General features: G+C 35.7%; 2 non-coding genes across 2 annotated transcripts; one reads left to right on the forward strand and one right to left on the reverse strand.

Annotated features, from left to right (window-relative positions):
* Positions 1-30473: 30473 nt before the first annotated feature.
* Positions 30474-30546, reverse strand: TRNAA-UGC (transfer RNA alanine (anticodon UGC)). Its single transcript has one exon. It is a non-coding gene; the product is annotated as a tRNA-Ala (tRNA).
* A 1425-nt stretch (positions 30547-31971) lies between these two features.
* Positions 31972-32044, forward strand: TRNAF-GAA (transfer RNA phenylalanine (anticodon GAA)). The gene has a single exon. It is a non-coding gene; the product is annotated as a tRNA-Phe (tRNA).
* Positions 32045-72089: the final 40045 nt, after the last annotated feature.

Here is a 72089-nt window from a genome sequence, read left to right on the forward strand (position 1 = left end):
AATAGTGCTTGGAATGACTAGATTCACTAGAGGTTTGACAATTGAGTTATGATAAGTTTTTCCACAGTTTAAGAATATAAGGGGGTTTACATGATATTTGTTTTCAAGAGTTTAAGGAAAAAAATAATGGTGGTTATCACATACCTCTAAGGACATCTTCTTTACATGCTATTTGTTTTCAAACATCTAAGGAAAAAAATAATGGTGGTTGTCACATACCTCTAAGGACATCCTCAACAATTAACTTAGACTTTAGTATTTAAATGTCACATAAAAAATTAAAAATTAATCTAGTTTTTAATGCTACATACCACACGTGAAAAATTAGATTTTTCTGTTACAATACCTGAGTTAACATACATTGAGTTCATGTGTTTTACATTGAAGACCTTATAACTTAAGCGTAGCATATTACCTGATAGTCAATCTCTTCTTTTAAATATCAAGCCATAATTTGTGTACTTCATATAAACTCAAGCTATGGTTTAGGATTATGGTGAGTGTATCATTAAACCATGTTTAATGTACCTTGGTATTGCTGACGAGCTAGTACTCGAACCGTCTAGATGATGTATATTGTCTGTCCACTTGGCGATTTCCACTCTGGGATCTGTCACTGGTCGATGACTCACCGAATCTGCTGTTAATGGGCAGTGTTGTTTTTTCGGAGAGGTTAGAGAGCAACTAACCCACACCTCTCTCGTTGTCTAGTCTCATTCGCATGCCTATCAGTCCAGTTTATTTCTCATTGATACCAATGAGGGTTTCATGCCCTAGGAAGATGCCCCATTCAAACCTCTATCGTGTCATTCCACAGCCCGAGGTCCTTCAAGCAAAGCGGAATTTTCGGAGTTGTCTAGTAAGCTCTTTGAGACCATGTAGTCAAGTGTTTTATTCAACGTTTTTATGTGAATTTGTATTTTGTCTATTTCTATTTAGATTTAAACCTTCTGTTATAGTCGTTACAGTCGCAGGAGTGTACATTTCTTGGCTTCGTCTTCAACGATTTACACCGCTACTCGAAACCCTTACACAGGTATTCGCTTCCACCTGGTTGACTAGGGTTTTTGTCATTTCCATTTCATTATTTTCTTCTCATAAGCTTACTTCTCATTATGGAGTTTTACGTTCTTAGGTTCATGTTCCTGGTGGGGTTTCTACCTAGGGGAATTATATATACCAGGTGGGTGCTCTTTTGTTCTTAATGTTCGCTTGATATTTGTCTTTCAATCTTCATAATTTATACACAGGTTGGTGTTTTAATTCACTCGCGACGTTGTGCTACAAGTAATCTCTTCAGGTTTAGGCCTCGTCCATTTTCGCTCGGATTGAATGTTAGGAAATTGACCAATTCCTTTCCGTTTGGTTTCAAGTGTGGTCTAATTCGCATTTTCCAGTTTATGTAGAGAACCCTACATTTTTTGAAAAACCCTAACAGGTTTAGAGTAGTTTTCTGTTATCAACTTTATAGTTCCATAATTTAGAATGGATAAGGGAGTTAGAGGATTCTATTAACCCGATTTGTAGACTTGAATTTTAATAGTAAGAGCACCACTTTGTCTGGGCAGGGACCCATGCACAGTTATTTGCTTAATGTACTGAGTTATAAATATGTTATTTATATTGTTTTCTTCTCAAAGAGGCTTTGTCTCCCCCTTCTTCGATTGTGTCATAATTATTTTATGTAATCATCTCAACACTCGTATGCCTCTTTCTTTTAGTTTAATTAGACATATTGCAATATATATATTCGGTCCCTTAAAATTATTTGAACTTCATATTTGATATATTTTGTCACTTTCTTTATCACAATATGTCTACTTTTGTTTACTTCCTTACAAAGTTTACATGGATTCTGATTTCACCGGTTATGAGTAATCTTTGTCTCTTACAGTTTATAAACTCCATGTCACAGTCTTTTCTTAAATCAAGAGCTAAATTACTCTGTTCTTTAATTTCTTGTTTTCTTATGCTTGTAACTTACAAAGGTTTACATTCCTTGGCTCTGGGTAGCTTTCAGGACGTTTTCCACGTTGCCAAATCCTTGGCTTGACCTGGAAATTAACTCAAACTCCACCCAACAATTCATTCGATTGTCTTTGAAAATTAAGTTCTAGACTAAATTGAATCAATTTGCCCCCATTTTTTTTTTCTATGTTTAGTTCTAGGTTTAACTTGTAAGGAATGAAATTGTTTACCAATTTGTTGCTCTTTCAGCAACCAAGCTAAAGAAACTAGCCCATTTCCATTAGAGCCTTATCACAGGTTTATCCATCACTTTATTCATTCTGGTTTGACCAAGTTGAATATTCTAAGTAAGTTCATCCACTTACCAAGACTTCTATTGAGTCGATCACATATTAAAATAATTCTATTATTAACATTCATATGGAACATATCTATTGTCTATCCAATATATCATAAATATTTCTTTTAGACAACACCATTCCATTATAAAAATAACTACAAGACCATTTGTTGACACTTATCTGAGTTTATGTTTATTCTGTCTAGCCACGAACCATTACGAAAGCAACGCTCCACCCAACCGTGAGATTAGTCTCTAACACTGCATCTTCCCCCAATTTTGTTGCACACCTAGATTAATTTTTCTAGGAAAATAGACTATACATGAATGTTCTTCCTAGAAACTATTTGATCATAACCAAACTTAGCCACAATTAAAATTTTGAGCATCCAGGATCCAAACAGACTCCACTAGCCAACCAACTCTAGATTCTTTAGCGCTCAAGTCTTTTCAACTTGTCTTTTGTTTTCTTCTTCCATCTTACTCTCCTCTTGCCTCAGGTTCCCAAAACCCTCTTGGCCTTCTTTTGGAAGTTTTTCTTCTTTCTAATGGAGGAGCTTGGGTAGGTAACTACCTCACCCATAACTTTCCAACTACCTAGGTGTGAGCTTTCTCTAGCATTGCTTCCCAATCATGGTCCATGCACAAACATTATGAAAATAAAATAAAAGCAAAGCATATATTCATATATTCTACTTATAGTTTTAGCATTATTAAAAAAAAAATATTTTAACCGCAATAAATAGTAAATCAATATTTACGAGGTTATCACGGGATATTACATCTTCCACCCCTTGAGCGAAACATTGTCCCGGTGTTTCTAAATCTTCAAAATAGGATGGGGTAAGATTCTTTCATGAGTTGTTCATACTCCCACATAGCCTCCTCCGGGCTAAAGTGCCTCCATTACACCTTAACCTGTGTGATAAATTGCTTATGGATTATTACTTCTCTTTGATCTAGGATGCGTAGGGGTTCAACTAGAAACTCTTTGTCTAACTCGACCTATACCCACAACCATTAAGTCATTGTTAGTGTATATTGCTAACATTTTTATAATACATGTATACATATATGAATTTTATAAATTAATTACTTGTATATCCTGCCCATCAATGATATGTCTAGGATCGTAAATAGATTTTTTTAATAATGAAACATGAACTATGTTATGAACCAGTATGTGGCTAGGCGAAGCTAGTTGATAAGCCACCGACCCAACTCGGGCTAAGATTTGGAAAGGAACATAGAATCGGGGGGGAGGGGGTGCGGGGCAACTTAGCACAACCTTCCCACCACAAGGTACTCTTCTTAGGTTTTACTTTCACATACACATGGTCTCCTACTTGAAATTCTTGATAGCTTTGTTTTTTATCATCATACATTTTCTGTCTGTCTTTGGAAGCTCTTCAATTCATCCTTACTCTCTTCACTATTTCTTCCATTTCTTTCACCATATCAGGGCCTAACATCAATTTGTCCTCTGGACCACTCTAGGTAATAGGTGTTCTACACCTACGTCCATATAACACTTCAAATGGACTCATTTTTAGCGAGGTGTGTTAGCTATTATTGTAGGCCAACTCCACCAAGTGGATATAATCTTCCCACTTAGTTGGTTGCTACATTACGTACATTATTAACATGCCTTCGAGTAATTGATTTACTTGCTCAGTCTGTCCATTTGTTTGAGGGTGATATGTAGTACTTAATTGTATTTGAGTATCCAGTCCATTAAAAAGAGATTTGCAAAATGCAGATGTTTAAACTTGACATCTCTGTAAGATATTACCACTTTTGGCATTTCGTGCAACTTGAAAATTTATTTCATGTGTAACACCCTCATCCCACATCTACCCTAGTAATCAACGAAACAAGGTAAACATGTGACAAGAGGCTGCTATGATATGATTCGACCTCCTAAGTTATGTTAAGGAAGTGGAACCAAAGGAAACACACCATACATACCTTCAACATCAATATTAGGACCCTAAGGAACCATCCCAACCTTTTTTCCAACCAGCCCCTGGGTCCCATTGAGATTTTGGACCACTTTACTGATTAGGTGCTTAAAATTAGGCTCAAAACTCAAATTGTCAGAACCTCTATAAACTTAGCTTCAGTTTGAAGAGCTCGTCATCCTGATTCCAAAAGAAGCATTCCTTTGGAGGAGCGGGCAGAAAGAATCCTGGAGGCCAATAATTATTATCGCCCTCTGGTGCATATGGAGATGGAGGAACAACATAATCTTCAAGGATAGAAAAGGGTCTTTCACGAGAATCCTACAAAGTATTGTATCTCTCTATGACACCTTACCGGAAAAGTCATACAAGTGAAAAAAGTCTAATAAAAAAGAGCAAGCACATGATCACACAATGCTTCCAAGAGCGTATTTTGATGGAGCTGCACAAAATAGCTCTTGTGGCTGTGGGGTTCACATCATCATGGATGAAAATTTACAATATCTCATTTCCTAGAATGGGGGAAAGGGTTCAAATTGCAAAGTTGAGGCGATGGCCCTCGCGGGTCTTCTAACTTTTTTCCTTTTCTTTAACATACAGTTTGTTACAATTTTCGAAGATTCCAAAATCATGGTTGATTATGTATTGGGAAAGATCCATATCAGTAATATCCATATCAGTAATCCTCACCTTGCAGGCTGGATGGACAGAATCATGTTCCTTTGGAGGAGGATGGAAGGATGCTCCATCCAACACATTTACAGATCCTAGAACCAGTAAGCAAATATCTTATGAAAGGAAGGTCTTCTATCAGAAACAGGTATCTGGAACATGAAGGTAATATCTGACGAGGAAATTTTCTCCATCCAAGAATTTTCCATCGCTGGTACTTAATTTCATTTTTTCTGAAATCAGGTATGCACTGTTATTTTGTTCTTTTTGCCTCTCTCCTCCCTACCAAAATATTTTCGGTTTATGAATGGTCGAAGTATGAATCGAAAATTTTGAACAGTGCTATTATAACTTAGAAGATCTTATTTTCTTTATTCTCCTTCATGACCTATGCAAAATGTTTTATTTGCAAGATTTTTGACAGATCAAAAGGCTATCTATCTTGATGTATATCTTATCTCTTTTTGCTGGGATTATGCTTCCCATCTCATCTAAATATTTTTTGGCACAGATTGCTCCAGCTTCCTAAAGCCCTTATGATGTACTATCTGTTTCATTATATACCTTATATAATATAATCATGCTTTTTTCGCTCTGAAAAAAACCATTGGATGTGACATCTTTATTAACCAGCGAAGGTATATTATTATTGGTTTGGGATAATGGAAATTGAATTAATATTAAAAGTTGATGTAAAATTTTACTATACAAAATTTTGTTACGTGAGAATAGTGACAAATATAAATGTATTAGTATTACTTATATAAGTATGGTATAATATTTTAAATATTTTTTTTTATTAATTATATAAAAGAAAAAAAAGGAGTTGTTTAATCGCTTTAAAGGCAACTCCAAAAACAGGTATGTTGATTAAGATATGTCATAGTATTGGTAAATTCCAAGTAGAAAAACCATAAAAGTTAATTGAAACCACCAAAAAAATGGAAATATTAATAATGTTTGAAATGACTATATTCACATATATTAACTACATACAAAAAAATATATATTGACCAAAATCTGCCACAATACTAGTAAATTCAAAATGTCATAAATATACTTTCGTCCTCATTATTTCTTATTTATTTATTTTATATTTTTCCTTGTTTATCACTTGGGTTCCATTTTTTTAAATAGTATATATTTATTTATACTTTTATTTATTAACCTATATTGATTCCTTTGTTACTAGAACATAACTATCTCACATTTGGCACGAGAATTATCCCCATTCCAAGTTTGGGATGAATGTTTCATATTTGTAAGCAGGATTCTCTCCCCGCCACATAATGCTATATCTCATGGGGATTTTCTTCACAATATGAATTTGTTTCTCATTTTTATAGAGAGTGCCCTTCCTAACTTTTATATCATGCTTGTGTCACATTCATTCACCTAAATTAACTATGTGCAGAAGTCATCCAATAGTATTTATAACTTTTGTGACAATCCCTATATTGTTGGTACCACTCGCCCTATGAAAACTAACCAACAATCAACTTCTGGCACATCTGCTTCCATGACATAGAGGCCATGTGACCCTCGTGACAATGTTAGGGATCGTTGTGTGACATTGCCTTGCTAGCAACATGGCACACCATGTGATCCTTGACTCCTTCCAGGATCATCCTCTTGGCCTTTTCCATCTCATCCTTATACTTATTTAACAGATCTGCATCCACAGGTTAAACCACCACACTGTGGGCGTACATCTTGAGGGCATGCTCATCCAAGTGGAATGACATTTTAGCCTTCTAAATGACATAGTTGGATGTTCCTTCCAACCTGTCTTGATCACTCAAGCCACTGGTTGCCATTACTTCCAAAAATAGAAATTCGAATGACCTCCTCTCTCCTTTGTGTTGTTGTTGGGCTAGCTTATGCACTCCCTACTGGAGCATGTAAAACTGTTGCCCCTTGCTGCTTCTCAGCTCTAGAGAGTTGAAATTCCTCAGCTAGGAATTCTCTGAGGAAGAAATTTGCGCAGCCATGCTTCTCCTCTTTATGACGATTTTCACCCTAGCAAATTGCCTGCAGAATAATTTGCGTCCCACCAGCTCCTCCTTATGCTGAAATTTCAATGCTGCTCCAGCTGCCCTGGCAAAATAATTGATGTGGTAGCCCTTCTCTTCATTGACTCACTCGAAAAGAGACTGCCTCGAAATTTCAGCCTCCGACTAAGAATTGCGCAAACCTTCTGGGGTTTCGAACTGCTGCCTCTTATAAATTTTCGATCTCCCTCTTCTGCTCAGCGCTGCATCTACCGACTCTGCTCTTCCTGGTTCACATGCAACTTTGATACCATGTGAAATTCTATAAACCATAATCCCTACTGGAGCAACTGATGATATTACTCCTATTTGTTAAATTACTTCAAATAAATTATTTGCAGTTTGCTACGGAAAATATCATAATACATACACTGTAGCCCTCACTTGATTAAATTATATGCGGAAACAAGAGATTGAGCAAGAAATAAAATACAACACAATTGACATCGTTATTTTTGGACAAATGTCCGCGGATAAACAAAATGCAGGAAAGCCAATGCAACAAATCTGAGAGTTTTATTATTATGCAGGAGAAAATCTGAGTAATATTCTTGGATGCTCAACTAGAAATCTGATACAGAGAGAAATTGGACAAAATTAATGGTGAAATGATCTCAGCCTGTCACGAGGAGAATCCAAGTATTATCATGCTGAACTGGAGCCTCTGCCTACCCTCTACGCAGAACTACGTCACTCCTACGTAGTTCCTGCGTCACCCCTATTGGGTATCATAATGCTCCTTTTCTGGACCCTCTACTGGTTAGAAAATCTAAATCTTTTCTTCCCGGTCTCACACCTTGACTCCCGGCTACTGAAACTCGATTTCCTCAGCAGGAATTCGATTTCCCTTTAAGGCCTACGCTGCCACTGCATCAGCTCTTCATGGGCCAACATCTGCCACTTTCTAGATGTTGCTCTTCCTTCTCTCTACCTTATACTCTTTGGCACAAGAAAACTTCCTTCTTCCAAATAGTCATTGCCCCTTTCTACAAGAAATCTCCTTGATCAGAATTTCCTCCTCAGAACTTCTCACTTCAAAAATTCGATCTCTTGATCTCTTGGTGTACTTTCCAAATGACCCTCAAGCCCCTTCTTATATCTGCTAGTTGGAAAACCAATGAGCTAGATTAACTCCTGATCAAAGGCTCATATCGTTTTGACTTGATCTCCATCTTTTTCTAAAAGTTACACCCAAAATTAGATTAATACCCATTAATATTTTAATTTTCTGAAGTTGACTCAAGAAACCCATTAAAAATATTAATTATGTTAATATAATCATCTCTGGGTGGAATTTCCCTAAACGGTTTATGGGTTCTTTGGAATGAATGCGCCCAAGTCTCCCTGCAAAATTAGAGGTCTAGACCACATCCAATGCTACCCCAAATCAACACTCCCTCTTAGCAAGGAATGTGCTCTAGCAATATATTGTTGCTGCATACTGCTATGACTCTTAAGCATCGTCCTCTATGCTGCTGATGTCTGACATGTCCACCATCTACTGCGTTGCTGCTGTAATTGTACTTGCTGCTTTTGACACTGCCACTGCCATTGCTACATCTGTACTACAACTCCCTCTCAAATGTTGCATCTGTTATGCTACTATCACTGCCACTGCTAACACTACATTTGTACTACAACTTAGTTGCTGAGAGAAGCAACTGAAAAACATCCAAAATTACTAAACTGAATGTGTTCAGTATGATACCTCAGGAATGTTGGAACTAACTATTGCTAGTCTCTGTGTTGACCCTATGAATCTTCTACAATGCTGCTGACCTCTGCACTATGCCATCTGCACTACTACCAACTCTGCTCTGTGCTATTCAGTCTCTATCACTCCTATCCACTACAACTGTTTCCCTGACACTCATCGACATTATCCAACACTAGTCCATCATGCTACTACAAAACTGGGCTCCTGTAGCAAGGCATTGATCCAATAGGTAGACTCCTCAAGGATCCTTCCCATTTGTTGATCTTCCGAACTACAACTCTAAATCAAACCACTTCCCTCCTAGAGGTATATTGGTTGTCATGGTGAAATCCTCCTCCTGTTTGATCTTTGTGGCTGCAACCTTAGGATCATGCTTCTTGTCCTTTTTCTTCAAAGGAAACTGGGATGCATAGTGGTCCATCTCGCCGCATCTGAAACACTTCACCTTGGAGACATCTTTCTTTCGTCTCTGTTTCCCCTATTATCCCTTTGACGTAAGGGCTACATTCTCCTCGTCCTCTTTAGGTTTTGACCCACTAATGTTGTTGCTTCCTTCAAGTTTGACCTTTACTAGGTCTCTCCACATCTTCTCTTGTTTTAGAGTTGCCCACATCTCATCCAAATTAGGTAATGTTTCTTTGCCAAGGATACTCTAGACAAAGACTTGCCACTAATCTGAGATAGAATTGAGCACCAGTCTCACTAACTTTGAATCTTGAGGTGTATGCCCCGCAACCGACAACTCATCACGGGTCTCCTTCAGCTTTGTTAGGAATGGATCCACACATTCTCCCTTATGCATCTGAGAAGATCTCATCTTCTACTCTAAGTACATCTTCCGTTGCTCAGAAGATCCCTGATATAATGTGGCTAAGGCATCCCACATCTCCTTAGAAATTTCCTTGCTAGCAACATGGCACACCATGTGATCCTTGACTCCATCTAAGATCATCCTCTTAGCCTTTGCCATATTAGACACGTTATGGAAGATAAATGATGGTCAGGGGGGCTTTCTATACTCTCAACAAGACATCTCAAATGAAGCTGTGAGATATTTTGAAAATCAATATAAGAGATCTGGTGACTGTAGGATGCAGGACATTTTATGGGGCATTGACTTATTCCCACAAATGTTTGATGATGAACAAAATGAATGCCTTTTCCAGCCTATAACAGAGGAAGAACTGTTAGAAGTCATGAAATCCTTCAAGAAGGATAAGTGTCCTGGCCCAGATGGCTGGACGATTGAATTCTTCATCCATTTTTTTGATCTTATTAAACATGATTTGCTAAGGATGGTCGAAGGCTCTAGAATATCAGGTAGCATACATCAGATAACTTCCTCCACTCAAATAGCACTCATTCCAAAGAAAATGGAAGCAAAATCTTTTCAAGACTTCAGGCCGATATCCCTCTGTAATATATCCTTCAAAATCATTTCAAAAATTATTGCTGAAAGAATTAAAGTTACCTTATCTAGATTTTTAACAAAGGATCAGCATGGTTTTTTAAAAGGAAGGAATATTTTGGACGTTGTTGCCAACACACAAGAAAGCTTGTTCACCATGCATACTAAAAAAAGTGAAGCTGTCATATTCAAAATTGACCTTCGAAAGGCATACGATTGCCTAGATTGGGGTTTCATCAGATGCTTACTTGCAAAGATTGGCTTGAAATCTAATATGATAAACTGGATCATGGCATGTGTTGAGAAAGTGAATTATGCCATCATTATAAATGGGATTCCATCCTCTTATTTTTTAGCTGCCAGAGGACTGCGTCAAGGTTGTCCCCTATCTCCCCTATTGTTTATCTTGGCAATGAATTCATTAAGTCTCCATATTAACAAGGCAGTTAGCGAAAACAGGTGTCGGCCATTGAAGATTTGCAGAAACAATTATATTTCGCATAACTTATTTGTAGATGATATACTTATTTTTGGAATGTTATGCAGACTCTCCTGGATATGTTTACATGACATCCTTAAAAGATTCCAAAAAGCCACTAGACTACAAATAAATGAATGAAAATCCGTTATCTTCCATAATGATGTCAATTTGGAAACAGTAGAATGGATATCCTCGTTGTTCGAGATAGAGGCATGGTCCATTAAGCATGGAATGAAATACTTAGGATTTCGGTTAAAAGCAAAAGGATATTCTAAATTGGACTGGCAATGGATAATAGATAGATCCTATAAAAAGTTATCAGCGTGGGAATACAAATGCCTATCTCTGGCAGGAAGAGTTATTTTAGCCCAATCAGTTCTAACACAACTTGCTGTATACTGGGCTCACTTATTTTTTCTCCTTGCAAGTATCATTCAGAAGATGAACAAGCTAATTGCAAAATTTATATGGGGTGGCTAATCAGAACAAAGAAAATATCACCTATCTAAATTATCATATATCTCATTGCCAAAAAACTTTGGTGGATGGGGCCTTTTGGACCTGTGGACCTTCAGAAAGGCACCCTTATGAAAATCACTGTGGAGAGGGATTTATGGAGAGGGTCCCTGGAGCAACACAATAAAGAAGAAATATATGGGCTGTAAGGATATTTCATACTGGTATAGGTTGGGAAGGATTGGATCCACTTATGGGTCGGCAATATGGCTGAGTTTTCGCAAGATAGAAGAGTATTTCCTAAGGAACTTGGCATGGAGCTTCCAGTCTGGTAGCAGGATACTCATTGGAATAGATCCATTCTTGAGCGGACGAGAGGACATCATTTTGCCTGAGATGCTCCTAAATTTTTTCCATAGGAAAGGTTTTTTCACTTGGGACAAACTTATTGCAGTATGGGAGGGACCTTTCCCTCTTTGGAAAGATGCTGACAATATTGGGATGTTTGAAATATTGGCACAGCACTGGAAGAAAATCAGACCCTATTTGAGAACATGTGTCATATATCGCTCTTTGGAAGATGATGTCCTTATGTGGAAAGATACAAAACGAATTTCCCCAGTATGTGTAAAGGACATTTACTCAAACCTGATAGGATTAAGGACCACTCTTACTAGGCCAATATTTCTAACAATTTTTTGGAAATCTGGATATCCTTCCAAAACAATATATTTCTCATGGCTGGTCTTCCACAACGAAAACTTGTCATGGGAAAATTTGAGAAAGAGGAGTTGGCACGAGCCAGGTTTCTATTTAATGTGCAAATCCGCTTAGGAAAGCAACAGACACATGTTCTTTCACTGCCAGAAAACTTAGCAATTATGGCATGCATTGGCAGATTTATATGGTTTCCCTATATTTCTCATGCTTCTACAAAAGAAACATTCCTTTGGTTGAGCGGGGAGAAAGAATCCTGGAGGCCAATAATTATTATCGCCCTCTGGTGCATATGGAGATGGAGGAACAACATAATCTTCAAGGATAGAAAAGAGCCTTTCATGGGAATCCTACAAAGTATTGTATCTCTCTATGACACCTTACCGGCAAAGTCATACAAGCAAAAAAAGTCTAATAAAAAAGAGCAAGCACATGATCACACAATGCTTCCAAGAGCGTATTTTGACGGAGCTGCACAAAATAGCTCTTGTGGCTGTGGGGTTCACATCATCATGGATGAAAATTTACAATATCTCATTTCCTGGAATGGGGGAAAGGGTTCAAATTGCAAAGTTGAGGCGATGGCTCTCGCGGGTCTTCTAACTTTTTGCCTTTTCTTTAACATACAGTCCGTTACAATTTTTGGAGATTCCAAAATCATGGTTGATTATGTATTGGGAAAGAACCATATCAGTAATCCTCACCTTGCAGGCTGGATGGATAGAATCATGTTCCTTTGGAGGAGGATGGAAGGATGCTCCATCCAACACATTTACAGATCCCAGAACCAGCAAGCAGATATCTTACCAAGGGAAGGTCTTCTATCAGAAACAGGTATCTGGAACATGAAGGTAATATCTTATGAGGTAATTTTCTCCATCCAATAATTTTCCATCCCTGGTACTTGGTTTCATTTTTGCTGAACTAAGGTATGCACTGTTATTTTGTTCTTTTTGCTTCTCTTCTCCCTACTGAGATATTTTCAGTTTATGAATGGTCGAAATATGAATCGAAAATTTTGAACAGTGCAATTATAACTTAGAAGATCTTATTTTCCTTATTCTCCTTCATGACCTATGCAAAATGTTTTATCTGCAAGATTTTTGACGGCTCAAAAGGCTATTTATCTTGATGTATATCTTATCTCTTTTTGCTGGGATTATGCTTCCCATCTCATCTAAATATGTTTTGGCACAGATTGCTCCAGCTTCCTAAAGCCCTTATGATGTACTGTCTGTTTCATTATATACCTTATATAATATAATCATGCTTTTTTTGCTCTGAAAAAAAACCATTGGATGTAACATCTTTATTAACCAGGGAAGGGAAATTATTATTGGTTTGGGATATTGGAAATTGAATTAATATTAAAAGTTGATGTAAAATTTTATTATACAAAATATTATTATGTGAGAATAACGATAAATTTAAATGTATTAGTATTACTTATATAAGTATGGTATAATATTTTTTTTTATTAATTATATAAAAGAAAAAAAAAAGGATTTGTTTAATCGCTTTAAAGGCAACTCCAAAAACAGGTATGTTGATTAAGATATGTCATAGTATTGGTAAATTCCAAGTAGAAAAACCATAAGTTAATTGAAACCACCAAAAAAATATGGAAATATTAATAATGTTTGAAATGACTATATTCACATATATTAACTACATACAAAAATATATATATTGACCAAAATCTGCCACAATACTAGTAAATTCAAAATGTCATAAATCTACTTTCCTCCTCATTTTTTCTTATTTATTTATTTTATATTTTTCCTTGTTTATCACTTGGGTTACATTTTTTAAAATAGTATATATTTATTTATACTTTTATTTTATTAGCCTATATTGATTCCTTTGTTCCTAGAACATAACTATCTCACATTTGGCACAAGAATTATCCCCATTCCAAGTTTGGGATGAATGTTTCATATTTGTAAGCAGGATTCTCTCCACACCACATAATTCTATATCTCATGGGGAATTTCTTCACAATATGAATTTGTTTCTCATTTTCATAGAGAGCACCCTTCCTAACTTTTATATCATGCTTGTGTCACATTCATTCACCTAAATGAACTAAATATGTGCAGAAGTCATCCACTAGTATTTATAACTTTTGTGAGAATCCCTATATTTTTGGTACAACTCGCCCTATGAAAACTAACCAACAATCAACTTCTGGCACATTTGCTTCCATCACATAAAGGCCATGTGACCCTCGTGACAATATTAGGGATCATTGTGTGACATTGCCTTCGTTGTGTGACATTGCTTAGCTAGCAACATGGCACACCATGTGATCCTTGACTCCTTCTAGGATCATCCTCTTGGCCTTTTCCATCTCATCCTTATACTTATTTAACAGATTTGCATCCACAGGTTAAACCACCACACTGTGGACGTACATCTTGAGGGCATGCCCATCCAAGTGGAATGACATTTTAGCCTTCTAAATGATATAGTTGGATGTTCCGTCCAACCTGTCTTGATTCCTCAAGCCACTGGTTGCCATTTATTCCAAAAATAGAAAGTCGAATGACCTCCTCTCTCCTTTGTGTTATTATTGGGCTAGCCTATGCACTCCCTACTAGAGCTTGTTAAATTGTTTCCCCTTGCTGCTACTCATCTCTAGAGAATTGAAATTCCTCAGCTAAGAATTCTCTGAGGAAGAAATTTTCCTAACCATGCTTCTCCTCTTTATGACAATTTTCTGCCTAGCAAACTACCTGCAGAAGAATTTGCGTCCCACTAGCTCCTCCTCATGCTGAGATTTCAATGCTCCTCCAATTGCCCTGGCAAAAAAATTGATCTGGTAGCCCTTCTCTTCGTTGACTCACTCGAAAAGAGACTTCCTCAAAATTTCAGCCCTCCGACTAAGAATTGCGCAAACCTTCTGGGGTTTCGAATTGTTGCCTCTTATAACTTTTCGATCTCCCTCTTCTACTCAGCGTTGCATCTACCAACTCTACTCTTCTTACTTCACATGCAACTTTGATACCATGTGAAAATTCTATAAACCATAATCCATACTGGAGCAACTGATGATATTACTCCTATTTGTTAAATTACTTCAAATAAATTATTTGCAGTTTGCTACGGAAAATATCATAATACATACACTGTAGCCCTCACTTGATTAAATTATATGTGGAAACAAAAGATTGAGCAAGAAATAAAATACAACACAATTGACTTCGTTATTTTTGGAAAAATGTCCGCGGAACCCAATGCGGGAAAACCGATGCAGCAGATCTGAGGGTTTTATTATTATGCAGGAGAAAATCTAAGTAATATTCTTGGATGCTCAACTAGAAATCCGATACAGAGAGAAATTGGACAAAATGAATGGTGAAATGATCTCAGCCTGTCACGAGGAGAATCCAAGTATTATCACGCTAAACTGGAGCCTTTGCATACCCTCTACGCAGAACTACGTCACTCCTACGCAGTTCCTGCATCACCCCTATTGGGTATCACAATGCTCCTTTTTTGGACCCTCTACTGGTTAGCAAATATAAATCTCTGCCTCCCAGTCTCACACCCTGACTCCCAACTACTGAAACTCGATTTCCTCAGTAGGAATTCGATTTCCCTTTAAGGCCTATGCTGCCACTGCATCAGCTCTGTGTGGGCCAACATCTGCCTCTTTCTAGATTTCGTTCTTCCTTCTCTCTTCCTTATACTCTTTGGCACAGGAAAACTTCCTTCTTCCAAATAGTCATTGCCCATTTCTGCAAGAAATCTCCTTGATCATAATTTCCTCCTCAGAACTTCTCACTTCAAAAATTTGATCTCTTGATCTCTTGGTGTACTTTCCAAATGACCCTCAAGCCCCTTCTTATATCTGATAGTTGGAAAACCAACGAGCTATATTAACTCCTGATCAAAGGCTCATATTGTTTTGACTTGATCTCCATCGTTTTCTAAAAGTTACACCCACAATTAGATTAATACCCATTAATATTTTAATTTTCTGAAGCTTAGACTCAGGAACCCCATTAAAAATATTAATTATTTTAATATAATCATCTCTGGGTGGAATTTACCTAAACAGTTTATGGGTTCTTTGGAATGAATGCGACCAAGTCTCCCTGCAAAATTTGAGGTGTAGACCACATCCAATGCTACCCCAAATCAACACTCCCTCTTAGCAGGGAATGTGCTCTAGCAATATACTGTTGCTACATACTGTTCTGACTCTTAAGCATCGTCCTATACGCTACTGATGTCTGACATGTTGTCCACCATCTACTGCGCTACTGCTGCAACTGTACTACTGCTTTTGACACTGCCACTGCCATTGCTACATCTGTACTACAACTCCCTCTCAAATGTTGCATCTGTTATGCTACTAGCACTGCCACGGCTAACACTACATCTGTACTACAACTCAGTTGTTGAGAGAAGCAATTGAAAAACATCCAAAATTACTGAACTGAATGTGTTCAGTATGATACCTCAGGAATGTTGGAACTAACTATTGCTAGTCTCTGTGTTGACCCTCTGAATCTTCTACAATGCTGCTGACCTCTGCACTATGCCATCTGCACTGCTACCAACTCTGTTGTGTGCTATTCAGTCTCTATCAATCCTATCCACTGCAACTGTTTCCTTGACACTCCTCGACACCATCCAACACTAGTCCATCATGCTACTACAAAAATGGGCTCCTGTAGCAAGGCATTGATCCAATAGGTAGACTCCTCAAAGATCCTTCCCATTTCTTGGTCTTCCGAACTACAACTCTAAATCAGACCACTTCCCTCCTAGAGGTATCTTGGTTGTCATTGTGAAATCCTCCTCCTGTTTGATCTTTGCGGCTGCAACCGTAGGATCATGCTTCTCATTCTTGTCCTTTTTCTTCAAAGGAAACTGGGATGCATAGTGGCCCATCTCGTTTCATCTGAAACACTTCACCTTGGAGACATCTTTCTTTCATCTCTGTTGCCCCTGTTATCCCTTTTATGTAAGGGCTACATTCTCCTCGTCCTCTTTAGGTTTCGACCCAATAATGTTGTTGCTTCCTTCAAGTTTGACCTTTACTAGGTCTCTCCTCATCTCCTCTTGTTTTAGAGTTGCCCACATCTCATCCCAATTAGGTAATGTTTCTTTTCCGAGGATACTCTAGACAAAGACTTGCCACTCATCTGAGACAGAATTGAGCACCAATTTTAGTAACTCTGAATCCTGAGGTGTATGCCCCGCAACCGAAAACTCATCACGGGTCTCCTTCAGCTTTGTTAGGAATGGATCCACATGTTCTCCCTTATGCATCTGAGGAGATCTCATCTTCTGCTCTAAGTACATCTTTCGCTGCTCAGAAGATCCCTGATATAATGTGGCTAAGGCATCCCACATCTCCTTAGAAATTTCCTTGCTAGCAACATGGCACACCATGTGTTCCTTGACTCCATCTAAGATCATCCTCTTAGCCTTTGCCATCTTAGCCACGTTATGGAAGATAAATGATGGTCGAGGCGACTTTCTATACTCTCAACAAGACATCTCAAATGAAGCTGTTAGATATTTTGAAAATCAATATAAGAGATCTGGTGACTGCAGGATGCAGGACATTTTATGGGACATTGACTTATTCCCACAAATGTTTGATGATGAACAAAATGAATGCCTTTTCCAGCCCATAACACAGGAAGAATTGTTAAAAGTCATGAAATCCTTCAAGAAGGATAAGTGTCCTGGCCCAGATGGCTGGACGTTTGAATTCTTCATCCATTTTTTTGATCTTATTAAACATGATTTGCTAAGGATGGTCGAAGTCTCTATAATATTAGGTGGCATACATCAGATAACTTCCTCCACTCAAATAGTACTCATTCCAAAGAAAATGGAAGCAGAATATTTTCAAGACTTCAGGGTGATATCCCTCTGTAATATATCCTTCAAAATCATTTCAAAAATTATTGCTGAAAGAATTAAAGTTACCTTATCTAGTTTTTAACAAAGGATCAACATGGTTTTTTAAAAGGAAGAAATATTTTGGACGATGTTTCCAACACACAAGAAAGCTTGTTCACCATGCATACTAAAAAAAGTATTCAAAATTGACCTTCGAAAGGCATACGATTGCCTAGATTGGGGTTTCATCAGATGTTTACTTGCAAATATTAGCTTGAAATCTAATATGATAAACTAGATCATGGCATGTGTTGAGAAAGTGAATTATGTCATCATTATAAATGGGATTCCATCCTCTTATTTTTTAGCTTCCAGAGGACTGTGTCAAGGTTGTCCCCTATCTCCCCCATTGTTTATCTTGGCAATGATTTCCTTAAGTCTCCATATTAAGAAGGCAGTTAGAGAAAACAAGTGTCGGCCATTGAAGATTTGCAAAAGCAATTATATTTCGCATAACTTATTTGTAGATGATATACTTATTTTTGGAATGCTATGCAGACTCTCCTGGATAAGTTTACATGACATCGTTAAAAGATTCCAAAAAGCCACTAGACTACAAATAAATGAATCAAAATCCATTTTTTTCTATAATGATGTCAATTTGGAAACAATAGAATGGATATTCTTGCTGTTCGGGATATAGGCGTGGTCCATCAAGCATGGAATGAAATACTTAGGATTCCAGTTAAAAGCAAAAGGATATTCTAAATTGGACTGGCAATGGATAATAGATAGATACTATAAAAAGATATCAGCATGGGAATACAAATGCCTATCTCTGGTAGGAAGAGTTATTTTAGCCCAATCAGTTCTAACACAACTTGCTGTATACTGGGCTCACTTATTTTTTCTCCCTGCAAGTATCATTCAGAAGATGAACAAGCTATCTGCAAACTTTATAGTGGGTGGCCAATTTGAACAAAAAAAATATCACCTATCTAAATTATCAGATATCTCATTGCTGAAAAACTTTGGTGGATGGGGCCTTCTGGACCTGTGGACCTTCAGAAAGGCACTCTTATGCAAATCATTGTGGAGAGGGATTTATGGAGAGGGTCCTTGGAGCAACACAATAAAGAAGAAATATATGGGCTGTAAGGATATTTCATATTGGTATAGGTTGGGAAGGATTGGATCCGCTTATGGGTCAGCAATATGGCTGAGTTTTCACAAGATAGAAGAGTATTTCTTAAGGAACTTGGCATGGAGCTTCCAGTCTAGTAGCAGAATACTCATTGGAATAGATCCATTCTTGAGTGGACGAGAGGACACCATTTTGCTTGAGATGCTCCTAAATGTTTTCCATAGGAAAGGATTTTTCACTTGGGACAAACTTATTGCAGTATGGCTAGGCCCTTTCCCTCTTTGGAAAGATGATGAGAATATGGGGATGTCTGATATATTGGCACAACAATGGAAGAAAATCAGAGACTGTTTGAGAAACTGTGGCATATATCTCTCTTTGGAAGATGATGTCCTTATCTGGAAAGATACAAAAGGAATTGCCCCGGTATGTGTAAAGGACATTTACTCAAACCTGATAGGATTAAAGACTACTCTTACCAGCCCAATATTTCCAACAATTTTTTGGAAATCTGGATGTCCTTCCAAAACAATATATTTCTCATGGCTGGTCTTCCACAACAAAAACCTGTCATGGGAAAATTTGAAAAAGAGGAGTTGGCATGGGCCGGGTTTCTGTTTAATGTGCAAATCCGCTGAGGAAAGCAACTGTCACATGTTCTTTCAATGCCAGAAAACTCAGCAATTATGGCATGCACTGGCAGATTTATATGGTTTCCCTCATATTTCTCATGCTTCTACAAAAGAAGCATTCCTTTGGTGGAGCGGGCAGAAAGAATCCTGGAGGCCAATAATTATTATCGCCCTCTGGTGCATATGGAGATGGAGGAACAACATAATCTTCAAGGACAAAAAAGGGTCTTTCACTGGAATCCTACAAAGTATTGTATCTCTCTATGACACCTTACCGACAAAGTCATACAAGCGAAAAAAAGTCTAATAAAAAAGAGCAAGCACATGATCACACAATGCTTCCAAGAGCGTATTTTGATGGAGCTGCACAAAATAGCTCTTGTGGTTGTGGGGTTCACATCATCATGGATGAAAATTTACAATATCTCATTTCCTGGAATGGGGGAAAGGGTTCCAATTGCAAAGCTGAGGCGATGGCTCTCGTGGGTCTTCTAACTTTTTGCCTTTTCTTTAACATACAGTCTGTTACAATTTTCGGAGATTCCAAAGTCATGGTTGATTATGTATTGGGAAAGAACCATATCAGTAATCCTCACCTTGCAGGCTGGATGGACAGAATCATGTTCCTTTGGAGGAGGATGGAAGGATGCTCCATCCAACACATTTACAGATCCCAGAACTAGCAAGCAGACATCTTATCAAAGGAAGGTCTTCTATCAGAAATAGGTATCTGGAACATGAAGGTAATATCTGATGAGGAAATTTTCTCCATCCAAGAATTTTCCATCCCTGGTACTTAATTTCAATTTTGCTGAATCCAGGTATGCACTGTTATTTTGTTCTTTTTGCTTCTCTCCTCCCTACTGAATATTTTCGGTTTATGAATGGTCGAAGTATGAATCGAAAATTTTGAACAGTGCTGTTATAACTCAGAAGATCTTATTTTCCTTATTCTCCTTCATGAGCTATGCAAAATGTTTTATCTGCAAGCTTTTTGACACCTCAAAAGGCTATCTATCTTGATGTATATCTTATCTCTTTTTGCTGGGATTATGCTTCCCATCTCATCTAAGTATTTTTTGGCACAGATTGCTCCAACTTCCTAAAGCCCTTATGATGTACTATCTGTTTCATTATATACCTTATATAATATAATCATGCTTTTTTCGCTTTGAAAAAAACCATTGGATGTGACATCTTTATTAACCAGGGAAGGGAAATTATTATTGGTTTGGGATATTGGAAATTGAAATAATATTAAAAGTTGATGTAAAATTTTATTATACAAAATATTATTATGTGAGAATAATGATAAATTTAAATGTATTAGTATTACTTATATAAGTATGGTATAATATTTTTAAATATTTTTTTTATTAATTATATAAAAGAAAAAAAAAGGAGTTGTTTAATTGCTTTAAAGGCAACTCCAAAAATAGGTATGTTGATTAAGATATGTCATAGTATTGGTAAATTCCAAGTAGAAAAACCATAAGTTAATTGAAACCACCAAAAAATATGGAAATATTAATAATGTTTGAAATGATTATATTCACACATATTAACTACATACAAAAAAATATATATTGACCAAAATTTGCCACAATACTAGTAAATTCAAAATGTCATAAATATACTTTCCTCCTCATTTTTTCTTTTTTATTTATTTATTTATTTTATATTTTTCCTTGTTTATCACTTGGGTTCCATTTTTTTAAATAGTATATATTTATTTATATTTTTATTTTATTAGCTTATATTGATTCCTTTGTTCCTAGAACATAACTATCTCACATTTGGCACAGGAATTATCCCCACTCCAAGTTTGGGATGAATGTTTCATATTTGTAAGAAGGATTCTCTCCCTGCCACATAATGCTATATCTCATGGGGATTTTCTTCACATGAATTTGTTTCTCATTTTTATAGAGAGTGCCCTTCCTAACTTTTATATCATGCTTGTGTCACATTCATTCACCTAAATTAACTAAGTATGTGCAGAAGTCATCCACTAGTATTTATAACTTTTGTGAGAATCCCTATATTGTTGGTACCACTCGCCCTATGAAAACTAAACAATAATCAACTTCGGGCACATCTTCTTCCATCACATAGAGGCCATGTGACCCTCGTGACAATATTAGGGATCGTTGTGTGACATTGCCTTCGTTGTGTGACATTACCTTGCTAGCAACATGGCACACCATGTGATCCTTGAATCCTTCCAGGATCATCCTCTTGGCCTTTTCCATCTCATCCTTATACTTATTTAGCAAATCTGCATCCACAGGTTAAACCACCACACTATGTACATACATCTTGAGGGCATGCTCATCCAAGTGGAATGAAATTTTAGCGTTTTAAATGACATAGTTGGATGTTTCGTCCAACCTGTCTTGATCCCTCAAGCCACTGGTTGCCATTTCTTCCAAAAATAGAAAGTCGAATGACCTCCTCTCTCCTTTGTGTTATTGCTGGGCTAGCCTATGCACTCCCTACTGGAGCTTGTAAAACTGTTGCCCCTTACTGCTGCTCAGCTCTAGAGAATTGAAATTCCTCGGCTAGGAATTCTCTGAGGAAGAAATTTGCGCAGCCATGCTTCTCCTCTTTATGACGATTTTCTGCCCAGCAAACTGCCTGCAGAAGAATCTACGTCCCACCAGCTCCTCCTCATGCTGAGATTTCAATGCTGCTCCATCTGCCCTGGAAAAAAAATCGATCTAGTAGCCCTTCTCTTTGTTGACTCACTCGAAAAGAGACTGCCTTGAAATTTCAGCCCTCCGACTAAGAATTGCGCAAACCATCTGGGGTTTTGAATTGCTGCCTCTTATAACTGTTCGATCTCCCTCTTCTACCCAGTGCTGCATCTACCGACTCTGCTCTTCTTGCTTCACATGCAACTTTGATACCATGTGAAAATTCTATAAACCATAATCCCTACTGGAGCAACTGATGATATTACTCCTATTTGTTAAATTACTTCAAATAAATTATTTGCAGTTTGTTACGGAAAATATCATAATACATACACTGTAGCCCTCACTTGATTAAAATATATGTGGAAACAAGAGATTGATCAAGAAATAAAATACAACACAATTGACATCGTTATTTTTGGAAAAATGTCCGCGGAAAAAACCAATGTGGGAAAACCGATGCAACAGATCTGAGGGTTTTATTATTATGCAGGAGAAAATCTGAGTAATATTCTTGGATGCTCAAATAGAAATCCGATACAAAGAGAAACTGGACAAAATGAACGGTGAAATGATCTCAACCTGTCACGAGGAGAATCTAAGTATTATCACGCTGAACTGGAGCCTTTGCATACCCTCTGCGTAGAACTATGTCACTCCTACGCAGTTCCTGCGTCACCCCTGTTGGGTATCACAATGCTCCTTTTCTAGACCCTCTATTGGTTATAAAATATGAATCTCTGCCTCCCGGTCTCACACCCTGACTCCCGTCTACTAAAACTTGATTTCATCAGTAGGAATTTGATTTCCCTTTAAGGCCTACGCTACCATTGCATTAGCTCTGCGTGGGCCAACATCTGCCTCTTTCTAGATGTCATTCTTCCTTCTCTCTGCCTTATACTCTTTGGCCCAAGAAAACTTATTTCTTCCGAATAGTCATTGCCCCTTTCTGCAAGAAATCTCCTTGATCAGAATTTCCTCCTCAGAACTTCTCACTTCAAAAATTTGATCTCTTGATCTCTTGGTGTACTTTCCAAATGACCCTCAAGCCCCTTCTTATATCTACTAGTTGGAAAACCAACGATCTAGATTAACTCCTGATCAAAGGCTCACATCATTTTGACTTGATCTCCATATTTTTCTAAAAGTTACACCCACAATTAGATTAATACCCATTAATATTTTAATTTTCCAAAGTTTAGACTCAGGAACCCCATTAAAAATATTAATTATTTTAATATAATCTTCTCTGGGTGGAATTTCCCTAAATGGTTTATGGGTTCTTTGGAATGAATGCGCCCAAGTCTCCCTGCAAAATTTGAGGTCTAGACCACATCCAATGCTACCCCAAATCAACACTCCCTCTTAGCAAGGAATGTGCTCTAGCAATATACTGTTGCTGCATACTTCTCTATCTGTTAAGCATCGTCCTATATGCTACTGATGTCTGACATGCTGTCCACCATCTACTGCGCTGCTGCTATACCTGTACTACTGCTTTTGACACTGCCACTGCCATTGCTACATCTGTACTACAACTCCCTCTCAAATGTTGCATCTGCTATGCTACTAGCACTGCCATTGCTAGCACTACATATGTACTACAACTCAGTTGCTGAGAGAAGCAACTGAAAAACATCCAAAATTACTGAACTGAATCTGTTCAGTATGATACCTCAGGAATGTTGGAACTAACTATTGCTAGTCTCTGTGTTGACCCTTTGAATCTTCTACAATGTTGCTGACCTCTGCACTATTCCATCTGCACTGCTACCAACTCTGCTCTATGCTATTCAGTCTCTATCACTCCTATCCACTGCAACTATTTCCCTGACACTCCTCGACACCATACAACACTAGTCCATCATGCTACTAAAAAACTGGGCTCCTGTAGCAAGGCATTGATCCCATAGGTAGACTCCTCAAGGATCCTTCCCATTTGTTGATCTTTCGAACTACAACTCTAAATCAGACCACTTCCCTCCTAGAGGTATCTTGGTTGTCATGGTGAAATCCTCCTCCTATTTGATCTTTGCGACTGCAACCTTAGGATCATGCTTCTCATCCTTGTCCTTTTTCTTCAAAGGAAACTGGGATGCATAGTGGCCCATCTCGCCGCATCTGAAACACTTCACCTTGGAGACATCTTTCTTTCGTCTTTGTTGCCCCTGTTATCCCTTTGATGTAAGGGCTACATTCTCCTCGTCCTCTTTAGGTTCGACCCACTAATGTTGTTGCTTCCTTCAAGTTTGACCTTTACTAGGTCTCTCCTCATCTCCTCTTGTTTTAGATTTTCCCACATCTCATCCCAATTGGGCAATGTTTCTCTGCTGAGGATACTCTAGACAAAGACTCGCTACTCATCTGAGACAGAATTGAGCACCAATCTCACTAACTCTAAATCCTAAGGTGTATGCCCCGCAACCGACAACTCATCATGGGTCTCCTTTAGCTTTGTTAGGAATGGATCCACACGTTCTCCCTTATGCATCTGAGAAGATCTCATATTCTGCTCTAAGTACATCTTCTGCTGCTCAGAAGATCCCTGATATAATGTGGCTAAGGCATCCCACATCTCCTTAGAAATTTCCTTGCTAGCAACATGGCATACCATGTGATCCTTGACTCCATCTAAGATCATCCTCATAGCCCCAACACCAAGCCATAGTCATCACCCACAACAATATGCCATAGGACCGCAGATCAAACCTCAATGCTAACATGCAGAGAAGGGCAGAGTCATACAGGCCTAGCCCACGGTCTTGTCCACCACATGTAACCCATGTTGGAGTAGAGAAAGGTGTTTGGGATAAGGGTGCTAAGGTAAGGCCCCAACCCATGGTTTTAATACCCAATGTGACCACATGCATAATCTTTTGGGGGTTGTTACAATGGGCACAGAGTTTAGGGACCAACCCCGGTCCCATGCCGCTATAGAACCTCATGCCACCACCGCAAGCACTTAGTGCAGAATTTGGGTTCGACGTGTGATTTTTGGCCCTAGTCCTGATTTTATGGGAAGCAATGTGCCTAGGTGCCAGTTCTATTGGGGGTCGTCCAACGGGGGTGGGTGGTTAGCCCCAACCCCTTGGCACGTGCCCCCATACGACCCTAATTTTCGAAAAATGGGGGTTATTGGTTATTTAACGTGTCTAACAATTTGCATCATCGGGCATGATTGTAGGCTGAAATTGTGCGCCAATTTCGGGTTTGGGGTGCTCAAGCCAAGTTTGGGGCCAATTGTAGGATGGTTAGCTGTGGAAAATTTGAAAAACTTGGAAAAAACATAACTTTATGAGTTTTTGGCCAAATGAGGTGAAAAAAGAGCCTAGATGAGGGTTTTTGACAATTCTGGATCCATTGGAGACATAATTTTTACAGTCTGAGCATTGTAAAGTCATTTAAACATAAACTTGAGCACTTATGAAAGAGAAAAAGCATTGGAGCTGAACCAGGAGATGTAGCCCATGAGAGGGGTGAAATCCTTTATCATTTTTGCTGTTATTTGTTTCTGATATGGTCTATTGTCTTTTTTTTATGTTGTTAACTAAGTTTAAAAAACCACAAATTTATGTGTTTTGCAAAGTGATCCATTGCCTACAATACATAAAAAATTTACTTGCAATTTTACCATTACCTTCAAGTTTGCATTACATATCAATTTTTAATAATGTATTTCTTCATGGAAAATAAGGAGGATATCTATTATTTAACTTCCTACATGTCCTTTAAAAATAATTGAATTCTATACCAATAATAATATATCAATTTATAATTCTCTAATATTTTGGTTTCCATTCCCTTCTCTATGGTTCACTTTCTAAACCACACATACTAGTGACATATATGTTATTAACATATTTAGATCTTTTGGACAAAAAATTTATGTTATGTGATTTCTACCGAAATAATTTTCGTAATTCATTATGGATCAGAGAAGCCTAAATTCAAAAAATATTTAGATCTTTTTAGTTCTTATTTTTGCGTTCTTATCACTCCTTACTATGTTTTGCAAATGCATAGTTATGTACATATCTACATGCATCCCCTTTGAAGTTTTCCATTTAATTTACTTCTCACATATAGTTATATAAATATATTCCCTCTTCATTGAATGAATCACTTTCACTGTTGAAACATTATTTCCTTTCATAAGTTGTTTGTCATAATAATCTTTTAGTCATTGACTTCCGATGTGGCTTTCTTGGCTTTGTTGGTTTAGAGTGACTAAGTTGTATAGTTTAAACAATTTTATTAAAATTGAAAGATGGTGAACTACTAAGGTCCCCTTCCTATCCTTATCCTATATCAATGGTATAAGAGCTCAAATTCACTTTCTACCTAGATTTTGAGTAATTTTTGGTATTCAAGTTTGTATTCTCTAATTTATAGTCCACTTCTCGATACACACATATAACTTACACTAATATTTTTTTAGCACATTAAAATTTTTAAGTTGTCATTGTGTATTGTTATCAATTATACTATATTTTGCAAAGACACCATCTCTAGATATATCTACATGCACACTCTTTCATTTGTGTTGTGCATTTCACTCCTTACATATTATCTAATTAACTTCTTCACTTAATTTAATAAATTGTTTTTTCTCTTTCATTATGAAAACATTTCTTCCACTAATTGACTATTTTTTATGATAATAGCCTTTTAGTCATGCTTTTCTATTGAGACCCTTTTGGTTTCCTTGGTTTAATGTGACCAACCCATATAGGTTAATCGATTTACTAAAAAATCAAAGGATATCATGCAACCAATGTATCAAGATCATAGCACTAGCTTTGATAAATAGAATAATAGCTTAGATGCTTCCATGTTATGATAGCTTTAGACACTCTTTCTACCTAACATCATTTGCCACCGGGAAGTATTTTTCATGTTTAGCACTCATGTTTAGACTAAGTATTTGAGGTAAATGGTCAATCCTACTATCATAATAAACACTATAACATAGTCTGTAGAACTTAGTGGTAGAAAACAATATTGTCAATTGTTCCTTGGGTCCTAAAGATATAAGTCTTATATGAAGAAAGGGCTTTGCTAGTCCTATGGAAACAATTTTTTTTATCCAAATTCCTATCAACATTTATGTAGACACCATCCAACACGGTTGCTATTTAAAAAATAAAATAAAAATATAAAGTTTAAAATAATGAAGTGTCGTGGCATCCGTGTGATATAGGAAAAAACAAAGTCTAACAATATATATATTTCACTATAATTTTTTGTGATATTGTGATTTTTTGTTATTTAAAATGCATTTTTGAATTCATAAATAAATTCATCACACTAAAAAAAATATATTGGGCACTTGGTTGTGCAAATTATACAACTCAAACTTATGATTCCAACAATTCCTTCTTAGATCTTGAGCAAAATTGACTAGAAAATGGCGAAAACATTGAATAGTTAGATTACACCTATAGGGCATAGTCGAAGTATTAGGCATTTTTGTTTTTTCATTGAAATTCGACGATACAATTTTGAACAAGATTGTGATTTTTTGTTGTTTAAAATGCATTTTTGAATACATGAATGGACTCAACACCCTAAGAAACCCATGGGCACCTAGATTGCGCAGATTTCATGACACAAACTTACAATTCCAACAACTCCTTATCGTATCTTGGGTATAATTGACCAGAAAATATGCTGGAAAAGAAAAAAAGAGGGAAATAATTACACTACACTTATAAGAAAATACACAATCTAACTATTATGTGTTTTTATATTTTTAATGGAAATTTGAGAATACAATTTGGAGCTAGATTGTGAATTTTTATTACTTCAAATATATTTTTGAATGCATAATACTCAAAATATGTAAATTACAAAATTCAACTAAACACAAACAAGAACAAACTACCCATGGACCAACAAGATCCATGTAACTTCACTCAATATGGTAAAGCTTAACTAATTTACCACTGAATTTATGGAACTTCTCTCAATATTGTAAAGCTTTACCAATTTGCTCCTAAATTTATTTTTATCCTTCTATATGATTGATTGGTACAATTTATTTTGTAAACGTGAACCAATTTGCAAGTGGATTTATTTCAAGCCCTGTTGATCGGTGGTTAATTAGATGAAGAAGCTTTTGATGCAAGCATGTAGCATACCTGCAAGACAAAGCAGAGAGGAAAGAGAAAACATAAAATGATTAAAGAATCACATGCTTCTAGGAAGAAGAATAAATGTTTAGTGAAAAGTTATAGTGAAATAGAGATGAGAGAAAAATCACAGAAAGATCAAAAAATTATATAAAACGAAGAATCAAACTTGATATAGATCATAAAAGCCTAAATTAAATAAAAATAAATGTCTTTATAAATTTTAACACCTAACTCTAGTAAAAGTATGTTTTTTTTGATAGAAAAAGCTTTGGTGATCTATTCAACTAGAAATTTTAGCACCGTGTGTTTGTGTTTATTGATAGAGAGAGCTTTGGTGATCTATTGAACTAGAAATTTTAACACCCGTGTGTTTGTGTTTATTGATAGAGAGAGCTTTGGTGATCTATTGAACTAGAAATTTTAACACCGAGTGTTTGTGTTTATTGATAGAGAGAGCTTTGGTGGTTTTTGTAATTGAACCCAACGTGAATCGAACATACAGCCTTCTGATCTGGAGACAGACGAGATACTATTGTGCCATGGATCCTTGCAATTTTTTATATATCATTTGTTATTTATGAATTTACCTCTAAAGAAGAGTTTGGCGCTTAAAATAAAGCAATATTTGCGCACCTAGATTGCGCAGATTTCATGACACAAACTTACAATTCCAACAACTCCTTATCGTATCTTGGGTATAATTGACCAGAAAATATGCTGGAAAAGAAAAAAAGAGGAAAATAATTACACTACACTTATAAGAAAATACACAATCTAACTATTATGTGTTTTTATATTTTTAATGGAAATTTGAGAATACAATTTGGAGCTAGATTGTGAAGTTTTATTACTTCAAATATATTTTTGAATGCATAATACTCAAAATATGTAAATTACAAAATTCAACTAAACACAAACAAGAACAAACTACCCATGGACCAACAAGATCCATGTAACTTCACTCAATATGGTAAAGCTTAACTAATTTACCACTGAATTTATGGAACTTCTCTCAATATTGTAAAGCTTTACCAATTTGCTCCTAAATTTATTTTGATCCTTCTATATGATTGATTGGTACAATTTATTTTGTAAACGTGAACCAATTTGCAAGTGGATTTATTTCAAGCCCTGTTGATCGGTGGTTAATTAGATGAAGAAGCTTTTGATGCAAGCATGTAGCATACCTGCAAGACAAAGCAGAGAGGAAAGAGAAAACATAAAATGATTAAAGAATCACATGCTTCTAGGAAGAAGAATAAATGTTTAGTGAAAAGTTATAGTGAAATAGAGATGAGAGAAAAATCACAGAAAGATCAAAAAATTATATAAAACGAAGAATCAAACTTGATATAGATCATAAAAGCCTAAATTAAATAAAAATAAATGTCTTTATAAATTTTAACACCTAACTCTAGTAAAAGTATGTTTTTTTTGATAGAAAAAGCTTTGGTGATCTATTCAACTAGAAATTTTAGCACCGTGTGTTTGTGTTTATTGATAGAGAGAGCTTTGGTGATCTATTGAACTAGAAATTTTAACACCCGTGTGTTTGTGTTTATTGATAGAGAGAGCTTTGGTGATCTATTGAACTAGAAATTTTAACACCGAGTGTTTGTGTTTATTGATAGAGAGAGCTTTGGTGGTTTTTGTAATTGAACCCAACGTGAATCGAACATACAGCCTTCTGATCTGGAGACAGACGAGATACTATTGTGCCATGGATCCTTGCAATTTTGTATATATCATTTGTTATTTATGAATTTACCTCTAAAGAAGAGTTTGGCGCTTAAAATAAAGCAATATTTGCGCACCTAGATTGCGCAGATTTCATGACACAAACTTACAATTCCAACAACTCCTTATCGTATCTTGGGTATAATTGACCAGAAAATATGCTGGAAAAGAAAAAAAGAGGAAAATAATTACACTACACTTATAAGAAAATACACAATCTAACTATTATGTGTTTTTATATTTTTAATGGAAATTTGAGAATACAATTTGGAGCTAGATTGTGAATTTTTATTACTTCAAATATATTTTTAAATGCATAATACTCAAAATATGTAAATTACAAAATTCAACTAAACACAAACAAGAACAAACTACCCATGGACCAACAAGATCCATGTAACTTCACTCAATATGGTAAAGCTTAACTAATTTACCACTGAATTTATGGAACTTCTTGGCGCTTAAAATAAAGCAATATTTGTAATTTAATAAGATGGAGATGCGGGGTATCGAACCCCGTGCCTCTCGCATGCAAAGCGAGCGCTCTACCGTTTGAGCTACATCCCCAACTGGTTGCTCTCTATGTTCTACCCTTTCAGTTACATCCCCAACTAGTTAGGGTTTAAGTTGCTCCATCCATTTTTTGGTATATTCAGTTGTACATGAACATGCGAACACAATGGAAGGACATGTAATGCAAATACCAGGCTTAGTAGAAACGACAAGAATCATAGCTTACAATAAAATGAAGTGGGGATGATATGCATAAAGTGGGGATGATTTCAAAACATGTGAAATAATGTGCTTCGCGGGGAGGCATAGGGGTTGAGCGACGGGGTATTATATTGAAACCAACTCACTAGCTAGTTATTTATTTATTATGAAATTATATTGAAGAAAATTAACATCAAGGGAATTTATTAATTATTCCAATGAAATTCTATGTCGTTCGGTAAAACCCAATTGCGAGCTTGCTTTGCATTACCTGTGGCATTTAGTTTGTTCAGACACACTTAAGAAAGAGAGGATATGCATTTAAAAATCACTTGAAATGCTTGGGAGGATATGAAGAGGATCCTCGCAAACAGAAAAGTTGATGACACATAATTAAGAGGAGATGCAGCTCAGACGCATTGTCGTGCCTCTAATGAAATTATCTTTATTGAGAAAAGAGGGTATAATGTGATTAATATTGGTTGATTAGGGTTATGTTTTCTTTTTATAATTAATTAATTAAGTCTAGGTTTAATAGATTTTTTTTTAAATAATTTGCAAAGTAATTTTATAATTATATTAAATAAATATGAAAATATAAACCTATATTTATATATTATACCTTTTGTTATTTGAGAATTGCTGAGTAAAAGATACAGGGTTTGATATACCACATTTTTAATTTTTTTTAATGAAAATTATTGATATAAATGTCATTTTTATTTAATGTTATTAGGTCACAATTTTTCATGGACTTCAAATTTCTTGTTAGAATATAGCAAGAAAATTTCTAAAAAAAATTAACTAGCATAGTGTTTAATCATTTTGTTTTAAAATAAATATAAATTCAACACTATAAAAAATCCTCAATTTTTTTAAAAATAAATATAAATTCAACACTAAAAAAATCCTCTTGGAACACCTAAAACAGTGAACCTTGATAGCAGTTTGCTATTAATTTGACTGAAATTTTTATTAATTTCTAAATAAAATTATGACCTCTTTAAACCACCTTTTTTATTTAATTATTTAATCTGATTGTCGCAGTCAATCCACAAGCAGCCCTAGCCTAATAGAAAGTAGAGGCACATATAAAAGTAGCAGTAACTTGGTTCAGTTGTGGCCTCTTATGTTTTATCTACAAAATTCATATCAGGTGACGGAGAAAAATATAGTAGTCATCCTTACGGTATCACAAACAAGATCACAAAAATTCTTCACGCAACAATCTGGTGATAACGATGGCACCTCGCTTTCTATGTTATGTACTTTCGTGTAGCGGGGATAGCTCAGTTGGGAGAGCGTCAGACTGAAGATCTGAAGGTCGCGTGTTCGATCCACGCTCACCGCATCGTAGGCCACAACTGCTTTTCAGGTTTAGGATGAATTTTTCTTTCCTTTTTATTTATTTTTGACACGAGAATTATCCCCATTCCACGTTTAGGATGGATATTTCATATTTGTAAGGAGGTTTCTCTCCCGGCCACATAATACCATATATCATGGGAATTTTCTTCACAAAATGAATTTGTTTATCGTTTTCATAGAGATCGCCCTTCCTAACTTTTATATTATGCTTGTGTCGCATTCATTCACCTAACTAAGTATGTGCAGAAGTCCACTAGTATTTATAACTTTTGTGCGAATCCCTATATTGTTGGTACCACTCCCCCTTTGAAGACTAATCAACAATCAACTTATGCCACATCTGCTTCCATCACATGGAGGCCATGTGAACGTTGTGACAATATTGGGGATCCTTGTGTGACATCAGTTCGACAATTGGGATGATGCGGTGATATATAGTTATGTGAGGACTGTCTGTGCCTTTTAATCGTAGTTGTCTATAACGCGATTTTTTGAAAGTCTTTCTGACGGGTTTTTCCGGTCAAAATCCGGCAAGAATTTATTGGAATCGCAAGTTTGATAGCTAGTTTTTGCACAATGAAAGCGTCGCACGAGTTTTTCAGGGTGCTGAATCCAAATATGCAGTTAAAAAACCATTTTAACTGCAACAAATCAAGATTTAACCTCAATTTCTTCCGCCGGATTCCGTCACCGGAATCTCCAAAACGTCACATTATAGACAACTCCCTTTATGTTATGAAATCCTATGCTGTTACGTTATAACATGATTTATGGGCATGGGTACCATGTTTCTGAGTTGCTGACACTAATTTCGATGGCTGGTTCAAATCATAATACTGGGAGTCCTCGAGTTGCTTTATAGAGTGACTAATACGCACGGTAATGTTAATTCTATGTGGTAAAATTGATTTCAAGACCCGCCTTAAATCTTTTGAAGGTTTGACTATAGCGTATTTACTTAATTCACATTGATTATTGTAACTTTCACATTTGCTTTGGGATTAATTCTTGATGTAACCCACCCCAGTTATTAGCACCTTGGAGCACAGTTTTGAACCTTATGCTGAAGAGTTTTACGCCATGTAAATTAGGCCCATGTGAAAATCACCTGGCCTGCAGTACCGTCTCCTCATCTACGATGGCTATGATTTAATTCTAATCCAACGGTGAGATTGTTTGAACCCATTTATACCCTAGCAGCAAAGTGGAACACCTGGGTCATTCCAGATCATTCCTCCTTGCTGCGTTTAGATATCCTGTTCTTTCCTTTTTGCTTCTACATGAACAATTTGGCCCATGTCCCTTCTTGGGCTTAGTTGCCATAATTTCTCCACAACCTGTATTCGCTTTTTGGTACTCTAAGTATATAAACTCCTGATTTTTATAGCTGCCTATTCATTGAAGGTGTAAGGTTTCTAGAGATTTTTGTATCTATGTTATTTTATTCTTTTCTTTACAACAACTATCATAGGAGGTTAAAATATAATCTGTTCTAGCTATTGGGAAAAGATTTGGGTTTACTGTTGTGATGTGAAGTGAAATCCTTTGATTGTCTTGGAGTTTTCCCCTGAATTACTCAGGTGTATTATACATACACTCAGGTAGGTTTCTTTTGTCGAACTCTTAATAAAAATGTAGAATCTGTGTTATGCATTGTCCTACTTCTATTACCAGCATTTTATTTATAATATCTGGTTATGCGAAAATGTTCAATATATTAGCTGACATGTTTCTTAAGCATATAATCTATAAGTAGAACTTGTCTTTACTACTGGCTCAACCATCATGGATTTTGATTAAATTTATAAACTATTATAGATACTTCTATAATCGTTGAGCAATTCTCTACTAAGTGTTTATATTCCTCTTATGTGATTAAAATCAATTTGGTGCAATGTTTATGTTGTTCTGTTTGTGTTATATGTTCCTCTAGCATGCAATATGATATTCGGATCTCTAAATCTGTTACATGCATAAGGTAGAAAGTGAATGATTACATTTCTGTTATGATCATTTATGCATCCGGCTAGCAGTTTCCACGTACCACACTAAGAAAATTTCATTCTCACAGCATTCCCGGTGAGTCATTACTCATCATTATTTTGTTTTCCACTACGTTTAAGACTACCATATATACACTCCAATCCTACAACATTCAATACTTCGGCTATACCTGGTTACAAGATTGCTTGATTTGTCCTTAATATCTAATTATATTTTTCCTAAATCTGGAGTCAATCCTTAAGAACTCAACCTATATAAGCTTTCAATAATAATAGTTTTAACAAGACCATAAAAATTTGCTTGTGATGGATGTGCTCTAGTTACTGCAACATTTATCTACGATTTCCCTTTTTCACCTAATTGAAATTCTTGTTACTAATTATTTTAAAACATGGTACTACTATATTTGCTACTATAGCTTTTAGAACTCTGCAAGTACATAGTACTTGCAGTACGATCCAATATCTACCAGTTCTCTGCTATCCATCAACAAGTTAGGATATATAAAAGACAATTCAACATGGAGCAATATCGACCCGTAAAAAGTCCAAAAATTTTGACATCTATATGCAATTGTTTTCAATAAAGAATTAAGTTGCATTCAATTTTAAATAAAATCACTAATAGGGTACTCGAAATTTCACACCTTCTCTCCACCCAGTCTAGAACTGTTTCCTCAGTCTAAGAATCTCTTACCTCAAAGTAATCAACAACCTTTGTTGATGCTTTTTATAGGTATTTAATGTCTCTTCTTCTTAATAAGGTTTCCTTTAGCGACGTCTTTCTTTGTAGGTTTTTTTTTTTTATCCAGTCGCCTAGGCTTTTCCATAAAAACCTGTCTTTCTCTCCTGTGAAGCTTTTATGATTTTCCACATTTAGCATCTTTCTCTCCCATCCATTAGGCTTATCTAGAATTTTTATAAAGAAAGCATGCCAAGCATTTAATTTCTAGGTGTCTCATTCTCAAGTACACACATCTAATTTATTTACTAATAAATATTTGTTTACATGTTTATTCCAATATTTTTCCTTTATGGTTTCCGTGCCATTTTATCTAATAAAACATAGTCAAATTAAATGGTACTATAAGGGAGGGATATTACGCAAAGTGAAGTAGAAAAGCCATTAACTACGTATAAAAAAAGTCTACTCACCAAGATATACCACAATATTGGTAAATTTCAAGTGAAGTAGAAAAACCATAAGTTAATTGAAAGAAGAGGACATGAAATTAACAATAGTGCTCGGAATGAATAGATCCACTAGAGATTTGACAACTAAGTTATGATAATTGTTCCGACTCTTTAAGAATATATTGTGGTTTACATGATATTTGTTTTCAAAAGTATAAGGAAAAAAATAATGGTGGTTGTCACATATCTCTAAGGACATTTTCAACAATTAACTTAGACTTCAGTATTTAAATGTCACATAAAAAAATAAAAATTAATCTAATTTTTAATGCTACATACGACACGCGAAAATTTGGATTTTTCTGTACATTGAGTTCATGTGTTTTACATTGAAGACCTTGTACCTTAGGCGTACCATATTAGCCGATTGTAGGGGCTTCAATGAAGCTTGCAATAGCAACACAACTCAATTTTATGTAGGGGCTTCAATGAAGCTTGCAACAACAACACAGTTGCTAGGCCTTGCTCAGTCTCTTCTTTGCTTTTGCCACTTATTCTGACTTACATGAACCCATAAACGAACCCATACATGAACCTATTAGCACATTTCTTGCTTTGTCGACCTCTTCAATGACATCTTTGCCTTACACGGTCTAGCGTCCCTTCTATGCATTGGTGAACTTCTCACAAACCTCTGGCGAACCTCAATACATAATAAATCAAGCAGATACTACCTCAACAGCTCATTTATAATGCACAAGTACTCAAATGTAGAATAAATAACACTCTCTTATATTAATTCAGCAAATGGATTACAGAAGATTACAATTAATTATTTCTTGAGAAAGACTATGTTCACATTTACCAGACTTTTGCTACTCAACTAGGAGATAGCTTACTGGAGGCTACTTGGTGAGATCATAGACTCAGTCTTTGAACACTGAAACTAACACTCCCATAGACAGACTCTCTAAAGATCTGGCCACTTTAGGTTCTCACCTGTGCCGAACACACAGATGCGCAGGCTTCTCAGATCACATAAGACTTTCGAGATCTCTGCAAGCAGGGAAGACAATAGTCTGCAGTTGAAGAGCAGGAAAATGTCTCGACTCTTAAACACAAAAAGAAATCAAACACAACTCCGAATGCCTCAAATGAGTCTTACCCCTTTCTTATATAGGAAAAGGAGGGGACAAACATCCGGCCCTTGGGTAGACAAACTCAATACTAATTATTCTGCCAGTTTATGAGATGTGGTTCAAAGCGCACCAAAAGTCAAAGAAGTGCATCGAGTCTCGCGACTGAAGAATCTTTGTACTATATTTACCTAGTGGAGATTACAATGAATCCCAAGGAAAGCTTAAACTTTACAAAGTGGATACTTTTTGAACAACAAAAGTCCACGAGAAAACTGGTCACATTTAGTTCGTGACTGGACACCATTGTTACAATGTGGATGCTTTTAGGAAAAGCCCACGAGAACCAATTATGTATTGGGGCCACCAAGAGGTGTAATCCTTGGAAAGCGGATTCTAGGATATATAATCCCATCCCGTGCTTTAGTATAGATTCATCAGATGATCATGGGTTTGTTGAGTAGATATTGATGTTTTATTTTAGTCATGACTAGCCATTCATCATGCCTAGCCATGAATTGTTGTAAAGTTGCATGGTCAGGATATTGAAATAAATCGCTGACCGATTTACAAGGTAGATGGAAACATTCTACAACATTTCTTTCAAAACACTTTTTACACTGCATCTGGAAGTAACTTTCATAAAAAACAGGATCGATTGCAGTTTTATTTACTCCATAATCTTTCCACCAGTCCCTTAACCATTCTGCTTGTTGGTTTCTCTGCATACTTCCTGTGGATCCAAATTTAAGCTTTGTACAATGAATTTCATTTTTCTTGTCAACATTTAAAATGTCCCACCATAATTTTTTATATCCAACAAAGTTATAAATGGTGTCAGGAAAAATTAGATTAGGATCATTCCTTGGCCAGAGTGCAGCGTTATCTCTCATGACTGGCCAGTTTGTATTTCTGGTTCTATTGATCGAGAAAAATCTATGATAAATTTTTCTTCTGTCTCCTCCTTCTGACCAAATCATTGAGATGTCGTGGAAAGAACTTTGTAATGCTTCTTCTGCTTGGTGTGTTGCGGCCATACTGCTAGTGTACACCATGTTTTTGCAGAGAGATCTGGCCATTAAAAATTGTATGGCCAAGAAACTTAATTGAAGTTTGAAAGACTTCAATTTTCTTTTTGCTGAGAACAAGACCATTTCTTTTAATGGTATTTACAAAAATCTGTATATGTCAAAAATGGTCTTGGATATTCTTGGAAAAAATAAGATTATCATCAATATAGACAGTTAACCAATCAAAGAAACGTTTAAAAATGGAATCCATCACCTTTTGAAATTTGGATGGTGCATGTTTGAGACCAAAAGGCATCACTTTCCACTCATAGTGCCCTGCTGGCACGCGGAAAACAGTATTGAATTTATCTTCTTTTGAGATTGCAACTTACCAAAATCCCGACTTTAAATCAAACTTGGAGAAAATTTTTGCACCTACGATTCTACTGATAAGATCTCCCTTATGAGGGATCGAGTAAGTGTTGTAGTTCAGAGGTTTATAATTGATTACTAGTCTTGGGATGCCTCTGATTCGTTCGGCTCTTTTGTTAACATAGAACCCATAGCAGTTCCAAGGGTTGTCTGACTCCCTGATTAGCTTCTTCTCCAACAATATCTACATTTCTTTTTATCATAGATCATGATACTCCTTATTCATAGATATAGCTTTGCTTTTACATGGCTGCCTTGTATATTCTATTTTATATGGTAGTTCTATTGAATACCGCTTTCGATGCCAAAAGGCATTAGGTTCTTCAGCACAACATTCTTCTTCAATATGCTATTTAATCTCAACAATTTTTTTTTGGTTAGTTGGATGCTTTAGCTGTTGTGAAACTTGGATAGTGGATTTTAGATCTTTAAGATCTAACAATTTTGATTTAGCTTTGTCGAACTCTTTCATGGCTTGTACCATTTTTGAAACTCCGAGATTTGAGATGTAAGGCATCTCAATCCATTTAGGAATGCCACTGGATGTTGGAAGTGTGATGAAATATCCACCTCTGTTTTTCTTCAAACGGATTGACCCATGTGGTTCTACCGCGGCCAGAAAGATATTGCCTAAAATGAAATCTATTGGGATGTCATTGATTGCAAATTTTAACTTTATACAATGAGTATCAAAGCAGATTGATGCCTTGGGTACTTCATAGTTGAGTGTTTTGTTGCCTAGACTAATCTCTTTTCTTTGTGCAGACATCCAATATTTATCTGGAACAACTTTGGTGCTTAGTATATTAACATCTGCTCCTGAATCTATAAGAGCAGTTAGGCTAAACATTTCACCTTGAATACATATGTTAACTTGTACATGGTTCTGTTGATATTCTATTGCAAGTATCCTCATTTCTTGAAAACCAGTAGTAGGATCCTTTTTCCCTCAAATATCTGAATATTTGATTCATGAAATTTTGGTGGATCGTATTCATCAAATGAATCTACTGCAATATTTTGTTTTCATTTTTCTAACTTTTCAACCTGAATCTTTAGTGCAAAATTTTCAGTTTTAAGGTTATGAATTTCTTTACTTATCTCCCCCAAGGTAAGTGCCCGAACCTTGTCCTGCTATTTTTTCCTTTGAAAGGATTTTTCATTGTGTTCATATGAGGCATCAATGAATAGGGGCTTCTTTGAAGATCCTTTACTACGACTGGAAGACTTTATCTAGTCCATAAAGGCTTCAGTAAGACGAATTTTCATCTCGTCATCTTCCATTGCTTGTATTTGTGACATGATCTTTATTTATTCTTCTTCTGTCTGAGCCATTAATACTTTTTCCTTTTGTGGTTTGTCCTCTGGTTCATCATCAGAAGAGTCATAAAAAGAGTTAGAATTTGTGTTTGAAAAATTACATCGACATTCTTCAGAATCTGAACAATTACAGGCCTAAGCATGAAGATTCAATTCCTCATATTCTTCTTCTGATGTGTAGACAAAACTGGAACTAGAATATTCAATAGAAGAATAAAGTAACTATTGCTGCTAAATTTGAGGACGATCTCTGATCACTACATTTGGACAGTGATATGTTTTATGTTTTCTAGACCCACATTTCATGAAAATCATTGGGGTCTCTGTTTTCTCTATTTTTACAATCTCTTTTTGTGATAGAGATTGAGACTTTTTACCTCTATCTTTCTTGGACTCTTCTCCTACTGGACATCTATTTGCAATGTGTCCAGTTTTACCACAAAGCCAACATGTTAATTTGTTCCATTGTTCTTGTTTAGCAATATGTAAGTGAATATCTGATGGCTTGTAGTAATGAGTCTTAGGGATATATTTGTAATATCCCTTTCTTAGTTGCTTCCTAGGTCGAGAAGCTTGGTCTCTTTTATTGTAGTGAAACTTGGTTGTCTTCTTATCCTTTTTAGCTCTTTTCTTGATCTTCCTTGAATCTTATGACCAATGGATCATCAATAGATAATCTGTATTTATTGCAAATAGGTTTACTGTCTGGCAGCTTAGGCAGTTTCTCAAGAGATTTGTTAACTTTTGAGCTAGTAAATAATCCAACCAAAGCTTTTGTTATATTAGAATAAATCTGTCCCCATGTGTCAGATTCAAATGGCATTTGAAAAACTTCTTGCAGGCGAATGTAATCAACAAACCTTGAAGGTAAGGCTACTAGATATACCTGCTTTGAGAGAAGATTCTTTGAATATTTTACCTCATATATACGTTGCATCCAGTCTCGATGGAAGTCTTCAAATTGGGACATCTTATTGCACTTTAAGTTCATTAGGATGACTTCATGTTTATCAACCGTCTTTGCTTATGATCCGCACCAGTGTTCTACAATCATGGAAGTTAATGCTCCAATCATGTTATTCTGAATAGTCCCATCATAATTGTGTATAATATTTCCTTGCTCATCTTTGAGCAATTGTTCTTCCATCTTGGTTACTAGATCTAGAGAAGACTCAGTCTCCCACCATCTCAGTAATGACCTGGTAAAGCACTGGATTATTGTTTTACAAGCTTCTATTTCATTTTTCCCTCTTAAGCACATTAGCTTATATTCAGTGAACATCATGTCCACCATTTGCCTGATTTGACCAACACTAAGGTTGTCAATATTCCATTCTTTATGGGAATTACGAAAAAATGTGTGAGAATCCAGGAGCTTACCTTTGCCTCTTAAATCTGGAGCAGAATATTTGTTGTACTGGCTTTCCAAGGGCTCGTATATAAGAAGTACTTCTGCTTCCTTTTCTTCTTCTTTAAATAGAGAAACCAAGGAGATGTGTTCATCTGAATTGGAGGCTCTAGCTTTATCTTTTTGTGGAGATGCAACTTCTTTAGGAAATAGACAGGGAAACTTACCAACTGGTTTGACAGGGTCTTGTATTTTTATACTCCTTTTGTGCATAAAGGAGGATGGAATAGGTTTATCTTCTTTTGATAAAGACATTTTATCAACTTTTCCTGCCAATTCATTTATGCTTCCTGAAGTAGAATCAAAATGTTCTACAAATTTTTCTTCTACATTTTCTAACTTCATCAGAGATTCTCTAACATAACCTCTAACAACCGATGTGGAATACTGCACATCGGTGATTGATTTATTTATATCATTCATAGAAACTTGAGTAGTATTGAACTGTTATTTCACTTCTGCAGATTTAGCTACATTCATCTCTAGCCCTGTGACAGTTGTATTGGTCTAGTTTAGCTTTTCACTAGCTTTTTGTATTCTTCCATCAATACCTGAAGAATTGTCATCTTTTAACACTAGTGGAATGGCTTTAGCAGAATGTTGGCCTTCTCCTATGACTATTCCTTTGTAAGGAGGAAATGTGGTTGGAGTTTCAACCTTATCACCATTTAATGCTGACCAGAAATATTTGGATGATGTAGTTGCAGTATCATCAGTCATCATGATTGTTTCTGACTGTTTCTTCTAAATCCATGAATAGAATGAAATCCAAGTATTGGTATTTTCCATGAACTGTTTCCATCCTTGAGACAGTCTGATCTTATCTTCAACAGAATGACTTAGACCAAATTCTTCAGCCCTTTGATGGGTAAATATGTCCCAATTGAGCATAGCCTTCATCCATTTAGCACCAATCTTGTGATTTGGACATCCATCCATTAAGGTAAAGAATTTCTACATTTCCATGACTGCAGGCTTCTTACAGTGATCTGCTATTTTGCCAAATCCTGAATCTGGAATTAAGCCATTGGCTTTCTCTAAGTATCCTAGCCCATATCTAGGCTTTGCTGGCCTCATCATGCTAAATATTGTTGTTAAGCTTGGATCTTCATGTTCTAAAGTAGTTATCTCATGCATCATTAGAATATGCTTAGACTCATGGGAAAATGGAATATTTGAACACTTAGGATTTGGACAAGGATTTACAGAAGTAGACGGTGGATCTTCTCTTGCCCTAGGATGATGATTCTCATGCATGACCATTTCAGCAAGATGGCTAAGATTTACAGAGAAATGGCATTCTGGACATTTTCCTTCAAGTGAAGAAAATTTTGCTATTTGTGCAAACTCAAATAACAAAATATGTTTACAAGAATTTGAACTGGAGCTAGAACAAGCTGTATCTACAAATTCAGGGTTTCTGTACAATGGTGAAATTTTGCACATCTGGTCTATTCTTCTCCTATCAATAGTTGATATTTGAGGGAAAGAAAGAATAGAAAAAGAAGGTTTTTCTCTAATATCAGTAGAAGTAATTTTGTTTATGGCTGGAGGCTTGGGATTGGATACCACCCAGTGTTCATGGAAGGTAAGATCTTCCCATCTTATAGTTTGGTGTTCAATCTTTTGATTTCTAGAATTTGTTAACACCACTACACTTGCTTTTGAATCTTTGCTGGAGGCATGTATGACTGCAGGATAGAGGGTGTTTGTATGTTGGAAGCAACCCCTTGTTTGTATGGCAATATTGTGTCTCTTTTTTGCCATGTCAAACCCAGTTGTCTGATTTGTAACTTAAGAATGCTTTCAATTGTTTCACCGAAAACATATACAGTGAAATTAGGATAACAATCGAAATAAACAAGACCATTAGACAGAGGAGCTACTATCCCACCTATCAATGAATCAATATATTTGTTATGGGTCAAATCTTGGACAGTGGCTAGAACAAATGTGTTTAGACCCTGATGCGTTAAAGCATGAATCCCAATGCGTATGCACCCCAAATGCAGATACTGAGTTTTTAGTCTTTTTGCCTCGGCCTGGAGTTGTTTGGAGTTTCAAAGAGCAATATATTGCACATAGTCAGAGTTTTCTTGAATCTTACTTATTGATTCTTTAATAGAAATTCTGGTTGCAGCTATTAAAAGAAAAGTAGACAGGTCTGAATAGACTTCAGATGCATTTATACTGGGTAGCTGCCATCTAGAAGAAGGATGTGTTTCTTCATATTCTAATTCAGCAGAGTTTAATACTCGACTAGATGCAGATGCGGAACATATACTTAAGGGGATTTTCTTCAGCAGATGATTCTTTTTCTTCTAATTCTCGGAAAGAAATAGAATTTATGTAAGTTTCCATTTATAATATATAGAGTGTTTTTGTTGAGTACTAACCTGAACCAAATGCTTTGGCTATGATACCAATTTTACGCATGGGCTTCAATGAAGCTTGCAACAACAACACAACTGTTAGGCCTTGCTGAGTCTCTTCTCTGCTTTTGCCACTTATTCTAGCTTACATGAACCCATACACGAACCCATACATGAATCTACAAACACATTTCTCGCTCTGTCAACCTCTTCAATGGAATCTTCGCCTTACACGGTCTGGCGTCCCTTCTGTGCATTGGTGAACTTCTGGTGGACCTCAATACATAATAACTTAAGCAGATACTACCTCAACAACTCATTTATAATGCACAAGTACTCAAATGTGGAATAAATAACACTCTCTTATATTAATTCAGCAAATGGATTACAAAAGATTACAATCTGTTCTTTCCTGAGATAGATTGTGTTCGCATTTACTAGAATTTTGCTACTCAACTAGGAGATAGCTTACTGGAGGCTACCTGGGGAGATCATAGACTCAATCTTTTAACACTGAAACTAACACTCCCATAGACAGAATCTCTAAAGATCTAGCCGCTTTAGGTTCTCACCTTTGTTGAACACACAGATGCGCAGGCTTCTCAAATAACCTAAGACTTTTGAGATCTCTTCGTGATGCAATCAGGTCAGACAATAGTCTGCAATTGCAGAGCAGGAAAATCTCTCAAATATTGAACACAAGATTATTCTTTTTCTTCTAACTCTCGGAAAGAAATAGATTTTCTATAAGAAAATCCCCTTAGGGATATGTTCGCATCTGCATCTAGTTGAGTATTAAACTCTCTTGAATTAAAATATGAAGAAACACAACCTTATGGTAGATGGCAGCTACCCAGTATAAATGCATCTGAAGTCTATTCAGATCTGTCTGCTTTTCATTTAATAGCTGGAACTAGAATTTATATTAAAGAATCTATAAGTCAAATTCAAGAAAACTCTGACTGTGTACAATCTATTCCTCTTTTAAACTCCAAACAACTCCAGGCCGAGGAAAAAAGACTAAAAATTCAGTATCTTCATTGGGGTGCGTACACATTTGGATTCATGCTTTAACGCATCAGGGTCTAAACACATTTGTTCTAGCCACTGTCCGAGATTTGACCCATAACAAATATACTGATTCATTGATAGGTGGGATAGTAGCTCCTCTGTCTAATGGCCGTGTTTATTTCAATTGTTATCCTAATTTCTCTGTATATGTTTTTGATGAAACAATTGAAAGCATTCTTCAGTTACAAATCCAGACAACTGGGTTTGACATGGCCAAAAAGAGACACAATATTGCTATACAAACAAGGGGTTGCTTCCGTCATACAAACACCCTCTATCCTGCAGTCATACATGCCCCCAACAAAGATTCAAAAGCAAGTGTAGTGGTGTTAACAGATTCTAGAAATCAAAAGATTGAACACCAAACTATAAGATGGGAAGATCTTACCTTCCCTGAACACTAGGTGGTATCCAATCCCAAGCCTCCAGCCATAAAGAAAATTACTTCTACTGATATTAGAGAAGAACCTTCTTCTGCTATTCTTTCTTTCCCTCGAAGATCAACTATTGATAGGAGAAGAATAGACCATATGTGCAAAATTTCACCATTGTACAGAAACCCTGAATTTGTAGATACAACTTGTTCTAGCTCCAGTTCAAATTCTTGTAAACATATTTCATTATTTGAGTTTGCACAAATAGTAAAATTTTCTTCACTTGAAGTAAAATGTCTAGAATGCCATTGCTTTGTAAATCTTAGCCATCTTGCTGAAATGGTCATGGATGAGAATCATCATCCTAGGATAGGAGAAGATCCACTGTCTACTTTTGTAAATCCTTGTCCAAATCCTAAGTGTTCAAATATTCCATTTCCCCATGAGTCTGAGCATATTCTAAAGGTGCATGAGATAACTACTTTAGAAAATGAAGATCCAAGGTTAACAACAATCTTTAACATAATGAGGCTAGCAAAGCCTAGGTATGGGCTAGGATACTTAGAGCAGGCAAATGGCTTAATTCCAGATTCAAGATTTGGCAAAATACCAGATCACTGTAAGAAGCCTGCAGTCATGGAAATGCAAAAATTCTTTACCTTAATGGATGGATGTCCAAAGCACAAGACTGGTGCTAAATGGATGAAGGCTATGCTCAATTGGGACATATTTACCCATCCAAGGGCTGAATAATTTGGTCTAAGTCATTCTGTTGAAGATAAGATCAGACTATCTCAAGAATGGAAATAGTTCATGGAAGATACCAATACTTGGATTTCATTCTATTCGTGGATTTAGAAGAAACAATCAGAAACAATCATGATGACTATTGATACTGCAACTACATCATCCAAACATTTCTGGTCAGCATTAAATGGTGATAAGATTGAAACTCCAACCACATTTCCTCCTTACAAAGGAATAGTCATAGGAGAAGGCCAACATTCTGCTAAATCCATTCCACTAGTGTTAAAAGATGACAATGCTTTAGGCATTGATGGCAGAATACAAAAAGCTAGTGAACAACTAAGTTGGACCAATACAACTGTCACAGGGCTAGAGATGAATGTAGCTAAATCTGCAGAAGTGAAAGAACAGTTCAATATTGTTCAAGTTTCTATTAATGATATAAATAAATCAATCAATGATGTACAGTATTCCACATCGGTTCTTAGAGGTTATGTTAAAGAATCTCTGATGAAGTTAGAAAATGTAGAAGAAAAATTTGTAGAACGTTTTGATTCTACTTCAGGAAGAATAAATGAATTGGCAGGAAAAGCTGATAAAATGTCTTTATCAAAATAAGATAAACCTATTCCATCCTCCTTTATGCACAAAAGGAGTATAAAAATAAAAGACCCTGTCAAACTTGTTGGCAGGTTTCCCTATCTATTTCCTAAAGAAGTTGCATCTCCATAGAAAGATAAAGTCGGAGCCTCCAGTTTAGATGTACGCATCTCCTTGGCCTATCTATTTAAAGAAGAAGAAAAGGAAGAAAAATTACTTCCCATATACGAGCCCTTGGAAATCCAGTACAACAAATATTCTGCTCCAGATTTAAGAGGCAAAGGTAAGCTCTCAGATTCTCACACATTTTTTCCTAATTTCCATAAAGAATGGAATATTGACAACCTTAGTGTTGGTCAAATCAGGAAAATGGTGGACATGATGTTCACTGAATATATGCTAATGTTCTTAAGAGGGAAAAATGAAATAGAAGCCTGTAAGACAATAATCCAGTGCTTTACCGGGACATTACTGAGATGGTGGGAGACTGAGCCTTCTCCCTAATGTAGTAACATGATTGGAACATTAACTTCCATGATTGTATAACACTAGTGTGGATCATAAGCCGAGATGGCTGACAAACATGAAGTCATCGTAATGAACTTAAAGTGCAATAAGATGTCCCGATTTGAAGACTTTCATAGAGACTGGCTGCAACGTATATATGAGGTAAAATATTGAAAGAATCTTCTCTGGAAGCAGGTATATCTAGCAGCCTTACCTTCAAGGTTTGTTGATTACATTCTCTTGCAAGAAATTTTTCAAATTCCATTTGAATCTTACACATGGGGACAAATTTATTCTAATATAACGAAAGCTTTGGTTGGCTTATGTACTAGCTCAAAAGTTAACAAATCTCTTGAGAAATTGTCTAAGCTGCCAGACAATAAATCTATTTGCAATAAATATGGATTATCTATTGATGATCCATTGGTTAGAAGAAGGAAGATCAAGAAAATAGCTAAAAATGATAAGAAGACAACCAAGTTTCATTACAATAAAAGAGGTCATTCTTCTCGGCCTAGGAAGCAACTAAGAAATGAATATTACAGATATGTTTGTAAGACTCATTACTACAAGCCATCAGATATTCACTTACATAGTGCTAAACAAGAACAATGGAACAAATTAACATGCTAGCTTTGTGGTAAAACTGGACACATTGCAAATACATGTCCAATAGGAGAAGAGTCCAAGAAAGATAGAGGTAAAAAGTCTCAATCTCTATCACAGAAAAAATTGTAAAAATACAGAAAGTAGAGACCCCAATGCTTTGCATGAAATGTGGGTCTAGAACACATAAAATAGATCATTGTCCAAATGTAGTGATGAAAGATCGTCCTCAGATTCAACATCAACAATTGCTTTATTCTTTTGCTGAATGTTCTAGTTCCAGTTCTGTCTACACATCAGAAGAAGAATACGAGGAATTGAAACTTCATGCTTAGGCCTGTAATTGTTCAGATTCTGAAGAATCTCAATGTAATTTTTCAAACACAGATCCTAACTCTTTTGATGATGAACCAGAGGAGAAACCACAAAAAGAAGAAGTATTAATTGCTCAGACAGAAGAAGAAGAAATAAAGATCTTGTCACAAATACGAGAAATGGAAGATGGCAAGATGAAAAGTCGTCTTACCAAAGCCTTTATGGACCGTATAAAGTCTTCCAGCCACAGTAAAGGATATTCAAAGAAGCCCCTATTCATTGATACCTCATATGAACGCAATGCAAAATCCTTTCAAAGGCAAAAACAACAGGACAAGGTTCAGGCACTTACCTTGGGGGAGGCAAGTAAAGAAATTCATAACCTTAAAATTGAAATTTCTGCATTAAGGATTCAGGTTGAAAGGTTAGAAAAAGGAAAACAAAATATTGCAGTAGATTCATTTGATGAATACAATCCACCATAATTTCATGAATCAAATATTCAGATATTTGAGGGAAAAAAGGATCCTACTACTGGTTTTCAAGAAATGAGGATACTTGTTTTTGAATATCAACAACACCATGTACAGGTTAACATATGTATTCAAGGTGAAATTTTTAGCCTAACTGCTCTTATAGATTCGGGAGCAGATGTTAATATACTAAGCACGAAAGTTGTTCCAGTTAAATACTAGATGTCTGCACAAAGAAAAGTGATTGGTCTAGGCATCAAAACACTCAACTATGAAGTACCCAAGGCTTCAATCTACTTTGATAATCATTGTATAAAGTTAACATTTGCAGTCGGTGACATCCCAGTAGATTGCATTTTAGGCAATATCTTTCTGGCCGTAGTAGAACCACATGGGTCAATCCATTTGAAGAAAAATAGAGGTGGAAATTTCACCATACTCCCAACATCTAGTGGCATTCCTAAAAGGATTGAGATGCCTTACATCTCAAATCACAGAGTTTCAACAATGGTACAAGACATGAAAGAGTTGGACAAAGCTGAATCAAAATAGTTAGATATTAAAGATCTAAAATAAGCTATCCAAGTTTCACAATAGCTAAAGCATCCAACTAACCAGAAAAATTTTTGCTGAAATTAAACAACAAATTGAAGAAGAATGTTGTGTTGAAGAACCTAATGCTTTTTAGCATCGAAAGAAGTATTTAGTAGAACTACCATATAAAGTAGAATATACATGGTAGCCATGTAAAATCAAAGCTATGCCTATGAATAAGGAGTATCATGATCTATGTGAAAAAGAAATACAGAGATTGTTGGAGAAGAAGCTAATCAGGGAGTCAGACAACCCTTGGAACTACTATGGGTTCTATGTAAACAAAAGAGCTAAATAAATGAGGGGTATCCCAAGATTGGTAATCAATTACAAACCTCTGAAGTTTGTTTTAGCTGTCAACACTTACCCAATCCCGCATAAGGGAGATCTTATTAGTAGAATCACAAGTGCAAAAACTTTCTCCAAGTTTGATTTAAAGTCAGGATTTTGGCAAGTTGAAATCTTATAAGAAGATAAATTCAAGACTGCTTTCAGCGTGCCAGCAGGGCACTATGAGTGGAATGTGATGCCTTTTGGTATCAAACATGCACCATCTAAATTTCAAAAGGTGATGGATTCCATTTTTAAACCTTTCTTTGATTGGTTAATTGTCTATATTGATGATATTCTTATTTTTTCCAAGAATGTCCAAGACCATTTTCGACATATATAGATTTTTGTAAATACCATTAAAAGAAATGGTCTTGTTCTGAGCAAAAGGAAAATTGAAGTCTTTCAAACTTCAATTAAGTTTCTTGGCCATACACTTTTTAATGGCCAGATCTCTATGCAAAAACATGCTCTAGAATTTTCTAGCAAATTTCCAGATGTTATTACAGATAAGACATAGCTCCAAAGATTTCTTGGATGCTTAAATTATGTTAGCAACTTCTATAAAGACTGTGTTAAGGGTAGAAGTTTTTTGAATCAGTGTCTTAGAAAGAATCCAGAACCATGGACTGAGGCACACACCACAGTAGTTAAGAATATAAAATCCAAGGTTAGATCCCTTCCTATTTTGCACATCTCCAATGATAAAGCATATAAGATTGTTGAATCTGATGCCAGTAACATCGGATGGGGAGGAATCCTGAAGCAAAAGAAAATAATGAAGAGAAAATTGTACAATTTGTTTCCAGCACATGGAATCCTGCTGAAAGAAATTACTCTACCATAGAAAAAGTAGTTAAGGCAACATGGAATTGTATAGATAAATTTGAAATACATCTTGTCAATAAGCCATTTCTCCTCAGAACAGATGCATCAGTGCTCAAGAAAGTCTTAACCAAAGACATCAAAAAGCCAGGAGAAGAAAAATATGCAAGATGGCAAGCTCTCTTTGCTAACTTCGATTTTGAGGTTGAGCATATAAAAGGAGTTGAAAATTGTCTGCCAGACTTTCTCAGCAGGGAACATATTCAGGACCAACATCAAGAACATGTGATGATTATTATAACAGAATGGGATCCAACTCTGCAACAAGAAGTTTTGAGAATAATGAGAGAAGATTAGAGTTGGGAAGAATACAAAAATAATTGGAAACCTACATGGAAGCTAAGGAATACAAAGGTTTTAGATGCAGATCTTCAACCACACACTGACATCCTACACCTTGTTCCCGAAAGGTGAGTATTTCCGAAAGGAAATCGTTGAATACATGACATGGTGTACACTAGCAGTATGGCTGCACCACACCAAGAAAAAAAAGCATTACAAAGTTCTTTCCACGACATCTCAATGATTTAGTCAGAAGGAGGAGACAGAAGAAAAATTTATCATAGATTTTTCTCGATTAATAGAACTAGAAATACAAACTCGCTAGTCATGAGAGATAATGTTGCACTCTAGCCAAGGAATGATCCTAATCTAATTTTTCCTAACACCATTTATAACTTTGCTGGATATAAAAAATTATGGTGGGACATTTTAAATGTTGATGGGAAAAAAAAAATTCATTATATAAAGCTTAAATTTGGATCCATAGGAAGTATGCAGAGAAACCAACAAGCATAATGGTTAAGGGACTGGTGGAAAGATTATGGAGTAAATAGAACTACAATCGATCCTGTTTTTTATGAAAGTTACTTCCAAATGCAGTGTAAAAAGTGTTTTGAAAGAAATGTTGTAGAATGTTTCCATCTACCTTGTAAATCAGTCAATGATTTATTTCAATATCCTGACCATGCAACTTTACAACAATTCATGGCTAGGCATGATGGATGGCTAATCATGACTAAAATAAAACATTAATGTGTACTCAACAAACCCATGATCCTCCAAAGAATCTATACTAAAGCATGGGATGGGATTACATATCCTAGAATCTACTTTCCAGGGGTTACACCTCTTGGTGGCCCAATACATAATTGGTTCTCGTGGGCTTTTCCTAAAAGCATCCACATTGTAATAATGGTGTCCATTCACGGATTGAATGTCACTAGTTTTCTCGTGGACTTTTGTTGTTCAAAATGTATCCACTTTGTAAAGTTTAAGCTTTCCTTGGGATTCGCTGTAATCTCCACTATGTAAATATAGTACAAAGATTCTTCAGTCACGAGACTCGGTGCACTTCTCCGACTTTTGGTGCGCTTTGAGCCACATCTCATAGACTGACAGAATAATTAGTACTGAGTTTGTCTGCCCGAGGGTCGGATGTTTGTCCCCTCCTTTTCCTATATAAGAAAGGGGTAAGGATCATTTGAGGCATTCAGAGTTGTGTTTGATTTCTTGTTGTGTTCAAGATTCTAGAGATTTTCCCGCTCTACAACTACGGACTATTGTCTGACCTGCTTGCATCTTGAAGAGATCTCAAAAGTCTTAGGTGATCTGAGAAGCCTGTGCATCTGTGTGTTCGACACAGGTGAGAACCTAAAGTGGCTAGATCTTTAGAGATTCTGTCTATGGGAGTGTTAGTTTTAGTGTTCAAATACTAAGTCTATGATCTCGCCAGGTAGCCTCTAGTAAGCTATCTCCTAGTTGAGTAGCAAATGTCTGGTAAATGCAAACACAGTCTATGTCAGGAAAGAACATATTGTAATATTCTGTAATCCATTTGCTGAATTAATATAAGAGAGCGTTATTTATTCCGCATTTGAGTACTTTTGCATTATAAATGAGCTGTTGAGGTAGTATCTGCTTGAGTTATTCGGTATTGAGGTTCACCAGAATTTCGCCAACACATAGAAGGGACGCCAGACCGTGTAAGGTGAAGATGCCATTGAAGAGGTCGAAAGAGCGAGAAATGTGCTAGTAGGTTCATGTATGCGTTCATGTAAGTCAGAATAAGTGGCAAAAGCAGAGAAGAGACTCAGTAAGACCTAGCAACTGTGTTGCTGTTGCAAGCTTCATTGAAGCAATTTTACGCAGGGGATTCAATGAAGCTTGCAACAACAACACAGCTGCTAGGCCTTGTTGAGTCTCTTCTCTACTTTTTCCACTTGTTTTGACTTACATTAACCCATACACGAACCCATACATGAACCTGCTAGCACATTTCTTGCTCTAGCGACCTCTTTAATGACATCTTCGCCTTACAAGGTCTGGCGTCCCTTTTGTGCGTTGGCGAACTTCTGGCAAACCTCAATATAGAATAACTCAAGTAGATACTACCTCAATAACTCATTTATAATGCATAAGTACTCAAATGCGGAATAAATAACAATCTCTTATATTAATTCAACAAATGGATTACAAAATATTACAATCTGTTCTTTCCTGATATAGACTGTGTTCGCATTTACCAGAGTTTTGCTACTCAACTAGGAGAGAGCTTACTGGAGGCTACCTGGTGAGATCATAGAATCAGTCTTTGAACACTGAAACTAACACTCCCATAGACAGACTCTCTAAAGATTTGGCCACTTTATGTTCTCACCTATACTAAACACACAGATATGCAGGCTTCTTAGATCACCTAAGACTTTTGAGATCTCTTCGTGATGCAAGCAGGTCAGACAATAGTCCATAGTTGCAGAGCAGGAAAATCTCTTGACTCTTGAATAGAACAAGAAATCAAACACAACTCCGAATTCCTCGAATGAGCCTTACCCCTTTCTTATATAGGAAAAGGAGGGGACAAATATCCAACCCTCGGGCAGACAAACTCAATACTAATTATTTTGTCAGTCTATGAGATGTGGCTCAAAGTGCACCAAAAGTCGGAGAAGTACACTTGTGACTAAAGACTCTATGTACTATATTTACATAGTGGAGATTACAGCGAATCCCAAGGAAAGCTTAAACTTTACAAAGTGGATATTTTTTGAACATCAAAAGTCCACGAGAAAACTAGTCACATTCAGTCTATGACTCGACACCATTATTACAATGTGGATGCTTTTATGAAAAGCCCACGAGAACCAATTATGTATTGTGGCCACCAAGAGGTGTAATCCCTAGAAAGCGGATTCTAGGATATATAATCCCATCCCATGCTTTTGTACAGATTCGTCGAACGATCATGGGTTTGTTGAGTACATATTGATGTTTTATTTTAGTCATGACTAGCCATTCATCATGCCTAGCCATGAATTGTTGTAAATTTGAATGGTCAGGATATTGAAATAAATTGCTGATGGATTTACAAGGTAGATGGAAACATTCTACAACATTTTTTTCAAAACACTTTTTGCACTGCATTTGGAAGTAACTTTCATAAAAAACAGGATCGATTGCAGTTCTATTTACTCCATAATCTTTCCACCAGTCCCTTAACCATTCTGCTTGTTGGTTTCTCTGCATACTTCCTGTGGATCCAAATTTAAGCTTTGTATAATGAATTTCGTTTTTCCCGTCGAAATTTAAAATGTCCCACCATAATTTTTTTATAACCAGCAAAGTTATAAATGGTGTCAGGAAAAATTAGATTAGGATCATTCCTTGGCCAGAGTGCAACATTATCTCTCATGACTAGCCAGTTTGTATTTCTGGTTCTATTGATCGAGAAAAATCTATGATAAATTTTTCTTCTGTCTCCTCCTTCTGACCAAATCATTGAGATGTCATGGAAAGAAATTTGTAATGCTTCTTCTACTTGGTGTGCTGTGGCCATACTGCTAGTGTAAACTATGTCGTGTATCCAACGATTTGCTTTCGGAAATACTCGCCTTTCGGGAAAAAGGTGTAGGATGTCAGTGTGTGGTTGAAGATCTGCATCTAAAACCTTTGTATTCCTTAGCTGCCATGTAGGTTTCCAATTATTTTTGTATTATTCCCAACTCTGGTCCTCTCTGATTGTTCTCAAAACTTCTTGCTGCAGAGTTGGATCCCTTTCTGTTACAATAGTCATCACATGTTCTTGATGTTGGGCTTGATTATGTTCCCTTCTGAGAAATTCTGGCAGACAATTTTCAACTCCTTTTATATGATCAACCTCAAAATCGAAGTTAGCAAAGATAGCTTGCCATCTTGCATATTTTGCTTCTCCTGGCTTTTCGATGTCTTCGGTTAAGACTTTCTTGAGTGCTGATGCATCTGTTCTAAGGAGAAATGGCTTATTGACAAGATGTATTTCAAATTTATCTATACAATTCCATGCTGCCTTAACTTGTTTTTCTTTGGTAGAGTAATTTGTTTCAGTAGGATTTTGTGTGGCGGAAACAAATTGTAAAATTTTCTCTTCATTATTTTTCTTTTGCTTTAGGATTCCTCCCCATTCGATGTTACTGGAATTAGATTCAACAATCTTATATGCTTTATCATCGGAGATGTGCAAAATAGGAAGGGATCTAACCTTGGCTTTTATATTCTTAACTGCTTTGGTGTGTGCCTCAGTCCAAGGTTCTGGATTCTTTTTAGGACGCTGATTCAACAAACTTCTATCCTTAGCACAGTCTTTATAGAATTTGCTAACATAATTTAAGCATCCAAGAAATCTTTGGAGTTGCGTCTTATCTGTAATAACATCTAGAAATTTGCTAGAAAATTCTAGAGCATGTTTTTGCAGAGAGATCTGGCCATTAAAAATTGTATGGCCAAGAAACTTAATTGAAGTTTGAAAGACTTCAATTTTATTTTTGCTGAGAATAAGACCATTTCTTTTAGTGGTATTTACAAAAAATTGTATATGTCAAAAATGGTCTTGGACATTCTTGGAAAAAATAAGAATATCATCAATATAGACAATTAACCAATCAAAGAAAGATTTAAAAATGGAATCCATCACCTTTTGAAATTTTTATGGTGCATGTTTGATACCAAAAGGCATCGCATTCCACTCATAGTGCACTGCTGGCACACTGAAAGTAGTCATGAATTTATCTTCTTATGAGATTGCGACTTGCCAAAATCCTAACTTTAAATCAAACTTGGAGAAAAATTTTACACCTGCGATTCTACTGATACGATCTCCCTTATGAGGGATAAGGTAAGTGTTGTCAGCTAAAATAGAGTTTAGAGGTTTATAATTGATTAGTAGTCTTGGGATGCCTCTGATTTGTTCGACACTTTTGTTTACATAGAACCCATAGGAGTTGCAAGGGCTGTTTGACTCCCTGATTAGCTTCTTCTCCAACAATCTCTGTATTTATTTTTCACATAGATCACGATACTCCTTATTCATAGGTATAGATTTGCTTTTACATGGCCGCCCTGTATATTCTGCTATATATGGTAGTTCTATTGAATACTTCTTTCAATGCAAAAAAGCATTAGGTTCTTCAGCACAACATTATTCTTCAATTTACTGTTTAATCTCAACAATTTTTTTCTGGTTAGCTGGATGCTTTAGCTGTTGTGAAACTTGGATAGTGGATTTTAGATCTTTAAGATCTAACAATTTTGATTCAGCTTTGTCCAACTCTTTCATGGCTTGTACCATTGTTGAAACTCTAGGATTTGAGATGTAAGGCATCTCAATCCTTTTAGGAATGCCACTAGATGTTGGAAGTGTGATGAAATATCCACCTCTATTTTTCTTCAAATAGGTTGACCCATGTGGTTCTACCATGGCGAGAAAGATATTGCCTAAAATGCAATCTACTGGGATGTCACCGACTGCAAATTTTAACTTTATACAATGATTATCAAAGCGGATTGAGGCCTTGGGTACTTCATAGTTGAGTGTTTTGCTGCCTAGACCAATCACTTTTCTTTGTGCAAACATCCAGTATTTAGCTGGAACAACTTTGGTGCTTAGTATATTAACATATGCTCCTAAATCTATAACAACAGTTAGGCTAAACATTTCACCTTGAATACATATGTTAACCTGTACATGGTGCTGTTAATATTCTATTGCAAGCATCCTGATTTCTTGAAAACCAGTAGTAGGATCCTTTTTTCCCTCAAATATCTGAATATTTGATTCATGAAATTCTGGTGGATCGTATTCATCAAATGAATCTACTGTAATATTTTGTTTTCCTTTTTCTAACATTTCAACCTGAATCTTTAGTGCAGAAATTTTAGTTTTAAGGTTATGAATTTCTTTACTTACCTCCCCCAAGGTAAGTGCCTGAACCTTGTCCTGTTGTTTTTGCCTTTGAAAGGATTTTGCATTGCATTCATATGAGGCATCAATGAATAGGGTTTTCTTTGAAGATCCTTTTTTGTGTCCGGAAGACTTTATCTGGTCCATAAAGGCTTCATTAAGGCAACTTTTCATCTCGTCATCTTCCATTGCTCATATTTGTGACGTGATCTTTATTTCTTCTTCTTCTGTTTGAGCCATTAATACTTTTTCTTTTTGTGGTTTGTCCTCTAGTTCATCATCAAAAGAGTCATCAAAAGAGTCAGTATCTGTGTTTGAAAAATTACATTGAAATTCTTTAGAATTTGAAGAAATACAGGCCTGAGCATGAAGATTCAATTCCTCATATTCTTCTTCTGATGTGTAGACAGAACTGGAACTAGAATATTCAGTAGAAGAATAAAGTAACGGTTGCTACTGAATCTGAGGACGATCTCTGATAACTACATTTGGACAATGATCTGTTTTATGTGTTCTAGACCCACATTTCATGCAAAGCATTGGGGTCTCTGTTTTCTCTGTTTTTACAATCCTTTTCTGTGATAGAGATTGAGACTTTTTACCTCTATCTTTCTTGGACTCTTCTCCTACTGGACATCTATTTTCAATGTGTGTAGTTTTATCACTAAGCTAGCATGTTAATTTGTTCCATTTTTCTTGTTTAGCACTCTGTAAGTGAATATCTGATGGCTAGTAGTAATGAGTCTTAGGGACATATCTATAATATCCCTTTCTTAGTTGCTTCCTAGGCTGAGAAGATTGGCCTCTTTTATTGTAGTGAAACTTGGTTGTCTTCTTATCCATTTTAGCTCTTTTCTTGATCTTCCTTCTTCTGAAAAATGGATCATCAATAGATAATCTGTATTTATTGCAAATAGATTTACTGTCTGGAAGCTTAGATAGTTTCTCAAGAGATTTGTTAAATTTTGAGCTAGTACATAAGCCAACGAAAGCTTTTGTTATATTAGAATAAATCTGTCCCCATGTGTAAGATTCAAATGGCATTTGAAAAACTTCTTACAAGCAAATGTAATCAACAAACCTTGAAGGTAAGGATGCTAGATACACCTGCTTCTAGACAAGATTCTTTCAATCTTTTACCTCATATATACGTTGCATCCAGTCTCGATGGAAGTCTTCAAATTGGGACATCTTATTGCACTTTAAGTTCATTAGGATGACTTCATGTTTATCAACCATCTCTGCTTCTAATCTGCACAAGCGTTCTACAATCATGGAAGTTAATGCTCCAATCATGTTATTCTAAACAGTCCTATCAGAAATGTGTATAATATTTCATTGCTCATCTTTGAGCAATTATTCTTCTATCTTGGTTACTAGATCTGGAGAAGACTCAGTCTCCCACCATCTCAGTACTGTCCCGATAAAGCACTAGATTATTGTCTTATAGGGCTCTATTTCATTTTTACCTCTTAAGCACATTAGCTTATATTTAGTGAACATCATGTCCACCATTTGCTTGATTTGACCAACACTAAGGTTGTCAATATTCCATTCTTTATGGGAATTGGGAAAAAATGTGTGAGAATCTGGGAGCTTACCTTTGCCTCTTAATTCTGGAGCAGAATATTTGTTGTACTGGCTTTCCAAGGGCTTGTATATAGGAAGTACTTCTGCTTCCTCCTCTTCTTCTTTAAATAGAGAAGCCAAGGAGATGTGTTCATTTGAACTGGAGGCTCCAACTTTATCTTTTTGTGGAGATGCAACTTCTTAAGGAAATAGATAGGGAAACCTGTCAAAGGTTTGATGGGGTCTTGTATTTTTATACTCCTTTTGTGCATAAAGGAGAATGGAATAGGTTTATCTTCTTTTGATAAAGACATTTTATCAACTTTTCCTGCCAATTCATTTATTCTTCCTGAAGTAGAATCAAAATGTTCTACAAATTTTTCTTCTACATTTTCTAACTTCATCAGAGATTCTCTAACATAACCTCTAACAACCGATGTGGAATATTGTACATCATTGATTGATTTATTTATATCATTAATAGAAACTTGAACAGTATTGAACTGTTCTTTCACTTCTGCAGATTTAGCTACATTCATCTCTAGCCCTGTGACAGCTGTATTGGTCCAGTTTAGTTGTTCACTAGCTTTTTGTATTCTACCATCAATGCCTAAAGCATTGTCATCTTTTAACACTAGTGGAATGGCTTTAGCAGAATGTTGGCCTTCTCCTATGACTATTCCTTTGTAAGGAGGAAATGTGGTTGGAGTTTCAACCTTATCACCATTTAATGCTGACCAAAAATGTTTGGATGATGTAGTTGCAGTATCATCAGTCATCATGATTGTTTCTGACTTTTTCTTCTAAATCCATGAATAAAATGAAATCCAAGTATCAGTATCTTCCATGCACTGTTTCCATTCTTGAGACAGTCTGATCTTATCTTCAACAGAATGACTTTGTCCAATTTCTTCAGCCCTTGGATGGGTAAATATGTCCCAATTGAGCATAGCCTTCATCCATTTAGCACCAATCTTGTGCTTTGGACATCCATCCATTAAGGTAAAGAATTTCTGCATTTCCATGATTACAGGCTTCTTACAATGATCTGGTATTTTGCCAAATCTTGAATCTAGAGTTAAGCCATTGGCTTGATCTAAGTATCATAGCCCATATCTAGGCTTTGCTGGCCTCATTGTGCTAAAGATTGTTGTTAACCTTGGATCTTCATTTTCTAAAGTAGTTATCTCATGCATCATTAGAATATGCTTAGACTCATGGGGAAATGGAATATCTGAACACTTAGGATTTGGAAAAGGATTTACAAAAGTAGACAATGGAGCTTCTCTTGTCCTAAGATGATGATTCTCATGCATGACCATTTTAGCAAGATGGCTAATATTTTCAAAGTAATGGCATTCTGGACATTTTACTTCAAGTGAAGAAAAATTTACTATTTGTGGAAACTCAAATAACGAAATATGTTTACAAGAATTTGAACTGGAGCTAGAACAAGCTATATATACAAATTCAGGGTTTCTGTACAATGGTGAACTTCTGCACATGTGGTCTATTCTTCTCCTATCAATAGTTGATCTTCGAGGGAAAGAAAGGATAGCAGAAGAAGGTTCTTCTCTAATATTAGCAGAAGTAATTTTCTTTATGGTTGGAGGCTTGGGATTGGATATCACCCAGTGTTCATGGAAGGTAAGATCTTCCCATATGATAGTTTGGTGTTCAAACTTTTGATTTATAGAATCTGTTAACGCCACTACACTTGCTTTTGAATCTTTGATGGGGGCATGCATGACTGTAGGATAGAGGGTGTTTGTATGACGGAAGCAACCCCTTGTTTGTATGGCAATATTGTGTCTCCTTTTGGCCATGTCAAACCCAGTTGTTTGGATTTGTAACTTAGGAATGCTTTCAATTGTTTCATCGAAAACACATACAAAGAAATTAGGATAACAATCGAAATAAACAGGGTCATTAGATAGAGGAGCTACTATCCCACCTATCAATGAATCAATATATTTGTTATGGGTCAAATCTCAGACAGTGGCTAGAACAAATGTGTTTAGACCCTGATGCGTTAAAGCATGAATCCCAATGTGTATGCACCCCAAATGAAGATACTGAGTTTTTAGTCTTTTTGCCTCAGCCTGGAGTTGTTTGGTGTTTAAAAGAGGAATAGATTGTACACAGTTAGAGTTTTCTTGAATCTGACTTATAGATTCTTTAATAGAAATTTTTGTTGCAGCTATTAAATGAAAAGCAGATAGGTTTAAATAGACTTCAGATGCATTTATACTGGGTAGCTGCCATCTAGCAGAAGGCTATGTTTCTTCATATTCTAATTCAGCAGAGTTTAATACTCGACTAGATGCAGATGCGAACATATCCCTAAGGGGATTTTCTTCAGCAGATGATTCCTTTTCTTCTAACTCTCTGAAAGAAATGGATTTTCTGTAAGGCTCCATTTATAATATATCGAGTTTTTTTCTTGAGTACTAACCTAAACCAAATGCTTTGGCTCTGATACCAATTTTACGCAGGGGCTTCAATGAAGCTTGCAACAGCAACACAACTGCTAGGCCTTGCTGAGTCTCTTCTCTGCTTTTGCCACCTATTCTGACTTACATGAACCCATAAACGAACGCATACATGAACCTACTAGCACATTTCTCGCTCTGTCGACCTCTTCAATAGCATCTTCGCCTTACACGGTGTGGCGTCCCTTCTATGCATTGGCGAACTTATAGCGAACTTCTGGTGAACCTCAATATAGAATAACTCAAGCAGATACTACCTAAACAGCTCATTTATAATGCACAAGTACTCAAATACGGAATAAATAACAATCTCTTGTTTTATACATCAGGCCATAATTTGCATACTTCATATAAACTCAATCCATGGTTTAGGATTACGTTGAGTGTATCATTAAATCATGTTTAATGCACCTTGGTATTGCAGACGAGCTGGTACTCGTACTCTCTATATGATGTATATTTTTTTTCCACTTGGGGATTTCCACTCTGGGATCTGCCATCGATCGATGACTCACTGGATATGCGGTCAATTTGCAGTGTTGATTGTCCGAAGAGGTCGGAGAGCAACTAACCCATCCCTCTCTTGCTATATATACTCTCATTCACATGCCTATCAGTTTGGTTTCTTGCTTGGTGATACTAGTGAGGGTTTCATGCCCAAGAAGACGCCCCATTTAAACCTCTACCATGGTATTCCATGACCCGAGTTCCTTCAAGCGAAGTGTGATATTCAGAGTTGTCTAGTAAGCTCCTTGACACCATGTAGCCGAGGGTGTTTTTCTGTCATTTTATGTGTCTTTCTATTCTATTTATTTTCATTTTTATTTAAACCCTCAGCTACAATCATTATAGTTGCAGGATGTATACTTCTCGGCTTCGTCTTCAACGGTTTACACCGCTACCCGAAACCCTTACAAATGTATCCCCTTCCACCTGGTCAACTAGGGTTTTATTCATTTCCATTTAATTATTTTCTTCTCCTAAGCTTACTGCTTATTATGGAGTTTTATGTTCTCAAGTTCATGTTCCTAGTGGGGTTTCTTCCTGGGGAATTATAGATAACATGTGGGTGCTCTTTTGTTCTTACTGTTCACCTGATATTTGTCTTTCAATCTTCATAATTTATATAAGGTTGGTGTTTTAATTCACTCTTGGCATTGTTCTATAGGTAATCTCAGGTTTAGGCCTCATCAATTTTTGCTCAGATTGAATGTGAGGAAAGTGACTCCACTAGTATTTATAACTTTTGTGTGAATCCATATATTGTTGGTACCACTTCACCTTTGAAAACTAACCAACAATCAACTTCTGTCACATCTGCTTCCATCACATGGAGGCCATGTGACCCTCGTGACAATATTAAGGATCGTTGTGTGACATCAATTCAACAATTGGGATAATGGGGTGATATATTGTTATGTGAGGACTAATTTATTCTCCCAACATGCTGCTATGGTGATATAGTTCTGTGCCTTTTAATCTAATATGGTATGATCATTATGTTATGAAATCCTATGTTGTTACATTATAACATGATTCCTGGGCACGGGTACCATGTTTCTGAGTTTCTGACCCTAATTTCGGTGCCTGCTCCAAATCATAATACCGGGAGTCCTCGAATCGCTTTATAGAGTTACTAATACGCACTGTAATGTTAATTCTATGTGGTAAAATTGATTTCAAGACACATCTTAAATCTTTTGAAGATTTGACTATAGCGTATTTACTTAATTCACATTGATTATTGTAACTTTCACATTTTCTTTGGGGTTAATTCTTGATGTAACCCACCCCAGTGGTTAGCACCTTGGAGCATCGTTTTAAACCTTATGCCTAAGAGTTTTACGCCACGTACATTAGGCCCATGTGAAAATCACATGGCTTGCAGTACCGTCTCCTCATCTATGATGGCTATGATTTAATTCTAATCCAACGGTGAGATTGTTTGAACCCATTTATACCCTAGCAGCAAAGTGGAACACCTGGGTCATTCGAGATCATTCCTCCTTGCTGCGTTTAGATATCCTGTTCTTTCCTTTTTGCTTCTACATTAATAATTTGGCTGATGTCCCTTCTTGAGATGAGTTGCCATAATTTCTCCACAACTTGTGTTCACCTTTTGGTACTCTAAGTATATAAACTCTTGATTTTTATATTTTCCTATTCATTGAAGGTGTAAGGTTTCCAGAGATTATTGTATCTATGTTATTTTATTCTTTTCTTTACAACAACTATTATAGGAGGTCAAAATATAATGTCTTCTAGCTATTGACTACGTTCAGGGAAAATATTTGGGTTTACTGTTCTGATGTGAAGTGAAATACTTTGATTGTCTTGGAGTTTTCCCTTGAATTACTCAGGTGTATTATACATACACTCAGGTAGGGTTCTTTTTTCGAACTCTTAATAAAAATGTAGAATCTGTGTTATGCATTGTTCTACTTCTATTACTAGAATTTTATTTATAATATCTAGTTATGTGAAAATGTTCAATATATTAGCTGACATGTTTCTTAAGCATATAATCTATAAGTGAAAGAACTGGTCTTTACTACTGGCTCAACCATCATGGATTTTGATTAAATTTATAAACTATTATACATCTATAATCGTTGAGCAATTCTCTACTAACTGTTTATATTCCTCTTATGTGATTAAAGTCAATTTGGTGCAATGTTTATGCTATTCTGTTTGTGTTATATGTTCCTCTAGCATGCAATATGATATTCGGATCTCTAAATTTGTTACATGCATAAGGTAGAAAGTGAATGATTACTGGATCTCTATTATGATCATTTATGTATTTGTCTGTCTAGCTAGCAGTTTCCATGTACCACAGTAAGAAAATTTCATTTTCAGAGCATTCCTGGTGGGTGATTACTCATCATTATTTCGTTTTCCACTACGTTTAAGACTACCATATATACACTCCAATCCTACAACATTCAATACTTCGGCTATACCTGGTTACAAGATTGCTTGACTTTTCCTTAATATCTAATTATATTTTTCCTAAATCTGGAGTCAATCCTTAAGAACTCAACCCATATAAGCTTTCAATAATAATAGTTTTAACAAGACTATAAAAATTTGTTGGTGATGGATGTGCTCTAGTTACTGCAACATATATCTACGATTTCCCTTATTCACCTAATTGAAATTCCTATTACTAATTATTTTAAAACACGGTACTACTATCTTTGCTACTATAGCTTTTAGAACTCTGCAAGTATGTAGAAGTAAAACAATAACGATCCAATATCTACTAGTTCTCTGCTATCCATCAACAAGATAGGATATATAAAAGACAATTCAACATGAAGCAATATCGAACCGTTATAATTCAAAAATTTTGACATCTATATGCAATTGTTTTCAATAAAGAATTAAGTCGCAATCAATTTTAAATAAAATCACTAACAGGGTACTTGGAATTTCACATCTTCTCTCCACCCAATCTAGAATTGTTTCCTTAGCTCATCCTCGAGCTAAGAATCTCTTACCTCAAAGAAATCAACAACCTTTGTTGATGCCTTCTATAGGTATTTAATGTTTTTGCTTGTTGATAAGGTTTCCTTTAGCGATGTCTTTTTTTGTGGATTTTTTTTTTTTTTTTTTAATCTAGGCTTTTCCATAAAAACCCACCTTTCTCTTCTGTGGAGCTTTTATGATTTTACACATTTAGCATCTTTCTCCAGCTAAATAACTTAATGGACCTTTCTCTCCCATCCATTAATCTTATCTAGAATTTTTATCAAAAAAGCATGGCAAGCATCTCATTTCTAGGTGTCTCATTCTCAAGTACATACATCTAATTTATTTATTAATAAATATTTATTTACATATTTATTCCAATATTTTTCTTCCATGACTTTCCTACCATTTTATCCAATAAAGCGTAGTCAAATCAAACAATACTATCACGGAGGGATATTAAGCAAAGTGAAGTAGAAAAACCATTAACTATGTATAAAAAAAGTCTACTGACCAAAATATACCGCAATCTTGGTAAATTTCAAGTGAAGTAGAAAAACCATAAGTTAATTGAAAGAAGAGGACATGAAAATAACAATAGTGCTTGGAGTCAATAGGTTCACTAGAGGTTTGACAACTAAGTTATGATAAATTTTCCAATTCTTTAAGAATATATTGTGGTTTACATGATATTTGTTTTCTAAAGTATAAGGAAAAAAATAATGATGGCTGTCACATACCTCTAAGGACATCTTCAACCATTAACTTAGACTTCAGTATTTAAATGTCACATAAAAAAATAAAAATTAATCTAATTTTTAATGCTACATACCACAAGGGAAAATTTGGATTTTTCTGTATATTGAGTTCATGTGTTTTACATTGAAGACCTTGTACCTTAGGCATACCATATTACCCAATGGTCAAGCTCTTGCTTTAAATATCAAGCCATAATTTGCGTACTTCATATAAACTCAAGCTATGGTTTAGGATTACGTTGAGTGTATCATTAAATCATGTTTAATGCACCTTGGTATTGCTGACAAACTGGTACTCGTACCCTCTAGATGATGTATATGGTTTGTCCACTTGGTGATTTCCACTCTAGGATCTATCACTAGTGAATTACTCACTGGATCTGTGGTCAATGGGTGGTGTTAATTGTCCAGAGAGGTTGGAGAGCAAGTAACCCACCCCTCTCTCGTTGTATAGTCTCATTCGCATGCCTATCAGTTTGGTTTCTTGCTCGGTGATACTAGTGAGGGTTTCATGCCTAGGAAGACACCCCATTTAAACCTCTACCATGGTATTCCATGACCCGAGGTCCTTCAAGCGAAGTGGGATATTCAGAGTTGTCTAGTAAGCTCTTTGAGATCATGTAGTCGAGGGTGTTTTCAGTCCTTTTATGTGTCTTTCTATTATGTTTGTTTCTATTTATGTTTAAACCCTCAACTGCAATCATTATAGTTACAGGATGTACACTTCTCGACTTCGTCTTCAACGGTTTACACCGCTACTCGAAACCCTTACATAGGTATCCCCTTCCACCTGGTCGACTAGGGTTTTATTTGTCTCCATTTCATTATTTTCTTCTCCTAAGATTACTGCTCATTATGGAGTTTTATGTTCTCAGGTTCATGTTCCTGGTGGGGTTTCTTCCTGGGGGAACTATAGATAATAGGTGGGTGCTTTTTTGTTGTTATTGTTCACCTGATATTTGTCTTTCATTCTTCATAATTTATATAAGGTTGGTGTTTTAATTCACTCTTGGCATTGTTCTATAGGTAATCTCAAGTTTAGGCCTCATCAATTTTTGCTCGGATTGAATGTCAAGAAAGTGACTGGTGCCTTTTCGTTTGGTTTCATGTGTGGTCTAATTCACATTTTTGAGTTTATGTAGAGAACCCTACTTTTTTTGAAAAACCCTAACAATTTTAGAGTAGTTTTTTGTTATCAACCTTATAGTTCCATAATTTAGAATGGATAAGGGAGACTGAGGATTCTATGAACCACAGTTGTAGAATTGAATTTTAATATTAAGAGTGTCGCTTTGTCTGGGTAGGGATCCATGCACAATAATTTTCTTAATGTACTGAGTTATGAATATTTTATTTAACTTGTTTTGTTCTGAAAGAGGCTTTGTGTTCCACTTCTACGATTGTGTCATAATTATTTTATGTAATTGTCTCGGCACTTGTATGACTATTTCTTTTAGTTTAAATAGACATATTGCAATATATATATATATATATATATATCTATATATATATATATATATATATATATATATATATATATATATATATATATATATATATATATATATATATATATATATATATATATATATATATATCTATATATATATATAGATATATATATATATATATATCTATATAGATATATGGTCCCTTAATGTTATTTGAACTTCATATTTGATGTATTTTTTCACTTTATTTATCACTATATGTCTAGTTTTGTTTGATTCCTTACAAAGTTTACTTGTCTTCTGATTTCACTAGCTATGAGTAATATTTGTCTTTCATAGTATATAAACACCATGTCGTAGTATTTTCTTAAATCAAGAACTAAATTGTTTTTTTCTTTAATGTCTTGTTTTCTTATGCTTGTAATGTACAAAGGTTTACATTTCTCCACTATGGGTAGCTTTCGGGACTGTTTTCCAGGTTTCCAACTCCCTGGCTTGACTTGAAAATTTACTCAAACTCCACCCAACAATTTGTTCAGTTGTATTTTAAAATTAAGTTCCAAACTAAACTATATCAGTTTGTCCCCATTTTATTTATGTTTTCTATGTTTAGTTCTAGGCCCTAACTTATAAGGAATGAAATTTTTTACCAAGTTGTTTCTCTTTCAGCAACCGAGCTGGGAAAACTAACTCATTCCCGTCAGAGAATTATCACAATTTTATCCATCACTTTATTCATTATGGTTTGAACGAGTTGAATATTCTAAGTAAGTTCGACAACTTGTCAAGACTTTTGTTGAGTAAATCACAAATTAAAATAATTCTATTGTATATCCAACAGATCATAAATATTTCTTTTAGACAACAACATTCCATTATAAAAAAAACTACAAGGCCATTTGTTGACACTTATCTGAGTTTCTATTTATTCTATCCAACCACGTGTTAGGGTCCTATAATTTTTATAGGATTGCTTGAGTGTAGCTGATCATTATTATGTTTGAGATGTTGTAAATAATATTTCATCCTACAAATTATTTCCAAAGAGACACCAAGTACTAAGATTTGAGGATATTTTTTGCATGACACTGTTTGGATCGTATCAAATTGTCAGTGTTTTCATTAGAAAGTTCTCAGAAGTGGCTTTCTAATGATATATCCTACACTCAAATCTAATCCTTGAATTGAAAGATAGGCTATAATGAAGCTTACACTTCAAAAATAGATAAAGGCTCATGGATTATTTCTTCTCTATTCATTCATAACTCTAGCTATCCATTATCCCTCTATTATCACAATAATTCCCAAACTCTAGCCTTAAATCCATTTTCCCTCTGTTTATTTAAAAATTCCATATACTCTAGCCTTACTCCATTTTTACTCTGTTTATATTTGAATCCCAAATTATAGCCGCATCCCATTTCATTATTTTAATCCATTAACTCTAGCTGCATTTCCATTTCTTTACTCTAATTACCAAACTCTAGCCATGTTCCCCTTTGTATATTTTAATATCACAAACCATGCCCCATTCTTTTTATTATATATATTGCATTATATATAACCCACCACCTTCGAAACATAAACTGGGTCGACAAGCCACGTGTCGCGATGTCACAATTTTCAATATCGTCATGCCCCTAGAACTCTTCCCTTTGCCGATTGCGATTAGGAAAAGTTCATGTGGATGCGATAAGTTATGCATTGGTTCTGAAAGGGATTTTGGGTCTGGGTCTATTGTTCCACTCCTGTGTGCCCCTGCTGGATGTGATATGTTATACATTGTAATTAAAAGTATGTCGGGTCCAACCATGTTAAACCTCACACAAATGAAACCCCCATATTGCGATCAACTTTATATTCAATGGATGTAAGGCATTTTTGCCCCCCTCGCGACCATGTTTCTCGTTAACAGTGGGGGTGGGGGGTACAAAAAATGGTTTCCCACCACTATGTGTCCTCCCCTTATCATTTTTGACCCCTCCCCCACTCGAATAACATTAACCACTCGTACCCCCCTTTGAAAACCACCAACCCTTGTCTCTGTTGACCACCTACTCCCGCGCGAATGTTCACCCACCACGTCCTCGCTCCTCCTCCTCCATTGGTATTTTTTCATGTACCTCCTCTCGCCTGATCCCGACCCCACCTAAACATCATCTCCTGACGTCCATTCACAATGTGCCAACCCAGTGATGGATGTCCACTATCTCGAGAGTATATATGTTTACCTCCAATCCTTAGCTGCCACGTGGCCCCTCCACATGCGTCCATTCACAATTCGAAATAATCGTCCCCCTTTGCTGTGTTTATGTATTTACTAAAGATTATTGCGTCTTCCCTGATTAAAATTAAGTCCCGTATTACCATGATTATTTAATAAACGACAACAATTAAATTGAATAAAAAGGGGAAATTGTTAAAACTGAAACAACAAAGGCAATAAAGAACAAAGTACAACAAGATAAACAACATTGCATATTCAACACAACAGTCATCAAACAGAACACAGTGGAATAGTGGGACAATGAGACACATATGCCAACAAGACAAACAACATTGCTCATTTAAAGGCCTAGTCACTACCAGAACTCCCAAAAACAACATCAACACTTAGGTGACTAATATTTTTTTAAAACAATTTAGTCTATTTTTATACCTTTTGTAATAAATTATTGAATTCTGTTTCAAGATATTTGTATAGATATTCGTAACAAATCCTGATATTTTAAATCAAGATATTTTGTAATAAACTTATAAATACTTCATCATTTGAAGTAATAGAGGTTGGTTTTTGTACAGAATAAAGTTATTGTATGTTTTTCAAGCCTCAGTGGACTTATCAGTAATAAAAAGGACATTCTTCACAGGATTCATGTGTTGGACTATTTGGTGAAGTGCTTCTCTCATTGTCCATGTGTTATTCCTTTGTTTCCATGTTTATGTTTTCTTAAAACTAAATTATCTCACAGAAAGTTGATGAACAAAATTTGTTGAAAAATACACTCTGATTCTGGCTAGAGGTAATTTCAATGTTTTCCTCTAATATCATGTTAAGGAATTCTTAGTTTCTCTTTAACTTCTATTGAAATTATATCTTTTCCCCATCTCCATTTCATTTTAATAAAATTGATCCAGTTAGTTCAGTTACCTTGCCCTGTGAAACTCCTTTGAAAATATGAGACAGAGCCCTATTAAATTTGTAGATTCCATTGCCCAATGTCTCTTCCCTTGCTATTCCAACCAAACCAATTCATAAATCAAACTCCCAACCCTCATAACTAGCCTAACATCTCAATACAACAAAGTTAAATCTGACAAAGAGAGCCCTCTCTGAAGCTCATAGGGTTAGATCCCAGCTTCCAAAGTGGTTTGTGGTTACCTTTGTGATTTTATTCTTCAACCTCGGAAAATTACAGAGTGCTAACATTCTAACGACCATACTGGGGATCTGAACATTTTAGATTCCTAAGAAAGAATATCAAGTTCCAGATCTGGTTATTAATGGTGGACAGTGATCAGACACAAGAATATTGTATCATTCACCTGACATCTCCACTTTCAAAGTATCGAGAGCTTCAAAGTTTTTAGGGTGACTCCACTGTTAAAGAATCCATTTTTGATGGCTTCACAGACAAAGTTCCAAAAAACTTCAAATCAGATTCCAAGGACATGTCTTGTCAACACAAGGATGGGAAGACAACATGTGAAAGTCATGTATTTAGACTTGAGTTTGCTTCAGGATATAGTATTATGTTTTGTCAATCACCTTCTGTCTTTCCCTTAAAGTATCTTAAAGATTTTATTTGGTCTATTAAATCCAAATCTAGATGACGAATTTGCTCATGAGCCCCTTTCTACGAATGTATATCCTTCTCTTGAAGCTGCAAATGGATCTCATCTTAATATTAGTTGTCTCAAACAAGAGCTAAACAACGGACATAGTCCATCCAGTATAAATTCATCTCAGATCTCAATTATGATCACTGGCCAATATGCATCATTAAATTTGTCATTCCCTTTGCATACACTACCGAGGAACTATGATTAGAGGCTACCTCAATTTGATGGTACTGTTGATATCACAACAAGGAAACATGTAGAAAAAATCACTGACTTCATTGACTTAGAGGAATTCAATCATGAAGATGTCAAATTGAGGTTGTTTACTCAAAGCCTTTCAGGAAAAGCTAGGAAATGGTATAGAATCTTGACTGCCAAAAGTATCCCTAATTTCCAACAGTTTGGAAGCATTTTCCTCAATAGATGTGAGGTTAAAAGGAACCCTTTTCAAATTACGGATGAGCATTGAAATCTAAAAAGGTGGCCCGATGAGATAGTCCAAGATTTCTTAACCAGATTCAATAATTTTTATGATTCCATACCTATTGATATAAAGCCTCCCCCACGATTGGCTATGCTTCATTTTCTAGATGGTTTTGATGCTAATATTGCTTATTATCTCAGAGAAAGAAACTCTTCCACTTTGGAGGACATGCAAAAAAGTGTTATTGATGTGGAAATGAACCTATTGATTAAAAGACCGAGAATGGAAGCTGAAAGAAGGAAAGTAATTAAATAAGAGTTTCCTCCTTTATTAAACCTTAACATAGAGACATTAATGAAAACCATGGAAAGGTTTATGAACACATTTATTCTGGAAGATAAACCTGTTTTTATCGGACAACAAAAAGCACCTCCTTTCCAAGAAAATATGGAAGAAGAAGGAGAGGTTCTTAGGTCACATCACAAAAAGGTAGAAACTTATTGTTTTGTGGATTCATTTGAAAGAAGTTTAGAACAACAAAGATTGGAAGGTTATCGGAAAGAGGATGTTAAATTTCAGCAAGTTGAGGAAAATGGTCACCATGTGTGTGTTACTTATGACAACGATGAAAAACAAGATGAAAATATTGAGACAGATGACCAGGGATATATTTTAGATATTGAACATCAAGAAAACAATACAAATTATGTTGATGGTAACTCTTTACCCCTATGTTATTCCACATTTCAGGTGTTGAAAGAAATCCATGATAACTCTTTACCCCTATGTTATGCTACATTTGAAGAGTTGAAAGAAAACTATAAGATCACTGATCGAGCAGGAAAACAAGTTGAAACGAGCATAACAGGGCAACCACCTTCTTATATAGAGGATGAACCTATTTTGTGTTACATTGGAGACTCTTTTATTAAAAAATCACAATTATTAAGTAACCATGAGAACGAAGCTCATAGAGTCTCTTGGGAACCAATACTTAATACTTTACATCAACCTTGCAAATTTTATCTGATCATGATATGGATGACGGCTTTATTTAAATTTTTTTCTTGTGAATTTTCACTTTTTGAAATTTTATTTCAAAGAGAAGATTGTTAAATTCAGATTTCTAAAGATATATGTGTGGACAATGTACATAATGAACCTGCACAAGCCAATTTTCAAACAAAATCATATGAAGATGAACATAATTATCAACAAATTCTGCCAATAACCTTTTCAATACAAAATAATTGCATCATTGAGTTTCAAGGAGATGTTGAAGAACAAAAAGTTGTTTTACATCCTACAGATGATAAAAACACTATTTATAATCTTATATCCTTTGAAAACATAACACCAGAAAATTAGAAAAGGGATAGATACACTTTTGAGAAAGTATATGAGAAGTTATTTTCAGGCATAGTACAACAAACAAAAATTCTCCATGATTTTGAGAATCCTTTGGAAAATTTATTGGAATCTTTAACAAAAATGAATTCTGTGTTGGTTATGGATTATGAAGAAGGCTGCAGTCGGAATTTTAAGTTTCCATTTTTTGACTTTATTTTTATAATTGGAGAAATGGAATGCAAGCTTCAAATTAGTAGTCATCTGCATGACTAGCTATATTAGCATTTTTGTATTATTTGATTCAACATGATTTTCAACAGTATAGGGGAGGTAGTAGTGTGAAAATAAGCTAAGTTCCCTGAGCATCTTTCTTCATCATTATTTTCGGTTTCAGTTTCAGTTTGTAGTACAGTCTTCAATTCAGTGTATATTTTAGGTTTCAATGTGCAGAATGGTTTTGGTTTTAGTTTAAGAGTTTCAGTTGCACATTTTTTATGACAGAACAAGTTGTGGATTTGGGATCAGCTCAATGGATCAGGATACTAATGTACGGTGTTCTTGGAACCTCACAAAGAGAGTGCCATCCCCAGCTGGAGCCACTGTCAGGGTCTTATAATTTTTATATGATTTATTGATTGTAGCTGATCATTATTATGTTTGAGATGTTGTAAATAATATTTCATCCTGCAGATTATTTCCAAAGCGACACCAAGTACTAAGATTTGAGGAGATTTTTTTGCATGACAATGTTTGGATTAGATCAGACTGCAGATGTTTTCATCATAAATTTCTCATAAGGGACTTTCCAAGGATATATCCTACACTCAAATTTGATCCTGGATTGAAAGATAGGCCAAAATGAATCTTGAACTTCAAAATCAGATAAGGGCTCGGGGACTATTTCTTCTCTATTCATTCATAACTCTAGATGTAATCCATTATCCATCTATTATCATAACAATTCCCAAAGTCTAGCCTTAAATCCATTTTCCCTCTGTTTATTTAAAAATTCCATATACTCTAGCCTTACTCCATTTTTCCTCTATTTATAATAAATCCCAAATTATAGTCGCATCCCAAATGACCAGTAGATGAAACCAAGCATGATAATTCAAAATGGGTAATGGGTGAAGTAC

Source organism: Pinus tabuliformis, chromosome 1_1 (genome assembly GCF_031772625.1).
Source record: "Pinus tabuliformis cultivar Carrire ecotype Pingquan chromosome 1_1, CPIR1, whole genome shotgun sequence".
Taxonomy (NCBI): Eukaryota; Viridiplantae; Streptophyta; class Pinopsida; order Pinales; family Pinaceae; genus Pinus; species Pinus tabuliformis.